The sequence below is a fragment of the Coturnix japonica genome, chromosome 12 (assembly GCF_001577835.2).
Source record: "Coturnix japonica isolate 7356 chromosome 12, Coturnix japonica 2.1, whole genome shotgun sequence".
NCBI lineage: Eukaryota > Metazoa > Chordata > Aves > Galliformes > Phasianidae > Coturnix > Coturnix japonica.
The window spans coordinates 15,648,986-15,720,279 of record NC_029527.1 but is presented as its reverse complement, the minus strand read 5'-3'; the positions used below and the strand labels follow the sequence as shown (position 1 = coordinate 15,720,279).

The following is a 71,294-nucleotide window of genomic DNA, read 5'->3' as shown; positions in this document are numbered from 1 at the left end:
ATCAACACGGACTGCAGATACATTCCTGTTCCAAGGAATACTGTACCAGCCTGATAAGTTGTCAATACAGTTTTATCTCTGCAGTTCCTGTCATCCCGCTGCTATCTGATGGTGGGCTCTTGCTGTTTGCATTCATACCTGGTTCACTGCAGAAGGCAGACGTGGTGGGGTACTGTATGCAACATAACCTGGCTGCAACGTAACCTGGGCAGTGTCTTTTTTGGGAGCAGTGGCTTTGTCTGGGGTATCCATGACCACTCCCTGTGTCTCCATTTACCCTCCTGGCAGAAGGCAGAACTGGTCTGTCACCCATCTCCCATATGATGCGCTGTTACCTTTCTGGAGTCATGGTGATGATGAACACCAAGGTGCCATACACCATGCAACAAGGTTGGTATTTTTACTGAGCAACTGCTTGAAGTGCCTGAGAACATCTCTTTTCCTGTCAAGGTGTTTTCCCCATTCCCTTGCCAGGAACCATGCATGCAGCATTGCCCTGTCTGTGGGACTGGGTGGTGCTATGGGGGTTCAACATTTGCTGCTTCACCACATAGAGCAACAAAAAGGTGAGAATAAGGGCAAAACCTGGGCTCTGCGGTGTCCTCTTGGTATAATTTCCTTCCTAATGTCCTTTTTGGTACAAGTTTGATTTAACTGCTTGAGAAAGGACTTTGGATATTGCTCAGCCCAGGCAAAAATAGCCCCATTCTGTCACGCTCCGTATTCTAATAAACCTTGTGCTAAGTGTGTGTGTTTCATGGCATAGCAGAGGTGACCTAAGAGACTTGTGGGGAATAATTCATCTTCCTCAATAATGAGTTTTCTCTTACCCTCTTTGCTGTTTTCCACCTGCCTCAGGTTTTTGTTAAGTTAAAAATGAAGGGTGTTACAGTTCAGGCTTGAAATTCTGCTTGTTCTGAAGGACGGCCGCCCGCTGCGTGGCCAAACATGAGCCCTTTCCTGTAGTAATACAGAGCACAGAGGAGGATATTGGGTTACTGAGTGACCACATGTACCAAAGGGAGCTTAGCAATCTTTGCTGGCTACAAGGAGAGAACAACTGATAGCTAATGCAGAGTGCTCTAACAGCACATTCAGCCTGTACATGCTGCTTGCTTGGACTTACTTTGAGTCTGCATTACTTCAGCCCCTCAAATCTCAATAAGGAATAAAGTGAAAGACAATATTTATGATAGAGACTATGTATAACGTACTTTTAAGTAACTCAGCAAGGATAAGGATGCACCAGCAGCTTTTGGGCATATAGGTCAAGCTTCACATGTTCTTCAGAGTTGGGGTTCTTCAGAGTTTGGTTGATTTCCACCCCAGCTATATCAGTTGACCTTATTAAAAGTTAATTTTGATGTTCAGAGGTTATAATAGAGATCTGTAGGAAAAAGTAGTGCAGAACGTGGAACTTATCCATCTGCTGGCCATTGCTACAGACTGCATCGTGTGATGGAAGCTGTGCAGCAGAACATGGCAGCTGTTGGTGATGATGGTCTGTTGGGATGAAGGGTGTTCTTCTTGTGGGGATTCATTGCTGTATATCAGTGTTGGAGTGGGAAACTCTCTTCATGGGTATGGCAGTGAGTGGGTCCTGCTGTGTATTGCAGTGCATTCAGAATACCAGGGAAAGGGGGAGAAAAATAATGGAGCTTGCTTTCCTTTATCAATGTGACAAAAACAGGAGAGGTTGGTTACCTGAAGAGCATGAAGTGTGTGCTATTTCTGTTGGTGCTTGGCAACTGCTGACTGTGGAGGTGCTGACAATTCCAGCAGCTCAGCTGAGAATCCTGGGCCCCTGGGGAGCTGAACGGGGCCTCCTGAGTGCCCATAGAGATCCTTATAGGCCAGGAACCTATTGGCTGATGGAGGTAAGAGATGTAGAGATGTGTAAATGTGGGCTTCTGTCTGTGATCTGTGATGTTGAATGCGCTGAAGACCAATACAGGACACAAACTTTGTGATTCTTTGCATTAGTGAAAGCAGAGGTATTTCTCTTCCCAGCTTTGCTGTAGAGAAATGGTGTGTTCTTTCTTATGAAAGAAATTATGAAGGGAAAATTTTGCTGATCAAATATAAAGATCAGTGCAAATTTTCTGTGGCCACACTTTACACCAGGAATGGAAAAGCTCAGGTCCAGGCTGGATGTGGCTCTGGGCAGCCTGGTCTGGTGGCTGGTGACCCTGCACATAGCAGGGGGTTGAAACTGGCTGATCATTGTGGTTCTTTTCAACCCAGGCCATTTCTATCACTTTTAGAACAAGTTTTTCATTGTGCTCGGTGACATCTTGTTTTTGGAGCAGCGTTATGTTGTGGTTTGGGAGCCCTTCTGCTTCCTCGAGGAGTTGTCTCTGTGTTGCTGGACAGGTCAGTGTGGGCAGTTTTAATCTATGGAAAGATAATAACTCAGATTTGCATTTCTAGAGCGTGGTGCTTTCAGGAAGTAGGGCGTGTTGCAGAGCGGCGCTGTGATGATTAAAGAAGAAAGATGATAATCTTGAAAACATCCAGCCAGAAATATAATTGAAAATAAATCTCGGCGTGTAGATTTAAAGAAGAGGATTTTTGTTTAGTCTAGTGACTCCATTTGGTTAAAGCCCATTTCCACGTACCCAGCAAAGATTATGCCCCCGGAGCAGATGTAGAGTTTGGAGTCCTGCTGAGGTGAATCGTCTCTTCAGAGCTTGAGTTTGCAGGCAACATAAAGAAGGAAACAGCTGGAGAAAGCTGAGCGAGGCTTTTGGGGGTCGGCTTCCTACAGATTATTCTCCTAATTGCTACAGCTGAGCTCACAAGAAGAAAGGCTGAGCCAGGGGGAGGTATATGGTTGAAAAATATAGCCTTTCTGCTGGCTGATTGTCGGCATTCTGCTTCTTGTGCTCTTAGGGTTGAGTCTTTGCTTCTGAATTTTAGCAAGCTCAGATTCTTAACAAATAAAAACATTAATTCTTAATCACAGTCTCTTGTAACGTTTCGGTGTCTCAAGGTGTATGCTGTGCTAATTGCTGCTGGCTAACAGGATCATGTGCAAACCAAGACCCAGTCTACGTGAGAGCTGGTAAAGATTTACCCCCTTCCACCTCTTTCAGTGTGATTGGGCAGCAGGTTGGGGTGTTTTTTTGTGTCTTATCCCCCCTCATGTGAGCCAGAGAGCCCTGAGCACTTAGGAAATTTTAAAGGTTGCAGACTGTCCAGCTGCACTTGTTATGGGACTGAAAGCAGTGCATCACAGTGTGTAACAGCAGCTCTCTGGGCTGAAGCTGGTCGGATTTGGTACTACTGATGTATGTGGTAGCAAATACTGGAGGTTAAAATGCATGCAACTGATACCAGTGTTACCAGGCTACCTCAGCTGTGGCACAAGCCCTTTGTATGGGTGCAGAGTTGTCTCTGTCAAAGTGACTCTGAGTTTAGGACTGCAGGATTCCCCAGCCATGATCCTGCCTGCGAGACATGGAGCTGCCAGAGCTGTGTATGTGCACAGGAACACTGCCTGCTGGGTGCTGGCTGGGACCCTCATCTGTGGAGATGGAGTTGAAATCCTCTTTTCATTGCTTGGAGGGGAGCTGAAGCCAATCTCATGTGCCTCTTTTAGGAAGCCTGATCCCTAAGGGTAGTGGAAGTTGGGTTTCTTTATTTCAAACCATCTGTTTTGACAGACTCAAGACCTACTTGAGTCATTGGAGGAATCGTGAAGTTTCCCATCATCATCCATCTTCTGCTCATCCATATTTGCAAGGACTGGCCTGTCCCAAGCACACCTCTCAAGGACGATGTCGCTGTGATGGAGCTCAGTGCATTGCATTGGTGCACCCTCCTGGCTGCCCAACCCAGTGCTGCGCCCCGTGTGCTGAGCTGCTGCCAGCTGGGTTTGGGAAGGTACAGAACACAGAACGCTCACAGAGTAATTGTTTTGGTGATGGTACTTTCATTGAACTCCAGAAAATGGGTGTGCAGTTGGAATAAGCGCTAGTGATGGTTGGCTTTGTTCTTTGAGATGGATGAGCTCAGCCCTTGTGCTCTCGGAGCAGTTTCAGCCAGCTGCCACCAATAAATCCCGCCTCCTGAAGAGGCACTTCAGCAAAGATTTAATGCAGACTTCTGGAAATGGTTATTGCACTCAGATGCAGAAAAAAGCTGAGAGCTATACCAAAAAACCACACAAAAAAATCCCAGCAGTTATAAATCTGAGCACACTCCTTTTTATTTTATTTTTTCCTGCTTGCTTTTAAATCATTGGATGATGTAAATGACTTCAAGCTATTGTAGGGTGAGAGGCAACCTGAAGAAGGGGCAGCATTTTGGGAAGCTTTGAGCATCAGCTGCTCCTTTTCCTGTCACTAAAACCATAATGCTGGGATGGCCTGAAGAGCAGGATCCCTTTCTTCTTCCCTTCCCACTGCAGCAGCTGTTCCAATGCAAAGCAAAGCCCTGATACAAGCAGATCCAGGTGTGGCTGTGTATTTGTTTTTAATGGTTTTATTTCCGTGCTTGCTTTTAAAGGCTACGGTAGCTGTAGCCTCTTGCAAGGATTAAGTCCCGTTGTGTACATGAGGTTGGGATTTGCCTGTGAAAGAGCTGGGAGCGTATGTAGATCCACAGGCATGGGCTGTGATGTGGAAAAGCTGTTACATTGGGGATTGCTCATGGGGAAGGGAAAGCTCCTGGCCTTCATCCCGCTAAATCTGTGCCTGAGACTTGTTAGCACAGTTACGTGCTAATAAAAGCAAACTAATATATTTTTATGTTGAAAACATTTAGCGTGCCTTCTGGCATCGTACTTGTGTGTGCTGCTTTCTGATCACTTGGCTGCTTTCGCTCTACCTGCCTGTCCCAGGTCAGACCAGAGGGAAACCTTTCTGCCTCCCTGCACAGCGCCCATGCGGGGCCACGTGGGGTTGGCTTTGCAGGGCTGAGATCCCAAATCCTCAGGGGGTCTCAAAGGCCATACACAGCTCGGTTGTATCTGTGCTGTTTCATAGACATCCGCTCACTGGTGACTTTGGTGTGCCCACAAAGAATTGGTCTTGTATCCCCCGTGCTTCCCTGCTGCTTTCATTGCATTTGTAATGTCATATTCCTCAGCTAAATGATGAGTGTCTAACTGGTTTTATGTTAATACTTGGGTTCAATTAATTTAGTGGAGGTGCTCAGAGAGCCTTGTGTGTTCAGAACAGACCTAATAGCTGTATCTAGCTGGGAGAATGCTTGAATAACTATGACCTTTAAAAATGCCTGTGCTGCGTGCACTGATGTTCAGTGGTCACACCGTTACACGTTAGGATGGACCAATGGGATGTGAACCAGGGGACGATGGCAGAAGTTATATTTGCTGTTGCAAAGGCACAAAGCACTCTGTGCCATTAGGCAAAGCTCCTGCAGCATTTGCAGCTGTGATGCTCTCAGCCGGGTTGGAAGGTGGGAATTCAGGGAGGGTCAAATGAGCTTTGGAGCTGAGGCTATGGCTCGAAAGAGGTGGACAGCAGGGTGTGTCAGTAGTGGTGGTGGATGCACTGGTTTGAGAAGTCCCTGACATTCAGTCCTGTGGGTTGTTCAGCAGTGTGCTGCTCCTTGGAGTGCCTTGGATATTAGCAGCTCTTCACCACTGCCTTTTAGGTAATTAAACTATGTTGGGAAGGTGGCATTGCTGATAGCAGCTTTCATTGCCTTCAGTGAAATGGAGAAGCACCTTAAAAAGTGGAGTGTGCAGAGGAAGCCCAGCCCATGTTGGGACACTTTGGCTGCTGCTCTGAGGGTGCTGCAGTGCATCCATGGCCCATCAGCAGTGTCTCCCCACTTGGGCCCAGCATTGGGTGGGCTGTGGCCACCAGTGCAAATCCCTGCCTTGAAGGGATGGTCAGATTCCTTGGAACATTTATCTGGGAGCAGGAGGTGGAGGATGTGATTTTCTCCTTCCTTTAGCCCTCTGTTGTAGCCATGCTGGGTGCTGGTGCCTCTTCACCAGTCTTTGTGGCACATTTGCTGTGTGTCTTTGGGACTGCGTTCTACAAATAGTTTAGTCAGCGCTGAGAGCCCTGAATACACATCGTTAATTTCTTCCAGTGTGGGATTTGCACTCAATTCTTTATTTTTCCCATATATCCAATAAATATTCAAAGCACAAGGCTAAAGAGTATTCTGCAGAACGAACCTCTCAATCTTTTCTACTGGAGTTGTTCTACTTAATAGGAAAAACGTGTGCTTAAAGAGCAAAGCGATAGGAAAAAATGATTATAGTGGATGGTGCGGAGGGCTCTTGGGATGGACAAAGTGAGACAAAGATATCCTGGATTCTAATTCTGTCTCTCCTGAATATTTATTTATGCAAAAAAAGAACAGGTTCAATAGGAGACGCAGCCCAAGGTCTTCCTCTGAAGTGCTCTGGAGTTCATCTTGGAAGCAAAGTCAGCTGAGGAGCTGCAATGGCAACCAGCTGTGATCCCAGCTGGGCAGAAGCACCAGGCCCTGCAGTGGACACCCACCACCCTCACACTGTAGGGCTGCAGGTGGGCCCACATGTGCTGGGAGGCCAAAGAGCTGCGTGCTGAGCTGGTTTGGACATTGCTGGTGGGGCTCCATGTCCTGTGGGGCTGGGGAGCTGAGCCTGGGTGCTCATACCCCAGGGAGATGAGGGCAGCAGCCATGGCTCCTGAGGGGCTGCCATGAGCTCGCTGAGGAGCTGGTGGGCAGTCACGTCACAGTAACGTGCCCTGTAGAACGGGGTGTACGCTCTGATGCCACGTTTTCCTGTTCCTTTATCCCAGATCTTGCTCAGATGAGCCTCTAACTACTCCTGGTTCATCCCAAACCCTAAATCTCCTGTTTAGCTCCAGCCCCTGGTGGGGGAATTGAGAGAGCTTTATTACTCATTTATGTAAGCTTTTGTCACTGAATAGTTAGATTTATGCAACGTAGTTAAGTCAGATTTAGGGGATGCCGTTAACTCGGGCAGAATGACCCCGGGGATGGTAGGAAACTTCAGCTGAAGAAACATTTTATTTCAGCTGTTGGATGAGTGTTACACCAAACAGAGTCGTGCACCCCTAAGCAGGTAAGGAATTACAGTGATGCCTTTCTGGCTGTAGCATTAATGCAGGAGTACAGCAGTGTTCAGGGGGAGCATGACCAGTGCCATGGTCTTAGCTGGGAAGGAGCAGGGCAGTGTCCTCACCTGGGTGGTGGTGCTGGTGGGAGCAAATTCCCAAGCCTTGTGGTGCTCTTACTTGGGATAAATCTCAGGCAGAGAAGTGTTCTGTTTGTCTCTCTCTGGTAGGCAGCTCTGTGAGTGTTGATGTTAATCTTTTCTGCCTGGATCCAGATGGCGTTTCATGTAGCTTTATATACCAGTGGGTGAGCAACCTGCGGTGCTACACGGGCTGCTCACGTGGATGCTGGTTCTTGGCATGTTTTTTTTCTCTCTGTTCACTAAATCCTTTCATTGATTCTCCTTAAACCCAGCCTTAGGTGCACAGGTATTACTTTGAGTACAATAAAAGAACCTAAGAGACCAAAACCTGTCTACCCCGATCTCTGTGGCTTTGCAGGTTTCAAGTGTTACAAGCATGCTAAGTCTGAATTAAATTATCGCATCTCATGCAATTGCCAGTTTAGGCAAGCATTGTATTTTACTTATCCCCTAAAGAAAAGGAGAAGATAATTAGAGAGAGGAGTGTCTTTGTTGGTGTGGGTTTTTTTTTCCTCAGGGTAAACATCAAACAGGATCAGTAGGGCTGGACATGCTATGGAGGAATTGTGCTATGTATATTTATATATACATAGACAGTTTAGAGTCAAATAGGGTAAATTAATGAATTGTATCAGAAGGAGCTATAAAATCTGTGTGGAAAGATTATAATCTGGTGACTGTGACAGAAGTTGCCCTCACAGCACGCTGATAATGCCCATGAAAAGATGAGTGAGATTAGAAAAGCTGCATAAGCAGAAAATAGCAGTTCTGGCTGTGTTGGCTGGATGTGGGTGCAAGGAACAGGAGATTTTCCATCTTGTGAACCTCTGTGCTTTGGAGCAAAGTAAATAACCCAAAAGGCCGGAGCAAGTCTGAATCCTGTGCAGAGGCTGGCGATGCAGGTGGCTGCTGTGAGGCTGGGTTGCTCAGATCAGCTCTCCTGGTAGAAGCAAGCAGTCCAACACAGGAAAGCTTTTAACTTCCACAACCACGTCTGCTTAAAAGCCTGTTTAAAAGGAGGTTTGAAGGAACAGCTGGGAGTGCAGTGCTTCCAGACAACACTTGGGAAGGACAAAGGCTATCGGGATGAACAGTGTGAGGGAGAGAGATCCGTCCATGTTAACTTCTTCACAATAGAAGGAAACAGAATATGTTCTGATTAAATGTAGAACCACAAGATACACTAAAAAGGTTCTGATGAATTGACAGCCATAACATAAAAGCACTCTGAAAATAGTCTTTAACAGAATGGCACTCGTCCTGTTTTTGTAGTTAATGGGTAATCAGTAGTGGAAGAATAGCGATCCAAGTCGTGGTCCAGAAAGGGATGTTAGAGAAGATGCAGTGCATGCCTTGGGGTGCGCAGTGGGGCAGCTCTGCTGGTGGGAATCACCTGAGCTGCTGTCACAAATGGGGGTCAGCAGAGGATGGTCTTAAAAATGGGTCAGGTAAGAACATGGCAGGAGCAGATGGCAGAACTCTGGTGGAAAAGGAACTTAAATGTGGACTCTAATCCGTGACAGCAGTCTGCCTTTGAAATCAGTCCTGGTGTTTTGTTTGAGTTGAGGGAGGCTTCTGGTGGTCCAGCTGGTTAAGTTTTGGTCCTGTGTGGGTCAACAGGCCAGGAAAAGGAACGGCATCTCTGATTCAGGACAGTGCCATGGTAGGCAGGGAGAACAAACCAGGTGAGAGGCTTCCTCCCTTAGGGTGTGCTGGCACTGATAGAATTGACGTGCCCTCGGGTTTCTGATAGTCTGAGCCTGCCAGTAAATAGCTCCGTGAGGAGTGATTCATCATAATCGGCCAGCAGGAATATTTCTTGGTGCTCAGACCCATTTTCTCATATGGGAGAACAATGGGTTGTTAATCCTGCGGTGTTTCCTGACTTAATGGGCACCTGCTCTTAAGCAACATGCCTGTGCTGGCAATTAAATCTGGGAGTGAGGAAACTTGGTGTCCAATGATGGAGACTTAAAACAGCTGAAAAACTAAGAGATGGTCCTGAGTGATGCATGCTGTGTATAATCAGAATAAAGAACGCGATCATATTTTGTATTCTAGTTCCATCTTAAAATCATCTCCCTCGCTTGCCTAAGGCTAAACCTGAATATTGCTACTTCAGGGTAACACACCGGTAATTCGATCTGAGCAGGAAAGAAATACAAATGAGAGGAGCTGGTGGTACACATTAGGAAGTTGATGTGAAACCATATGATTAATTTCACTTTTAAAATATTTATTTTCCTTCTCTTTTGTGCCATAAGAGGCTTATCTTTTACTTGACTTGAGCCTTCCCACACGAAACCAAGTGAGGCTGACCTAGCACAGCATTAGGTCAGCTTATTTTAAGGTGGAAAAAGTCATTAGGTGCATCCTGCAGAGGCCTCGTGTTGAGGGAGGCAGATGAGCAGCCCGCAGATGGGGTGGCTGCGTGCTGCTTCCATCCGTGCTTCTTGGAGCACTGGGGCTGGTTGGGGGGCTGCTGCACAGCTCTGTGGGGCAGCCATGGCTCTGTGGGGTGGCTGGGGATGGGCTGGGGTGCAGCTGAAAGAAAGCATTTGTTACAAAACTTGCATAAAGGATGAGGTTCTCATGGCACGAGCTTGTAGAAAAAGCAGCTGCCCCAGTCTGTTGAATCCTCTGTCTCCCGCTGCCTTCTGTTATGCTTGTGGAAGGAGCTGAGAGCAAAATGCTGGCTTTGCTGACTCATCTTGGGAAGCCTTTCAGCTATTTTGATTTCCTTGCAGCAATTGAGCATTCCATATTGAAATATCATAGGGTGAGCAATGCGGAATCAGAGTGTATTGGGGTCCCTGGGGGGGGATGCTCACCTGCCTGGGGCCAGAGAGGCCTGGGGGGAGCGGAGCAGTGTTCTGTTTTGGGCATGGTGTCCCATTGCAGTGAATGGTTCTGTAGTGTTTTGGCAGTCCTTGTCTGCTCATAAGTGTTATGGAGCTTTAGGGAATGTCTCACAGGAGTCGTTTCTGCAGATTTTTCTAGGTTAAGCTTTCTATGTACGAACCTTACAATAGAAAAGTGTGCTTAAAGAAAATGTTCCAATGCTTTACAGGTTTTGACCAAAGAACGTACAGTTATTCACAAGAACCTGAGATGGTGCTGATGTTCGATAGGTTGCATATTGCCAGTTTGAGAACATTGTGTTGCTTCTCTTGTCTCAAGGAAGGGCTGGAAGGACACATGAGGACCCACTGCGTGCTGCTGGGCTGCCCTGCCCTGCAGAAAGACTGAGGGACATGGGCTGTTTGGAATGGAGATCGGCCAGGCCGTGCTCCCTCAGGCACTGCTGAGGTTGAGTGGAGGTGAGAAGAACCCTAATAGAATTTTCTTGTGGCTCTCATGGTTTGCTCTCACAGCAGAGATTTTAAAGTGAATCTCATTAAATATCTCTACTGGATACATAGCAGTAAACATATAAAGTGATGCTGTTATTCTGAGCTGGAACTTGTCTCACTCTGTAGCTCTGGTAACAGCTCTGCTTTTTGCCAGGCTTAATTTCAAACAGCAGAAACTTTCATTTCCAGAGTTAAAACCCCAGAAGACACAGAAGTGTGGTGTCCATTGATGTGCTGATTATTTCAAGGTCAGGAGAACTGTGCCACTGTCACTCATTACAGCAATAATTTCATCTTGAAGTGAGGTTTCTTCACATATCTCTCACAGCAGAATATAAAATCCTGTAGCTGATCCTCCAGAGCCCCTCATTCGTCCTTCATGTAGGGCTGGAGCCTGTAGGTCCATACACAGAACTGGGCTGGGCTGGACCCTGCTTCTTGTTGGCAGCTGTTGGGAACCACCATAAGAGTTCAGGAGAACCTGTAATCGAAAACCAGTTTTGGAAATAATATTGAATCCAGCTCTTCATACTTACTGCTATGGAGAAAGTGCTCTTGGTGTTGTGTTGTTGAAATGTGACGAATGCATTTTGAGGTAGGAAAACAACAAAATAGGGCTGAATTTATGTTGTGTTACCACTTCTCACGTCAATGGGAAATGCTTCAATGCTAGCGTTTATTCAAAAGGTTTTGCCAAGACCTTGAGCCTCATACATTAATAAGAGGCTGTAACAAGGAAATCAAGGTACACAATGTGTTTTTCACAAATGAAATAGTTGGCTTCTTTAATACATGCAATGTATAATTGCAGTGCCTTATAGGAATTTCTTAACGGGAGTGTTTTTGAAGCAGCCACTAAAAGGCAGTAATCAGTAATAAAAATGAGGGCATTAGCACTCAGACCAGAGTAAAAGCATCATTAAAGTGTAAGTTCTAAGGTACACTCCTTTAAATTTCCCTCGTTACATGTGCAATTAAGGAATAAACAATAAAGAAATGATTATTTTTCTGTGATTTCTCATCCTAACTACCCTTTAAAAGTGTAATTAACGTGAGGTGGGATGAGCTGAAGCGTGGTGAGCAGTTTCTCCTGTAGAGCAATGGGTGGATGGATCACTTCTTGCACCCACCCAGCAGGGTCTTCTCCTGGTGGTGGCAGAGCTACCTTTGTGCCTTTTGTTGTACAAAAATGTTAAGATAGTGCTCACCAGAGGGCTGATTTTAATATATACACACTGCTATTGGTGTTTACACTTTGTAATCAATCATTCTGGCTTCATCTGGTATCTATTAGCTATGGATATGGCACAAACAGAAATCAGGGAGAAAATGCACTATGGCCCCAGAACCACTCCAGCAAGAATAAATGGTATAAATGAGTTTTTAAGGAAGGTGAAACGTGGTTCCTTCTGTTCAGTAGGGAACAATTCAAGCTTCAAGAAGGAAATACCTGGGTGGAATTCACTTTTTCCTGAATGACAGTACGTTGCAGAAAGACATTGAGGAGCAGCACATCAGCATAACAGTGCTTATGGCAATGAGCCACCAGCAGGTATGGGAGAGAAAAGTCTGGGTTTATTCTTTTTGCTTATATTGTATTGCTGGAATTGACATCAGCTGGGGAGCGTCTGGAAGAGAACAAGACAGGGGTAACAGTAATTGTGCTGCATCTTGCAAGTGTTTTGTGAGCAAACCCACTTTGGAAGTGGTACATTAATGAAAAGCTTTACCATAAACCATGAGATATGAAAATCGATGGAAGTGTGGCCTCAAAAAGCTTATTTTCGTTTTTAGAATTACATTTTTAGTTTGCCTTGACTTAGATGGTGTAAGAGGACTGTTCTGTCACAGCCTGAGCTGATGATTGATCACCTGGTGCAGGGGGTGGCTGGCCCAGGAAGCACAGGTACATGCAATTCACTACTTCTTCCCATTTGATTGGGAGGGGTGGACCCTTAATGGGTCATATAAGGGCTAGAATAGGGAAGGCTCCTTCCTGAGATGGGGTGTTCTGTTGCTTGAAATTTGCATGCCAGTCAGGTGAGTTAACTTTTTCCTATAGATGATTACTGTTATTCCTCATAAGCATTGCCTGCTGTTGGAAAGGATTTATCAGAAGCAATCTTGCTGCTTCTAAGGACCAATAGATGGCTAGATATTTCATTAATGCTGAGGATGGGCCTTGCAGATCTCACTTAACAACCTTTTTCTTGTCTACAGAAAGAAGAGGTCTTGGAGCATTGAGCATCTCCCCCATGGGACCTCAGTTTGTGGTACCCGAGTAGCAGTGTGCCCACATGTGCCTGGAGCTGCCCTGTGCCTGCAATGTTGTCACCTGGGTAAGTTATTTTGCAGTGATGGAGAAATTTAGGTGATTTCATTGCAGATAATGGGATGCGTTTATTCTCTCAGCTAGTCATGTTTCTGTGAGATTTTTATCTGGTAATAGTGCTTGTCCGTGGTGTGCAGATTGATGCAGCTGATTCTGCTTAGCTCACGGTGTCAGTCGGGATTGCTGTGCTTGGATGTGTGATTGACATGCTGGGTTCTTAGGGTTCACCCTCAGCTATTGCAGCATCTGCGGCAGAGAAGTAGGGGCTGTGAAGCAGATGTGAGAGTCTGTGAGTGCAGTGTAACCATGGCAGTGTGGGGACATGGGGCAGCTGTGTGGCCAGGCTGCAGTGAAGCTCTGCTCTGTAGCTCTGTTAGGTACCCAGCTACATCTGAATCTCCACAGGGTAATACATTAAACCTCCTTGCTAACCTCTAAAGTACAGAATGAGAACAGAGGAGAAGGAGCAAGCAGTTAAAGGCAAGACAAAAATACCTACTTGTCACAGGGAGGGTTCAATACTTTGTTTCTTTGCTGAAGGGGAAAAAAGAAAAAAAAAAAAAAAGGATATAAGCTCAGGTAGTAACTTTAAATTAGCTTAATTTGCTGATACCTTAAGGCTAAGGATTACTGAATTTAATTATGGGAGCTAGGAAACGCATTAAGATAACATTAGGCCTTAAACTGAGCCTCATGAGGCAATGAAATTAAAGTTGGTTTGTGCTCTATCTCCCTACTGTACTGTGTGTTGCTGCAGCCCTCCCAGCTCTGCCAGCGCTCCATGTTGGCTGTTCTGTGCTTCTGGTGAGTGTGTGAGCACCTGCAGCAGCTCCTCTTGGCATTGGGGTGCTTTGTTGCTGTTTTTTGTGTGGGGTCTAACACTTGTACCTGCAAGGGCAAGAGGTCAGCCATAGGCACCCAGCTTGGCCCAGGCCCTGCCTGGCATGCTGCCTTCCTTCACAGGCATTCCTCTCCTTCACTGGGGCTCCAGCAAGGAGTGCTGAGGCCTTTTGATGGCTGTTAGTCTGATGCCATGTTTATTCCTACTTCACTTTCACCTTCCTGCTCAATTGAGTCTATTATTCATCGCTCCTTTTGATATGAGCTTTGTATTTGCTTCATGTTTTTTAAGAGAAGCTCAAGATTAAACTGAAGATGACTGTTATGAGGAGTCCTCTTGTAGTCAGTTTGCTGCTGAGCTGTATAGTATTGAGGAGTTATTTAGTATTGACCTTTCTTGTGCTTATTCTGGAGGTGGGCTTTTCTCCCACTCGCTGCTGTGGGGTTGTGCAGCCTTCACCTCCTGTTCTTAACCTAAACACGGTACCTTTACAGGGTATCATGTTTAGGTTAAGGGTATCCCCAAGAGAGGAACTGATACACTCTGGCTATTTGGATTTCTGTAGGAAAGGAACATAGACAACTGAGCAAATGACAGTTATTTGTATGGCAGTTGAATCAGCAATGTCACACAGATGACTCTGAGCTCATGTATTTAATAATATTAAAGAAACAGAGAGTAACACACTGAAACAAACAAACAAATGCTGCTTTCTGCAGTTCTATGGCTTTATCCGGTGCATTTAGCAGCCCCATAATCCATGCTGTAGTCTCAGCTGTATGTCACTTGACGTATTCCTTGTTTTATGGATCACTGGAAGATAATTCTCTTGTTTTCCATTGGAACTGTAGTAAATAAATGTCAGGATTTTTCTGGTGCTGTTTACTCCGGTTTCCAGCTTGTGTATTAATTTCTGTCAAGTGTTTTGGCTTTGTACTCATTCCAAAGATAGTCTGTTTTCATGCTGGGTTAAATCATTAATCCTGATCCTATTTTTTACAAACTGAAAGTAATTATTTAAAATGTGCATTTGAGAGTGTTTTCCTCATGTCGTCTCTGCTACTTCTAAAAGAAAACAAGCAGCACTCTGGAGCTGATGTATTGCGTTTACTTTAAATGCACACATGTGCTTTGTAGCTTTTAAGGCTTGTGACAAAGCACAGCATTGAGCTGCAGAGCCACAGCAGAGTCTGTGTGCAGAATAGAGCTGCATGCTCCAATCCCAGTCCTGTCCTTGATAAATCTGATATTTTTGGCTTGAGGTAAAAAGCCATTTGGGAATTTGAGGTACTTCATGTCGATGATGTGTTGATGTATTGCCTGTATTGGGCAGCTCATGTTTCTACCTGGAGCTCTGGAGCTGTATGCAGCAGCATGAGCACCCTCACAGCACACTACAGTGCTACACTGCTGCGTTTTAACATGCAAAAGTCCTAGCAACGCAGCTAATAGTTCACTGAGTGGCTGTGCTGTGCAGGTACCAGCTCTCCATCAGCAGTGGCGTGCTCACGTCCTTTTGGGCTCTTTCCCAGTCATGAATGTTGCAGTTGTGTTCCATTTTTTGGATGGGTTGCTGTCTCATTTTGTTGTTCTGTACATCTCTGTTGCTGCCAGGATGGCCGTTTCAAGGTTTTATTTTCACTGTGTGTTTTGGAAGTCTGCTGGTTAAAAGCCTAGAAAATGAGGTTTATTTTAATGTCACAGAATTGCTGAGAAAATGGGAAGTTGTTTGAGATTCTCCTAATTGAGCTCTTTCCAATTCATTGAGAAGAAGTTGGTGCCAATTGCTCTATAAATAGTAATTCTGTTTAACAGCAGCAAATTCCTCTTGAACCTACAGGTACATTGCTGTGACCATCAGTCCCAGCCCTGTTTATCAGCCCAGGGATGCTTTGGCAAGGCAGCCTGCAATGTGAGACATGTTTTCTCTTGTAACTAGAGGCCTGGGGTCACACGCAGCAGAGATTTACTGTCTGTGTGCTGCTGTCCCCTTCCTGTTTGCTGCATGCTGCCAACTCATGCTAACATCCAGGAAAGTGTGGGTGCTCAAGGCAGTCTGATCTGCTGGGGACATCCAGCTCATGGCAGGACTTAGAGCTCAGTGACCTTGCAGGTCCCTTCCAACCCAAGCCATTCTGTGATTCTATGACACACGAGGAGATGCTGCCACTCCAGTCTGTGCTCCCGGAGCTCCTGCAGCACTGTAGGCAGAGCACAGCCCGGCTGCAGGTGGTAGCGCTGCAGTGCTGAGCCCAACAACCGCTGCCAAGCGGTCCTGCCAAGCTCACTGACTTGTTTGTCTGTCCTCGCAAGGGGTCTGTGTACATACTAAGTAGCTCCTCTATGAGAAATCCTTGAATTCCGAAGCTGCTATTCACAGAAATTGCACTTTAGGAGGAAAAAAGGGCACTGCAGTTTTGTTACTTACAGTGCTCTCTGCATAGTGTCTCTTTATAACACCTAAATAAAGCTCAGGCACTTGCCTTGCTTTGTAGTAATGCTTTCCCCTGGTAATTTTTTTTTTAAAGACATTAAAACATGATGACATTAAAAGCATCCTCAGCCTGTGCAGGTTCTGTACAAAATGGAAGGGTGATCAGAGGCAGAAAAGGGTAACACTTTGAACAAGGGACTTTTCAGCTGCTTGGTGTCACCAGGGACAGCAGGACGACTGCCTGGGCTGGCTATGGAACAACTAACACTGCCCCCCCTGCACCAACACCTGTACAGCACAGCCCATGTCCTTCCCCTGGACTGCAGGTCACCGATAATATACTGCTAAGCCTTTCTTGCTGTAGTTGAAGGTGGTTATTTATTGATCTGCTCTTGGCAGCTGGTGAAATGCCAGCTTTCAGCATTAGCTCCTGGCCTCGTTTTATTTAAACCTTGTAAAATTTCATAGTTTCTCTTCAGCAGCGAGAATGTGTAAATGTTTCTCCTGGAATAGTTTAGAATAGGGATTTTGACCTACTACTGCTTTAAACCTTAAAACTCTCTCGTGGTTCCAAGAAAGAAAGATGACAGATCCCCCTGGGTGCCCTTCCTATGGCCTTCTGGAGCAGTGGCTAATCTGTAGCAGAGCTGGCTTAAAGGGAACATAGTGACATTGGGATTTCCTGCAGGTGTAAAGCAAAATTGATAATCACTGATAGTGCAAACCAAGTCTTTGGTTTTGAGGTTTTTTTTTTCTGTTGTGGCCCGTGGTTGGTTGTGGCCCGTGGTTGGTTGTGGCCCGTGGTTGGTTGTGGCCCGTGGTTGGTTGTGGCCCATTCTGCGTGCTGAACGGATTGGATGCCCTCATCCACATCCCTGCTGCATTTGTGATAGTGAAAATGGTGATAGCCATTTAATAACTGCCCTAGCTACTATTGGTTGTGCTTATGCAATTGACATTCCAGTGTAATTCAGCTTCTGCCCGTGGCAGGTCCTGATAAAAGCGCAGTTTCTGTGCACCTTCTTCTGTCTTTTCATGCTACACATTTCCCTTGGTGAGGTTGATTATAGATTTCATTTGGGTTTTTCTGCTGAGAAGTGCCTCATCTTTGATAGTGTATAACAGCCTTCAGAGCAGGTTGTGGAGTATGTTTTTTTCTTTCCTGCTTTATTTCTATTTTAACTTTGCTGGGTGTTTTGCTCGTCTCTAGATGCTGCAGCACTGCAGAAAAGGCACTATGTCTGTACACAAAACAGAGGCATCAGGCCTATCATTGGTCTTTCCATTGCTCACATTTATGGTAAGAACCAGATAGACCCAGAGAGAAAAGTTAGTGTAGTGTACAACAGCAGATTTCAGCATGGTCTAAACAGATGGAAGCAGGAAATGAGGAGCAGTGACAAACATGCCTTGTATTCTTTGCAATAAATTCATCTGAATGCTGAGTTGCTGTGTGTACATGCAAAATCTATATCCGTCTTATTTTAGGGCTGCACTTTACTTTATTTGGTATCTAAATAGCCGCCCCTGTATCTATGTTGCTTGTCTCCTGTAGCTGTAGGCATAAAAAATACTTTTTGCTGTTTTTTGCCTTTGTGTGTTTCTTTGCAGCAATTGTGTCATAGAATGGCTTGGATTGAAAAGGGCCATAATGATCATCTCGTTCCTGCTATGTGCAGGGTCACCAACCAGCAGCCCAGGCTGCCCAGAGCCACATCCAGCCTGGCCTTGAATGCCTGCAGGGATGGGGCATCCACAGCCTCCTTGGGCAACCTGTTCTAGTGTGTCACCACCGGTGTGTCATCAGGGCTTGTGATAAACCTGAGTGTCAGGATCAGTGTGCTCTGCACATGAGTAGGTAGCAGGAAACACCAGTGACAAAGCAGCACAGTTTACTCAGTCAGCTAATTCCATGTTCCATTAGAACAAAGTGAAGAATGCTGCAGATTGGGAGCGTGCTTTCATAGCAATCAGTTCTCAAATAATTTTTCTTCTTACACCACCTGTTCTGACAGCTAACAACAATACAGGATTTTATATTGTGTTATTACTTGAAAATGGAAACAAATGGAACAAGGCTGCGTGGCAGTCATTCCCATTCCGTGCTCTCCGTTCCCATGGCAGGTCTTTATTAGTCATGATCACCAGCAGTGCAGGCAGGGCTGCTGCTTCTCATGCTGGTGGGCAAATGTTTGCATTGTAGCTCATTGATTCTAGGAATCATAGTAGAACTGAGACTGCGCTTATTGCTGTGACTATTTGCTTACTGTAAGTTTGCAGGGACTGACTGAATCTGCAGATGAAGAGCCTAGTATCTTCAGTAGAAGTATTGGATTCATAAATCTTCAGTTCATCCCTTTGTTAAAATTTCATGCTCTGTGAAGAGAAATGTATAGATGAGGTAACCAAAATGTGGAACAACCTGTTCAGTCATTGCTCCCACTGATTTTCATTGCCTGAGTCAGGATAATTCAGTGCTGTGTATGTGCTCTGTTGTGTATGGCACATGCCTATGGACTGGAGATCCTGCAGGTAGGATGTGGGCTTCCTGTCAGCAGAATTTTGAGTAGGAGCACAAAATGGGCTCCCACTTCCAGAAATGAAACTGGTTCTTTACACCTGTGGGCTGTTGGAGGTCATTCTGTGGGTTCAATTGCAATCATGACAGATTTCATGCAACACGTTGTCTTGCTGTGACTGTCTCGGCATGAATGCATTCTGAACAGTTATTTGTTGCTACAGTGGGATTTGTGCATCCCTTCCTTGCATCAGTATTCCTAAGGACAGCAGCACAGCAAATTCTGTTTGAGAATAACTGTAAATCAGCAGCAAATCCTTGATGACTTTGTGATGATTCTTGCAGGATTTGGTGTATTTTAAAGACTGAGCCCACAGGAATATTAATATCAATTAAATCAGTAATTAACAGCAAAGTGGATTTTATTTCAGTTCCCAGATAACTTAAAGTAACGATACTGATTCATTTTTCTCTGGTGGCCCATTGTGTTCAGAACATTTTTTCCTTCTTCACCTTATCTGGTACTCTCCGGTCACTGATATGCTTTATTTTGAGCGTGGGTTCATAGTATGTTAACTGTCAGAAGAACAGTTTAAATAGAACACCATGAGGATGTAGGATTCGGTGCTTGCTGGACCAGTTGTTTCGTGCTGAGTGATGGATTCAGAAAAACAAGGTAGGAAATAAGCAGTGAAACAGTCGTATGTTTTGGGTGAAATACTGTTAAGAAGTATATTCTAATAGGCAGAAAAAGAGGAATTTTCAACAGTGCCTTAATGCTGTTGAAGAAAATATAATGGTACTTTCATTCTCTTCTATTACTTTTATTGTTAAAACAAGCAGGAGTTATGAAGTCTAAAATCCTGTGAATGCTGGTGACCTCCTCCCTGTTTGCCAGCTGATGGTGCTGATTTGACCATTGTTCAGTATGACTTAAGAAAATGATTTTGGATGTGTTTCAGATGTTTGGGGCTCTGCTTAATATTAATTTCCATGCTTAATAAGAATAGTGTGCCAAAGGAAAACCTGCAGTCTGCTGATTTAACCTTAGAATCCATGCAAGCAGTCCAGCAGAACCACAAGAATTAGATTTAGAAACAATTTGGCTTCATATTCCCTATCAACCTTTTTCTTAGAAAATGGTCTAATTAAGAACAAAAATAACCATTGAAAAATCTTGTTCCGTTGCCATTTCCTTTTGCTTCCTCACTCAGCCTTGCTTGAAAACAAAACCTCATTCTAACAATGCTGAGCACCAGGGCTGGTGCTGCCCTTACATGAGGTTTGTGCTCCTTGTGCTGCTGCAGCTTCGCAGAGCTGTTTGTTCTGTAGCCACTTAGTGTATGACCTTGAGCAAGGCAGGAAGGGCTAAATTTTTCAGAAAGTGGTCTTTAATTAGGCAAATTTCTGTTCTCTGCTGTATGCCTTGGGGCTGCTTGAAGCGGGATGCTGGAAAAATGCATTTATTGGGCCTTGCTGCTTGTCTGAGAAGTCAGAACTGCATGAATAAAGAAACGCTGTGACCTTGTCTGCTTGCTTTAGAAGCAGCACTAATCAGTGTGTGGTAGTGAACCTGTGCTGGTCCTGCTGAGCTGAGAGGCTGGTTGGAAGCACATGGTCGAGGAGCTGTTAAGTGCTCAATCCCAGGCTCTGCTGGTGCTCAGCAGCTCCTGGTTGTCCTTTGGTTCCCCACCCAATGCACCCTGTGAGTGCAGGAAGCACAAGTCCTATCTGTAGTGTGTTGGCTGAGCCCAACCTCATTGAGTGGCTGCACTGCAGGATGCAGTCCCAACACCCACCACTGCCTGTGTCCATCTCATGCTGCAACAAGGGCAGGTTGCACTGCTCCTCATTAAGCACATCCCCTAGTTTGCATCTTCGTTTACAATGGTACAGTCACTGGCAGCTGGATCGTATCCTCTCTCTTCTCTGGAGCAGATAGGGATAGGCAGAAGGTTCTGAAGTATGGAGGAAGTGTCTCTTTGTTGATTCTGATGTGTGTAATGGTTGGTATGCTTCATAAATGAAACGGATACGCCTGTGAATTTCTAGGTCCTCTGCAGGCACAAAGCTGGGAGGTCATTCCGTACAAGTTTGTTGTTTTCTGGAAGCTGGAGCCTAAAAATGGCAAACGCTGATGTGACGAGACATACCAAATAAAGCAGAACAAGTAAATACCCCAAACGTTTGTACTCTTTCCATGACTTCTTTAAATTACATATTTTAAAAAATACCCCAAAACACTCATTCAGCCCAGCTGCTATTGAGCAGCTCTGCCAGCAGCCATCAGTCCACTGGTACATGAAGTTTGACCCAGGAGTGATGGAGAGCACTCATTGGAAATGTGTAACTGACTGCTGCCAGGGAACTGCTCGCAGGTTTTAACTGATGGGGGTCACTCGTTGAGCCTGCTGTCTGCTTGTCTTATTTTATGTGTGTGGAAGTTTCCAGTTCTGGACAATCTTTTGGAAAAGTCTTGGAGAGCCGAATACAGCTGCAGGATCTGTGGCAGGCTATTTAAGGACATAATAGAGCACAGCACAAAAGTAAGACCTTTCTCCAGGGCTCTCTAATGCAATTATACAGCAAATATGTAACTTTATCAGGGACTATTGTTGAGCTTTCAAAAATTCTATAGAAAAGTTGGTATTTTCTGCTCCTCTAATAACAGGTCAGGGTGTGTGTGTGTGGCTGCCAGTTTTATTGGCAGCTTTATTAACTTCCTTGCTGCCGCAGCAATGGCTGAGAAATAGGATGTGTTTCTCTCTGCTTCAGACTGTTTTTTCCCTGGTTTTACTTCTTCACTTCAAGCCTTCACTGTCTCAGAATCCCAGCTGGAACCAGCGCCCTATTGCACTGAGTGCTATACACTAAAGGAAAGATATGTAACGTAGTAAATAATGCTTGAGGTGTGGATAAAACTGTAGTCTTATTTTTTTGTTTTCCTCCACTGTTTTGTCTATTGCACGTGTATCCTGTTGTCAGTCTGGTGAAGAAACATTACATCTGATCCATCAAGGTAAAGATGGTCTTAACATTAAATGGAAAGTCTCACTGATTTCTTGAGGCTACTTCTTAGTTAGAAAGAGAAACACTAATATGCAGTGATGAATTGAATTCATAATGTGTAAAACATGTATATGCTGCTTTTCCAGGTGAACTTAACGATTGTCATTGTGATATCATCACAACAAATACTTCTCAGGGGAAGAGCTTTCTCCACTGCATGAGTTAACCAGGTATGGTTTCCAGTGAGATCTTAGGGTTGCCAGCAGTGTGGGCTGTGATTTTTTTTTTTTCAGTGTAGCATTAAAGAGAGGTTTCAAGAAGGCATGTACAGGCAGGGATGAGGCCGACCAGCCTGAGGTAAAATGATTAGTAAATAATTTTTATGTAAGAAAATAAGTATTTCCTGAAATGTCAGTAGCTACTACATAAGTATATGTACAATTATTGGATACTGCAGTGATAAATTCATGCTGTGTAACAGCATTATGGTCTGAGGAATGAGTTGTAGTGTCATGGAACAGAAGTTTGACCAGTTAATAGAAGATGAAAGTGGATCCAGTGCCTTTACAGTAAGAGGAGAAGAAGGCAGGAGCTGTATGTAGGGCTTTCTGGCCTCCAGAATGCTTGTGGATGCTTTGCTAGGCATCCTTGTCCATAACCATACGAAGAGTGCAGCATGCTGGACACGCTTTCTCCTTCACGCTGATGTCATGCTCATCTTCCAGTCAGTGTGAGTCAGAAATAGTGGAGAGAGACTTTCTCAGCTGGTCACATGAGTACTTTATTGCTGAGAAATTACATTATTCAGCTTATATGGTTAAGTGTTCACAATGTCTGCATAACCCAGAATGTTGAATTTGCTTCAGTTTTCTTGTCAGTGAGTAAACTTGAGGTAACCATTTGCTTTCCATAGTGGTATTGGTTGCTGTAAATAATAACACTCTGAGCAAATGAAAACTTGTGCTCCAAATAAAAATGCTCAGAGCAGAAAAAGGGAAGAAAAGCCAACAGCAAGCTCAGGGCGGCAGTTACCAGTGAAACCTCAGTAAAGGTTGGAAAAGTAAGGCTTAATGATTAGCAGTGATGGGTATCTTAGCATTATCAGCAGCTATTACTTCATTCCTTGTTACCCTTAGGATCTGGCATGGTGATAAGGCATGAATTTAAATCTGGTTCTGGAAAATACAGTTGGTTCCCATGTGTCACAGTGTGACACACAGAAAACAGCCAGGGTGGGTAAGGATCTGCTCTTGTGCTGGCCATGCGTACATCTCATTTCCTTCAGTGCCCAGTGTTCATGTATGCAGGTTCTGCTGGAGTTAGTGCTGTTCTCTGGGATCAGTGGCTGCTGCAGTCAGTAGTTACTCATTCTTCATTCTTTGACAAGGATGTATAATCTTTTTGTTACCGGTATTATGTGACTGGAGCATGCAAATTCATCTCTTGACAAGCATGGCAGTGCTTGTAAATAGCACTTACACAAGTGGCTGTGTGTCTCATTGTGGGTCATCTAGAAGCAAAGGACTTGTGGAGGTGTAGTTTCTGGCTAACAAAGCCTTTTTTTAATGTAGTGGCAAAGGGAGAGTCAGTGCGGGCAAATTCCTCTGTTTTCTTACAACTGCATAATTCCTTTCTTCCCACTCCTTCACCTTTGTAACCACAACCATCCTGTCTAGCATGGAAGCACCTCTCTCCAGGACCAGGCTATGAGGCACAGAGGACTGTACATCTTTTATGCGTTTAAGGGATGTTCTACCCTAGGCTTTCCACGGAGCAGGAGCTGTAGGGTGCCATGTGCTGTTCTGCCCTCTGCATCTCCATAAGCAGCCAAAGGTCTATAATCAGTGAGCAGGTTCTGTGTGCTCTTTTTCTGCTGGGACACAGCAGTGGCTGGAAGGGGTGGATGGTTGGGAGCAGACGATAAACCTGCTCCCAAAGCTGGTACCTTCATTTTCTTACCAGAACTGAAAATTCAAGCTAAATAAGTGGTCAGTGTCTTTAGGATGGTTTTAGTGATCTTGCATGGCTAACCATGGCTGTCAGTGAACTGGGATTCCTGCTCAAAAGTGAGGTGTTTAAGACTGGAGATGCATGCTGATGGTGCTGGCAGCAGCCACAGTTTGCAGGCCTGGGCTGTGGAAGTGCTTCCTGAGCTATTCATCTCTGCCCTGCACACAGAAGCCACGTTTTGGGATCAGGAGCGCTGTCTGCCTCTTTCAGGGCACTGACTGAACTGCAAAGAGCATAAAAGCTTCCCTTCACTTTTCTCTGGTGCTGCCTCAGTAACTGGCAGCTGAGTGAATGTGTGAGTGTGTGTGTGAGGGCAGCTGGGCACAGAGGGCTGATTCAGGGCCTCACCAGCCCCTGCTCTGCTTTGTTGGAGAGCCAGGGCCTGCCCAGGAGAGCACAGATTTCCTGGCTCCTTCCCCTCTCCAGCTGCACCATGCAGAGTGTATTAAAGTGCATTGATGTGCCGCTACGGATGGGCCAGACACAGGGTAGAAAAGCACGGGGAAGCCCACATTGAAATCACTTGTGGGCTCATCTTACAGCTTTTATCAACTTCCCCCAAATCAATTGCTCCCCAAACTTTTCTGTCTCTATCCAAAAAACACACGTCAGCTGGTGCTCTAAGTCTGGTGTCTGTGTCCCCTGCTGTATGTGTGGTACTGGAGCCTGTTTCTCCTTCCTCGTACAGCTTTGGCCAACTGCTGCAGGTTTCCTTTGGCACGGGCAGGTGGTGTGATCCTCAGCTGGGTGCCTTTCATTTGGGATCACAAACTTGGGAGAGAAGGCACTGAAAGAGTTCAGTGTAAAATTAAAAGCCTCTTTGGAGAGATCTCTGATGCTGACCGATTAATAGCAACAATCTCTTTGCTTTCAGTGCTTAATGGGCTGCATTAATTAAGCAAGGAATGAGTTTGGGTGGGAAAATGGATGGGAATCAGCCGTAGTTCTCAGAGTGCGCAGGCTGTCCTTTGGTTAGCGAAGAACATTCTTTCCCATGTCAGCAGCACTTCTTTCGTAGAAACCTTAGGCTCTGCTTTCCAAAATGTGAGAAGGCCTTTGAGATCTGACATCGCCAATGGTTCTGTTCATTTATTTCTTCCTATGAACCAATTTCATCTGCTGAGCAGCAGCACACAGCCCTCACCCTGCGCCTGTTTCACTACTGGCTGCTGTTATGTGTTCTGGGCAGTCAGTATTCATTTTTGGTTTATGTGGACATGAATGTGGTCATGGTATCATTGTGGACGAGTACTGAAATTGGCATGGATGTTATTGTCAGGGCTTTCTAACAAATACCATTTTAAAAGCATTTCTGGAAGGGTTGGGTTTTTTTTGTAGTTATTGTTTCTCTTCTGTTCTGACAGTTGGCAAACATCAAAAAAGAAGATCTGCTAAGGAGACAGATGCTGACTTAGTGGGTAAACAGTCTGAATGACAAACCGAGATCAACAGATCATTATTTTTCACAGCAAGCAGAGAAGAGCTGAGAGAAATGGCTCCTCTTGGTGCCAACCTGTGCCGAGAGCATCTCTCACGGTCCGGAATGCCACCCAACAGGAGAGGCTCCGTTGCATCGTTTTGGGGTTTTGCTCTGTTTGATTGCAGTTATGTTCTTTGTCCATTAGGGCCGCTACCAGTTGGCTCAAAGTACTGCCATTGCAAAAAGGAGTCTGATAGCCTCATCTGCTCTGATTCCAATCAGTGGTAATAAGTTGTTGTATGAGGGTTTTCTGGCTTCTTCACAGCTGTGGGGCTTTATTCACAGCTTCACTGAGTTGATACTTAGAGCAGGTTGCTTAAGTCTGGGGGATGTGGTCTCGCTCTTTTGATATCTTTCTTAGCTGACCTAGTCCTATTGGTTCCTCAGATGGAATCTGATTGCTGGGATTCCAACTGTGGGTAAGGGATCTCCCACATACGTGGCTGTCTGCTGGTGTAGGCTGTAAGTGTCTAACTGATGCTGCAGAAGATCCCTGTTTTCCTCAATCTCTTTTTGCTTTTATTCTTTTTATAATCACATGACATATATTTTAAGTCTCCTTAGTGTGAGCCAGTAATGGTGTGAGCTAGCTAGGCTACCTCCAGTCACTGTGAATGCAAACAGGCAGTTGGTCACCCCATATCTTCTGGATGGAGCAGAGAAATGTCCTCACACAGTCTCATTACTGTCAGTAGGCAGCAGGGTGCAGCCACGAGAGCGACCAGGGTGATCTCAGATTGTTGATTCGGAGTCACTGCAGTCATATTCAGCTCCATATTTCATGAGCACCAGAAGCTTCTAAATTGTGGCATGAAACTTCTGAGCAGCTCCCGTTGTGGGTGTGTGCTTCTGAGTTAGAAATGCAGGTTACAGGCCAAGTGCTGTGTTGTGCCTCTGACAGATGCATCGTTCTCTTTCACTATTAGTTATACCAAAAAAATTACAAGAAGGCAAAACTGGTGCTGCCCTTCCTCCTTCGCTGGGATCAGCAGCACAGGCTGACACAAGGCCTCCTCCGTCAGTTCTGAACCTGCTGTTGTCTCTGGTGGGGCAGCATCTTTGAACATAACTGCATCTGCTGGAAGTAGAGAATAAGCCAGTTTGCACTCAGTGTCTGTGGGTGACTCCAGGGTGTGAGAGGAGCAGGCTGTGCTGGCACTGTGGGAGGAGGGCTGCTCTGCTCCTTTGGCCCTGAGTGCCTCCACAGGGAGTTCTAGTGATGAATTGACAACATGTGAAATCGTGACGTCTGCACCAAATCATACTGGTGACCTTCATGCATCTTTCCCGCTGCCTGCTGCTCCAATTTCAGCACGGGAGAGAGCACGTGGAGTTGCTGTTGGTTCTGGGGCTGGAAATGGCTTTCTGTGAGTATTGGCAGCTTCAAAACTGCTGTGTATGTAGAGCACAGGCGTTGTTTTTAAGTAGTGAATACCTGCAAATCAATACAGGATTTCAGGAGAGGTGTTGTTTTGTCATTCCTGGGCTACTGTGAAGAGCATGGAGAAAACACTGTTTTTCAGGAGGCAAACACTGTATGTTTCAAAATGAGAAGGAATCCCTAATGCAAAATGAAGGGATGACTTCAAAATGGTGCAGTAGGAAGGAGATGTTTTCCGGGCGTTTGATTATGGGGCTGATCTGAATGGGAACACCCAAATCTGCTTTGATGTGATGACTGCAAACAAAGCTAATGCAGTTTTCAGAGGCAGCAGTCAGACTCGATGGGAGTTTGTTTCCCTCTGTCATAAAACTGTACCACGCACAGCAATTAAATCCTTTTTTTCTGTGACTTGCTGGTATGTCAGACATCAGCACGAGTTTAGCTGAATTCTAAGTCATCTTTGTCTCGTCCAGAATTCAGTTGGAATTTCTAGTATGAGGATATGCTGATAATTTCACAGCAAATCCTCCTTATGAGTATGTACAGCAAAGTGCCTCAGCATGCACGGTGCAGACTGTTACGTGCATGGATGGCATATTTGTTTTAACCTCCTTAAATTCAATGTAATTCTGCTCTTCTTGCTGTTAACTTGATTTCAAGCAGTTTGAGCAGCATGGCCATTGGTGCCCATTGTGAGGCAGATCTGAGGCTGTGGTGGGAGTGATTGGAGAGGAAAACCCAGGGTGCTGCCTGCCCTTTAAAGGCAAAGAAAACTGCATAGTAGTGCAGAAGCTTGCTGTAATCTCAGGTGAAGTACAAGACTTGAAGCAAGGTGGCCACCTCTGGCAGGATGATGTACCTGTGCCTGTTCTTCAGCTGTGAAATTCCTCTGTGCCACTTTGGGACTGCTGTGAGCAACAACGCGGGGCTGTGGAATGTGGAGAGGTTTTTTTTTATGCATCGCCTCCTCCAGGGTATAGCATGGATCAGAAGTTATTGGGCCTCAGGGTGGGCTTTTGTTATTGCAAAACAATTCTTATGAAAAAACACCAAGTGCAGAGGGTTGGGGGTGGTGCTGAGAAGAGAGGTTTGTGGGCAGAGCAGTGTATGGGGGGGAGAAAGGCAAAGCTGAGCTCTGGCTTTGCTCATGGTGATGAGGGGTGAGAACGGCCTTTAAAGCATTGCCTGAAGGTAGCGGCTGAGGAAGGGGTTTCTGTGGCCATTCTTTGGGGGTGCAGCATGAATGATGTGTGAATAGCATCAAGTCTGTGATAAGGAATGCTCTGTTTCTGCTCCCATCAAGCTCTACACTATCAACTGTATTACTTTACTGGGTGTGTGCTGGGGACGTGGATGCTGTAAGATGTATTTTCCTCATTCTTCTCTAAGACATTTCTTTCCTTTGGTTGCCTCTAGTTTTCCATAGCTTTTCCTGCGGCTTCCCCCATTTTAAGCATTTTGACTTCATTTGTTCCTTCTCATGGTCTCCCATGACAAGGCATAGGAGTGGTAGGGACCAGCCAGATGTCTCAGTCTGTTTTCCTATAAGCACTGAGGGAAGAGAGGAATGAGAAGGAATCGTTCTCCAAGTTTTTCACGCCCTGTGCTGCGAGGGATGAGGGTTTTCAGTGTGGGAGTGTGGTGAAGACCCACGTACTACTAGCAGAAAATGGTGGTGATCTTAAAGAATTGCTTGATAAGTTAAAGTGTTTCGTTCTTACAGCTTGGTAGTTGGATATGGAAACTGTGGCATTGGGGAGGAGCAAGTAGGCAGTTCCTACATCTGTCAGACCAATAATGGGGCGGGTGTGCAAATCTGCCTTGGAGATGCTTGAGCAGATCCGCACCAGGGCCTGGCTGAGCTCTCAGAAGAATTCAGAGGGGTTCCTTGCTCAGCTTTGGGTAAGGGAAATGCAGATGGGGCCCTTAAAGTACAAGTGGAAGACATCCACTGTGTAATTTCGAATGGCTTCTTTCAGATTTGAGATTCTGTGCCCCCAAATCAGTCATTACAAGAAATTGCGAGTCTTATGACAGGATGTTCCTCCTACTGCTGCATTGCCCCAATATAAGTTATAATATGTGCTACACTCCAGTAGAAAAGCATTGCATTTTTTTTTTCCTCCTAACAATTACCAAAGGTTACACCAGGTGCAAAGGGGTTATTTAATTTAATGTTTTAGAGCCATTCAAGAGAAAGTGCACTTGTCACTTTCCAAACTGTCTATCGCTGCCTTTGCCCCCAGCAAAAGAAAGAGGGTTTTGTTTGTGCTGCAGAAGTGTTTGCTTATCAGCTGTTGCCACCTAATTGTTGACTCTGTACCTTTGTATTGCTCTTAGTTCAAGGATCATAAACTTGGTTAGGTTGATTACTTACCAATTAATCTCAAATGGATTTCACTGTCTAATCTAATTACTTGTGTTTCTGTTCTTTGCTGCTGTTGTACCTCTTGTAAGGCTTTTAGCAAACTCAGTACTGACAATGTACAAGGATGCTGTGGCTTGGCATTTATAAATGTCAGAAATCACGCATCCTTGTTTCAGTTCGGTCTTTGTTTCTGGCTGTCCCAGTTACAGACCGGTCCCATCTAGACTGTGTCCCCGCTTGAGCTGTTACAGCTTGATCATGGCTGTCTTATGGGGCAGTCACGTTCTGGGCTGCCAGTCCTATTCTATTATCTTCTAATGATGTAAAAAAAAAAAAAAAAAAAAAGCAGCTACCTAATACCCTAATGATAGGCTCATGAAATTATGAAGCGTGTCGTGCTGCATAGTGGAAGATAATAGCTATGCCAATAACAGCAGTAGAACTTGTAAGCATTTATTATTGGAAAGCATGAGAATATTTTAAACGCAGCTTCAGAACGGGTGGGTGAGCAGCGAGATGGAGTGGCTCAGTGAGAGGCAGCCTTGTGTGCAGCGTGCTGGGTATTGCAGGCTGCTCTGAGAAGGTCTCTGGAAGTCAATGGGAGTTGTACCTTCTCCCCTTTTAATGAAAAGTATATTAATTTGTGTTTCCATCCCCCTCTGTGCCTCTGCTTGTTAGAGCAAATCTGCAAATCCCGGGGTGGCTGTGGAGTCACCATCCATGGAGGTGTTGAAGAGAAGGGTGGGTATCACTGAGTGACACAGTCAGGAGTTGCTGCAGGTGTGGGTTGGTGGTTGGTCCAGATGAACTTAGTGGTTATTCCAGCCTTAATGATACCATGCAATAAACCATTGGCCAATTTTTCTTCGATTAGAATCATTAATTACTTTGTAATTTCATCTGTATCAGTCAGTAATTTCAAAGACAGCTCATTTGTTGGGATGTTTGCTGGGCTTGGACTTGCTCATTTCCCTGCTGCAGTGTGCAGAGCTGTGTGGAGGAGGATTTCCAGGTCCATGGATGTACTTTGAGGGGCAGAGAGCAGCCTGAGAAATCAGCTCCTGTGTGTCAGACTAATGGACTAAGGGAAGGTGGCAGAAAAATAATTGCACTCTTTTTGTTAATGAAAGAGCACTTCAAGTCACTGATGGCTTCACCAGCTTAATTACTTTGCTGTGGTGGCAGTTGAAGCCCTTGGTTTGAGGTCTGTAATAGCAGGTATGTGTGGATGTTCTGAAGTGAATGAGGCTGTTGTGTGCAATGGCAGTTCAGAGGTTTGGAGGTATGTATGGAGAGGTGCAGGAAAAAGAGATTAGGTGCTTGGTGATGGGAACCCAGAGGGAACATGTAATGTGATGCAAATATTAGGGCCAGCCAATCTATAAAAAGGATCCATAATGCAGACAGAGGGTGATGAGTAAAACAGCTGTCTCCCACTTCTGAATACAAGATGAAGAAAATGTCCAAAGAGGCTCCAATGAAGGTGATAAAAGCATTTCTGAGTTCTGTGGAGGAAAGTGAATGTTTGCTTTGGGGAGTAAAGGAATAGAGGAATGGTCCTTTCTTTATCCTTGAGAGTTCTGTGTGGGTTAATACTGCCACATCATGTGTGAGTGCGTGACACCTGAGTTACCAGGATGCACCAAGAGATCTGTGAAACAAGGCTTGTAGCAGTGCTCACTTGGATTAGTGCTTCTTGGCTGAGTCAGGCCCTTCTAAGATGGCTTTCAAAGGGCCAAGGGGATCTGTGCTGTGCTAGCACATCACACCCTGCCCTGTCCTGAGCTCCTTGCTGGCAGTGAGATGCCAACAGCCGTGTTGGGTGCTCTGTGTCAGCGGGTTTTATTATTTTAGGATCATCATTTCTGTGGTGTGTCTTGCCAGGCTATGCATTTCTGTGTCGTCTGGCTTGTAATTATATCCCCTCTGTGAAACAGTTTTCTGATAAATTGGATGGGCTTATTCATCTGCTTCTGCCGAACTATGTATAGAACTGAGCCACAGCCATGATTTGTACCCTTGTAGTTGTTTATTGTTTCTTCCTGAGAGTCTCAATGCCTGTTGGAGAAATCTGCGTTGTGGGATGGTGTCATGGCAGTAGTGAAGAGCTGGGTTCAAAGTGGGAGGCAGCCATTCCAGAACGCTTTTATTTTTAGATCCTCCTTTCCTTAGTCTTGGATGCTGCCTCTGTGCCCTCCTTCAGTCTGATTGCTGCCAAGCTGTGTGAGACAACTTCAAACTGACATCCAGCCACAGCTTGAAATGCGCCTTGAAATCTGCTTTAATTAGATACGAGCCATAATAATTTAATTACGGATCCACCCACTAAATTGTCTGTTTTGAATTTTTGCAGCCACATTGTATACAGAAACAAAATGTTTGGAGCAGTTCCCTCTGATTCCTACCAAGGGCATTGAAGCTAGGAGTGCAGCACCAGTGTGCTCTGCTTGTTTTACATCTGGCTTGCTTGTTACCACGTGTGTGTAACATCTAAGGGTAGGGGACAGTGGGTCTGTGCAGGGTCTGGAGCACAGGGATAATGGGGAGCAGCTGAGGGGGCTGGAGTGCTTCAGTTTGGAGAAAAGGAACCCAAGGGAGACCTCATCTCTCCTTATAACTGTCTGAATGGGGGTTGCAGCAAGGGGGGGATCGGCCTCTGCTCCTGGGTCACAGTGATAGGATGAGAGGGGATGGCCCCACTTTGCATCAAGAGAGGTTCAGGTGGGATATTAGGAACAGTGTCTTCTCCAAAGAGCTGTCAGGTTCTGGCATGGGTTGCTCGGGGGTGGTGGGGTCACCATCCCTGGAGGTGTTCAAGGAATATGGCCCTGAGGGATGCAGGTATGGTAGGGGTGGGTTGGGATTGGAGATCTTAGAGGTCTTTTCCAACTTCTGTGGTTCTATGATCTATGTAGAATATTCCAAGTTGGAAGAGACCCACAGGGGTCATTGAGTCCAAGGCAGCTGTAACTTAGCTGACTGCTCCTGTGGGTGTTTCCTAGTGCTGTGCCCCCAGAGGAGCGGGGTAATGGATGGCTGGAGCTTGAGAGGTGTCCCATTGCTGTACAAACAGACCTGACAAATAACTAGTTCCTATCAATTGGAATTAGATAGGCATCAGATGTTGCAGATGGAATTCTATCTTTCATTGTAGATACATACTGTTATCCCAGAGGAATCATTGCTAGGAACAGTGTTGGGGTTGCCATGCAGTGTTCTGCATACCAGGCTCGCTGCTCAAGCCCACAGGTGGATGTATGAGTCCTTCCAATGGTGTCACTTGTGAGATGGCCGTTCTTAGAGACAGGGTGACAGCAGAACTGTCCTGGGGAAAATACCTGCTCATATGCCCAAGTGCTGTGTGAGCAAACCTGAAACACTCTACTGACCAAGCAGGAAATGCTAATTTTATTCATTCTGAATCATCTGAAAGAAGGCATTAAGTAATGTTCTGGAAGGGCTTTGTGTTTTACTTCAGAACGTCTGAAGAAATACTGCTGTATAGAGTACTGGAGTTGACAGCACAAATTTTCCTTCTGTAATTCTCATTAGCTTTGCAGCGTAACATTTATTTCTACTTTGCTACAATGCAGATTCAATGTGATCTTCAGGTTTGAATTGTTCCGTACCTTCATATTCACAAACGAGTAATTTCCAGTGTGATAATTTCTTAATTCTCAAGTGTAAATTCTTGAAACTTGTGAAGGATGTTTTTTTTCTTTCCCCAAAATTTTGGACAGTTATTGAGATGAAATCCTGTTAACAGGATTTCTTAGCAGTGAGCAATTGGTTGAAAAGCTGAGAAATCTAAATTAATTCTCCTTTTTGTTGCCTGTGGTATAAAATCCCATTTAAATCAGTTATGAAAGCTGCTGGATGGGAGCACGCATTCACGTGGGCAGTGGGGACTAAAAAGCAGTTGCTGTGCTGTAGGCTCAGCTGGGATCCCAAGGATGACTTAGTGAAGTGCTCCCTGTAAGTCAGCAGGGACCCTTGTGATGTGGGCCTGATGTCCTGAGGGTAAATTCTGCCTTTACCTGTGGTGTGGTTGGGCTGTGCTGCTTCAGCCAGCTGCCTCTGAAGCAGGAAGCTGGCACGGCACTTGTCAGGTGGTGCTCCTCTGTTTCCTTGGCTACAAGATTGTTTAAATGCCATCAGATCTGTTGGCATTAATGAAAACCTTCTGGGACACACATCTTCGTGTGATAGGCAGCAGTCTACTTTGCACTACAGACTGCGACAAAGCATGGGCTGTAGGGATATGGTGTTTTGGGTACTGATCATTCACCTCCCAGTAGGGAGAAAGCAGTTTAGGAGAGGAGAAATACTAAAACTGTGTCTAGGTCTGTATACTGAACATCCTCAGATGACATACTTTATTGTTTGAATCTTTCATTCTGTGACACTAATATGCTACCGAGACGTTTTGCTTCCCAAAACCAAGTATGTGTTTCTTCGCAAACACCTATAATTATGTCAGAATTGTATAAAAGGTTTTCTATTTGCATAGAATAGCATTAATTTTGCATTCTTCTCTCAAATGAAGCACAGAGAAGGAGCAAATAATTTATTCATGCAAAACCAACCCACATGAATCATTTATTTATCACTTCTGGTAATTTCTCAAGCTTCCTTTTTATGCATCAAGCTGCAAATTAATAAAAAATTTCTAGGGATTGGTTTTGTCCAGAGAAAAGTAACAATTCCCTCCATAGCTTCCCATATACAGAGAAGCGTTATGTGAACTTGGGGAGAAAAAGTCCATAGGAGGGAATTTTTTGGTTAAATGAAGTCTGAAAGAGCAGCTGTAAGAGAAACGCTTCTCATTCCTAATGAAGAGCTGAACATAGAATTCTTCTTTAAGTCAGTCCATGAATTTAGAGCAACTCCCTCAATTAGGTGAGGTTCTATCACCCTGTGTAAGGTGTGAGATCTGCCAATGCAGGAAGAGGTGAATGAGAGGTGTCCTGACTTCCTGACCCTGTGGTCCTTTTCCAGTTGCCCAGTTTAACAGAACAAGTTCTGCTCCTGCTGGGCTCAGGGGCAAATGGCCCATCGGGTTCTGCTAGAGGAAGGTTTGTTCCATTAGAGAATATTTTTTGTGGTACTATGCGGGTTTTGCAGTCATTATGGGTTAGGCTCTGTTCCTTGAGCCACCATCTGGGGCTTAGGGTGGGTTTTACCCCTTGTTTTATTACTTCAGGGCATCCCCCTTCCAGCTCAGCGGATTCAGTAGTGCTTTGAAACAGTGGAGGGTGCACATACCTGATGGAATGATGGGCAGACGCTAGGATGTAATTGTAATTCTGGAAGGCTATCATTTTGCACTGCACTAAGAGCTTCACAAATATGGGAAGATTACCTTAACAAGGGTGAGAAGTAATTATTATTGTGCTTTTTTTGCCACGATGTTCAAGGGCCTGTCAGCATCTCCATTATGCTAGAGATGGCTGGGCAGGCTAATCTAAGTGTGCGTGAGGAATACTTGTGTGGAATTAAAACCTGGTGGAGAGGTGCAAATGTTTTGTTTAGTGTTCTGATTAACTTCTTTCAGTAAAGGGCCTCTTGAACTCATCATTGGTGTTTCTGTATAAAATTAGTTAAGGTCATTTTAAGCAAAGTGAAATGTAGAATGATCAGAAGGGAAGTAGTTACTGTTGGATGGATGTTTCATAGCTCTGTTGGAAACGTTTTCTTTTGGAATGCCCTTGTTTGTGTCACAGGAGTCAGTGTGCAATAATGGCAATGATCACACTCTTGTTTCTGCCATCCAGCAGATGAGCTGAATGCACTGAATGCTGTATTTTGGGAAGCTCCCCTCTCAGCAAGGCTCCTTCCCTGATGGGAAAGCATGACAACAGACAAGCTGAAGTTTCTTTAACTGTCTGCCATCCAGTTAATGGCCAAGTCCTCACTATGCCCTGGTGTCCCAATGATCAGACTGTTTTACTTGGGTGTTGCAAGCAATCTGATGTTGTGTGTGATTGTTAATTTGGTAACACAGCACTTTAAAGTTTGTTGGATCTTTGCAAGATCTAGTTTCAAGGGTAATTAAATAACTCATTATCTTTGGTAACATTAATTGCATTTTTGATTTTACTTGTATACTGAAATTTGCTCCAGCTAAAAATAGTTTTTATAAATGAAACTGGAAGGAGCAGATAGGGATAGATATCCACAGGTTTGTGAATTATGGCTCAGGGAAGAGCATGGGTGTTGTCTATCTCAGAAGCAGAGCTACCTGTACTGATGGCTCTTTCTGTTTTGTTCAAGCTCTTGGTGGGTTTAAAAAATAAAAAAGGTAATTAAAGTGATCCAAACCACATAATGGTTGTTTAGATCTAAATTTGGCTAACCTCTTGCTTGAGTTGAGGAGCTAAAAATGCTCCATATAATATACATACTAATATATGTTAATGTACCATATTCGAATCCCTTGATATGATTTACATTGACAGCAACAGGCTCTTCCTATGGGAAGGTATTGGTTGTGTTGCTGAAGACTTGACGTTGTTAGGTTTTACAACTGCAACTCAAGTCTTGCACATCTTAAAGGTGAGACAATGATTTCTGTTCCCAGCTCTGTATTGGCGTAGAAGAACAGAAAAGCTGAATTCCGAGTGCTTGCATTTAAAAAGGTTTAGGAAAAGCCACAAGGACAACATGAAACAAGGAAATGCAAGCTTGAAAATAATTCATTTGCTTTCTGAATAATTAAAAACTCCATGTGAAATGCATGATAACGCATCAGTCCTCAGCTGGCTAAAAATGCTTATTTATCTGGTGTATTATAGTTGGCAATTTATGTCCTTCTGCTAACAATATGCCAATTAAACATTCTTGCGTTTGATTACTCATTTCCCTGTCAGTTCTTCAAGATGAACGTTACAGTGAAGTTTTCACCCTAAGGTGATTACTAAGGTGCATGGATTGGTGTTAGCAGTTGGTGGTTGGTACCAGCAGCTTTGGAAAGGTGGATGCTAGCAGTTCCCAGGGTAAATGGCATAAAGCCCACTGCACCCCCAGCAAGTCCACTTGCAGTTCAATTACAAGCATGTACCAATGCTTTGCTTCTCCTTTCATGAAATCTGATCTGGCTTCTGAATATCCTTTGATCCAAGATCTTGTGTGTAGTTTCGCCTGTGAGGCTTGGGGAGCAGAGTGCTTTTGGAGAAGTTACCCTGTACCTTGAACTTGAAGGGCACAGAATATTTTCACTTGACACGGCAACTTACTCTTAACACATGCTCTGTAGATCAGCATTAAGTTTTGCTAGTATCTAGGGGAAAGCCTCTGTGATGGTTGGGCAGTTCTTTTCTCTAAAGTCACCAACAGTGAATTGGGAGATGAGAGCTCAAATGGATTTCTTAATAAGCCAGCCCATTGGAGTAACAATAAGGTGGGTTTAATGATAGCTGTTCTGCCTTGGCTTGAAAAATGATTTCTCAGGGGCCAGAGTATTCCTGCTAGGTAAAGAATGTGGCTTAAAGTGAGTCGGCAGGCGTACTCCCACCTCTCCAAAGAAAATAGCCCAATTTCTGCCTCCTGTTGTCATCAGTGACCTTTGTTCATTGCAGCGGCAGCGCAAGATGCGCGTGTGGAATGGTTCAACCTTTTGCATATATCAGGCACTCAGTTTAATAGCTTTATCTCAGTAGCATCTTGAAAGTATAATGAAAAATGACTTTTCTCTTGTTGCTCCTTGATAGCTGTGAGGCATTTTGAAGCAGTGTTGAACATAATAGACTTTCACTGGGTGTACAGTAAGGCAGGCGGTTGGCTCTTCTTCCAGGAAGCTGAGGTGTCCCTGCCATCAGTGTCCCCCTTTTCCTGTGTGAAGGAGGGCTGGTTTCATGGGGTCATGGGAATAATCATAACTGACATCAGTTAGTTGAGGTACTGTCAATAGAATGTTATTCCTAATCTGTTTTTGTTTTCTTGTTTCATTTAAGGATATCTCTTTCTTTTTAAGGATTAATGCAAATTGCACATAACAGCAGACTTTATAGGTGGAGGCTTGTCCTTTTGGTACATTAAGTAGTGTCAAATGTACTCTTTTAGGCTCCCATCTAGACAGCTGTGTGAGACAGACCTAGGGAGCGCGTTCCAAGTAAGTTTCCAGGTTTGTGCTCAACTGATTCCTAAAACACAGTGGATTTCATTTGTGAGTGTGAGTGTGGTTCCTGCTGGTAAGTCTCACTAATCTTCTTAAATAACCCAGTGCTTCGTGCGATGGATTGTGTTAACAAAAGCCAGAACAGTGATCGGAGATGAAAGAAGCTGAAATACATAAATAAGCTTTGTCTGTGGCAGCCAATTAAATGTGATTAGGAGAGTGAGATACACCATGCTGGAGGATTTACCTCCCCAGATCTAGTGCTACAAACAAAAGAAGTTATTCTCCTATCAGACATGGCAGAGGAGATGGTGGTGAAATGATTGAACCACAGGTAAGTAAGGTTTAGGTAACTAATTAGCTGTAGCTCCTTACCAAGACAATGTAAACAACAGTGCTCATCACTGAGTGGCAGTGCCACCAGCAGAACCAGGCAGCTGTCACTGCACTGATGGCTTGGTGACAGATTGCTGGGGAGCTGTGCTGGAGATGTGATGTGTTCCATTGTCAGTAATATACTTCTCTGCTATTTCTTTCCCCGTGCAATCTTGTGTACAGGGCAAACTGCACACCTGGACAGTGTGTCCCATCTCTGACACTCATCTGTGTGGCTCTGGCTGGGAGGTGAACGTGGACTTCTACAAAAACAAAGAACCTTTATCTCTCATCCTGAGAACTTGTTAAAATTAAACAGCAATTTAAAGTCTTTGCGTGTATGCAAAGGATCATTGTGAAGACATTTAATGAACAAAATCCATCATCAAAAAGAGGATGATGTATGTTGCCCCAGGAAGCTCATTCAGCTGAGTAGTGAGAGCTATTGGCTCCGTGCTGAGCTGTGTCACAGTATCAGCTATCACAGTAACTCAACCCAGATTGCTTGTGTATCCCAGACCAAGTGAGCCACAGTAACACCACAGCTTTCTAACATGTCAGTTTTCTGATAGGAGCGTGCTGTCTGGTATGAGTGTCCTATGGCCGCGTGTCTTCCTCCATCTGGCTGCTGGAGAAGGAAGAACTCCACACCAGGGAGTTCTGATACTTCCACGTGCATGTGTATTGCATGGGCATGAATTACTGAGCTGTTCAGGCCTTAATCATCCAATTTATTGCACACTTCCCTAGAAACCTACTAGATGGATGCTTGGGGTGATCCCCTGGAGACAGTAGTTGTGCTGAGTGTGAAGGTGTGGTGCTTTGATACAAATAATCTGTTAAATGATCATTTGTGCTGGGTTAAGTATGGAGGTAAAATTTAGGAGAGGAAATCCAAGTGCTTCATAAAACATGCTAAGACTAATTCTTACTCTGAATTGGAATAATGCACTTAATGCCATATAAATATTTCTAAGTAAATGAAAGGTTTTATAGAGCATTAAAAATTTATAGCACATCAGTTGCCTTAAAAATGCATTTCCTTTCTTTATACTCGTGTGTGTTTCAGTCAGCCTGTCCTCAGCTGTGCCTGCTTTGTTATGGCCCTCTTATTTCTGAGCAGTCATTACAAATGCCCTGAAGTTTAAGTGAATGCATTTGTGGTGGTTGCTGTGCGATGACTGTTCTGCTCTGTAAATAGACTATAAATTATGGATGGGGAATTTATGAATTAATCTATAGTAGATATCTCATGCTCATAAATATTGTATGATACCTTGCAGCCTCTTTATAACGTGCTGCTGGAGATCTTTAGGTGCAGGGGTTTGTGCTCATATCAGAAGCCGTTTTGATTTCTGCAGTGATGTTTCAGTTCATCTTTCAGGACTGCGCTTTGCAGCACACAGAGCAAAATTGTCCCATGTTGTGTCAGTGCAGTGAGGGATGTGCCTCCCTTCTTGCTGTTGGAAAGGGAGGTAAGTCAGGAGTTCTGTCCCCGTGGGGCTATTTTTTTTCTTTAACCTAGGTCCTCTGAATAATACATATCTTCCCCAGGTAGCTAATTACAGGGTGAGATTAATGTGGTGGCAGATTTCAGCCACCCCTGCAGATCTCAGTAAGTGGCTATTAAAGCACTGTACTGTCAGCTGAAATGTTCTGTTTGCTCAAAATAAGGCCGAGATGTGGTGGTAGACATGAAGGGGGTATTTCAGCCAACTTGGTGATTAGGTGAAAGGCGAGTAGAGAGAAAGAGAGGGCAAACCTCTGTTTGCTGCTTTTGCCGTGAATACCAAAACTTTCTGGGTAGCTTCATGATGATCTGTGCTCATAGACTTGCAAAGGAGGTTATTTATCTTTTGTGGAAGTGTGATGTACTGAGTTATATCAGGAGCCGTAGCCAGTCTGGGGAATGTAAAAACATCCAAAATATAGCTGGACAGCAGATCTGTGAGCTTTGCTAGATGGGCTCTGTGTTCAGGAGCAGCAGAGAAAGAACATCTTGCTTTCTTACTGTTTGCATTTATCATCTCAGTACCAGTGCAGAGATGAGGGGTTTGGTGCCACTCCTGTCATTCATGCTCTTATTTCTGCACACACGTTTTTCCATTCTGCCTCTCCCTGACCACCTGTGTTGTCTCACCTTTCTCTTGTTGGCTGTGTAACCTCCAGCTCTGGACAGTTTGTGTCAGTCTTGATACTCCAGAGTCATCAGAATCTGGCAGTCCTTAGCAACAGTAGGCACAGGGAAGCCTTGGGGAGAGCTGGCCACAAGAGGATCAAGATGAGGATGTCATTGTGCTCTTCCCATCATGGCCATGATGCACAAAGTCCTTCCAGGGATTGCCTGTAGGAGTAAGTGTACTGTGTATGCTTGGTTATGTACTCAGCTCTTTGCATCTCTGCATGGACTGACACCCTTGACTTAGAGGGTTAGCAGTGGGGAATGGAGTAATGCAAGTATTACAGCATTACCGGTTTTATTTTTTAAAAGCATTGTAGTCTTGTTGTTATCTTGATGTCTGCAGGTGCTGGAACAACAGTGAGACTGTGGATGGAAGGCACTGGGTTGGAGCACACCTCCAGCAAGCCCGACTGGTTCTGTATGCCACTCCTGCACCTCTGGAAGCCATGGGGCCAATGGCTGCTGCTGGAGATGCTGGTGCAGGCAGTGACATTTCCACAGTCTGAGACTGCTTCAAGCCCACACTCTGCCATCATGTCTGGAATAGAGCGGTTGTTTTTCAGTTGTTGAATTCCAGCTGTATAATTGATCTCTAGGTAGTGCTTTTCTCAGTGTGCTGAATTAACCACTGGTGCACAATGGAGGAAAAATGCTTCTTCAAATACATGGATTCTTTACGGCCATTAAGGAAGAAATTGCCAAAGGTGACTGTTATGCCTTGGGATGGACCTGCAGTTCTGCTCAGGATGATGGCTCTGGGAGTCCTGAGCCTGTAGGCGGGATCTCCTGTGCGCCAGCTGTGCAAATGAAACACAGTGTTCCCTTGGGAGATTTGCACCCGGGCTCAAGTTTTACATGGAAGTTTTTTTTCCATACGAGCGTAAATGAGGCACATTTGTCTGTTTTGCTTTCAGCTTACCAAACAAATCCTTTCACTGTTTGCAGGAAGCAGTAATTTTGCTTCCAGCATCTCTGTTTACTAAGAAATAATAAACACTTGTGGGAAGGTTTATCTTGCCATACGATCCTCCAGGTGCCAATTTGTTTCTATATAATTGGAATCTTCTGGTATCTTTACTTAATTTCTGCAATCTTTCTATTTATGTGTCTTGAGAAAGAAACGCCTGTCTAAAAGCAGGAGACAGATTGAAGCACCAGTGGGAAGCGATGAGACATTGCAAATCAGTGCTTGTTCTAACCAGGCTCAGGAGGAGGAGCTGAGTGCATCGGGTCATCAGTTGGTTCCCAGTGTTGAATGTACCCATATCAGACACGAGCAAACGTCATTAGAAGGTAATACAGAGCAGTCAGACTTAATGCTGAAGCCAACTGGGAGTAGCACTGAGGGTCCGTTTCCATCCATGAGCGTTCAGGAGATGGGTGTCTGGATAGAGGCACAGACTTCCATTAATTCCTTCACTGAAGCTCTAAACTGCATTTCCAACCTATGAGATAAAATTAACTTCAGGTCTGGGGTTATTTTTTTAAACTTTAAGTGAAGACTCTAAAACTTGGATGTCTCTCCGTTAGAGACTCGTGGAGAATAAAAACCAGCACTTAGTTTTCAGATAACATGTTAGTTTTGATTTTTGTACTGGCTCTGACTGAAGCATAGGTATTTCCCAGAGTGAAGACAGAACAGAGCACTCAGCTCCATGTGTTGGTATCAGAGAGGTGAAAGCCGTAGGGTGGAAGACAGAGAGAGGCTGAACCCAGATATCCAACTTCAGACCAACAGTTTTCAAAAGCCAAGGGAGGTAAAGGGGCCCGTAGGTACTGCATGGGAGTTCATCCACTGGGATTAGCACTGGTAGCTTTGCATGTTCTTTTTCCATTGTAGTTTCATTGGCATCTTCAGAAGATGACATGAGAGGAAGAGCCTCTGCATGAGGCACAGCCCAGGGGGATGCTCAGTGCCTGCCTTGGGCTGTGTGCTCGCTCATGTCTCCCTGTTGCCCTGCAGCTGGAGAAGGCTTGATGGTTGGAATTGAAAATCCAGGTGCATGATGAGTGAAAGCAGCAGATGGAATGTGCTCAGGGTCCTTCCTGACCTCAGGTGGAAGCAAAAAAAGCAATAAAACACAATCATGTATTGATTTGAGTAGCAGAGAGGAGTTATGTCTCAAGCTACAAACATGATTTAGACCCGTTTCTCTTGTAATTCAGCAGACTGACAGAGAGATGATTTTTTAAGTACGTGGCATTCTGGTTTTAATGCAAACATACTTTGAAAGTGTTATTTCATTAAATGGTGTTTTGACTTATAGTAATAATAACGTCATGAATAATTTAAAAAGAGAGCATTTCTCAATTTGGGGGCCTGTGAAGGAGAGAAATGAATAATCTGGGTTCTTGTTGTAACTGAGTGAGTTGCTTTGTGCACCAAAGGCTGAAGGGCACACTGTATTTGTAGGACAAATCCATCATTGGAGAGGTTTGGGCATCCCTGTGGTGTCCTCTTGGTGTCAGCAGTGGCGGAAGGAAGGAGAGCCAGACCCTGCTGCAATGCTGGGGTGTCTGATGCTGAATTCCACAGGTGCCAAGAGAGGAGGAACTGCCAGTTCTCAGGTAGGTCTAGCACGAGGCTTTATGGGACTTGAACTACATCCTTGTCAAGTTTAACAGCCTTCAGATCATCTGTCACCAACACTTGCTTTTAGGAGCAGTGGTAGTTGATTGGCTGCCAGCAGCTTGGGAGGAAAGGGAGCTGCCTGTGCTGCAAGAACTATTTCTGGAGGTGAAGCCTGACACTGAACTTGATGCCAGTTCCAGTGATGGAACCAAAACATTCCTGCTGCCCTTGGTGGGTTTAGTTAGGCCGTCATGTCTGGAGATGGAACAGCAAGGCATGGCACTGCTGGGTGAGTTATGGCCATTCCCTGAGGAATGAGGCTGGTCCTGGTGGTGCCTGCAGTGCTGGGGGATGGGACAACATTTGGCTTTGGTCTGGGGGTGACCAGTGGGTCAGTTCTGCGCTGCCCTGGATGGTGCTCCATGAAGGCAGGTCTCATTGTGGTGCTGGGAGTGCATCCACAGCCCTGCATGGTGCTCCTGGGCACGTGGGGCTCTGAGGTCTGGGCACTGGGAAACAACTCCTGATAGAGCGTTTGGAAAACGTCTTTCTATGGTGCACTTTTAATCTAACATCAGCCTGCTCTGATTTAATGCAGTTTCAGCAGCAGATTTCTTGCTATTCGGTGCGCTATTTTCTGCAGGAACTGAGAGCTGAAGGTGGCAGACAGACACAGCCAGGCGGGATGTGAAGTACAGGGTTTGAAGCTGGGGTGGAATGAGAGGGCCCAATGTTGCCCTGGGATCCCAGCAGCTCTTCCTAGAGGAAATTCTGTAAGAACTTCCCTCGTAGAGCCATGTAAAATAAATGTTGGAGGTGTACATGTTTGTTTGTGCACATTCATGTGCATCTTTAATGCAAACACCTTCAAATTGCTGTTACTGAATGTAAGCCTGTGGGCTGGCAGCTTACCTGCGTGCCTTATCCTGCTCAGGCTCAAGTGCTTCTGTGGTTGATCCTCTGATACAACATGAATGTTGAATTTTAAACATTTTTCCTTCTAGGGTAGTGCTGTAAGGTTACAGGGCCACATCAAATTCTATATTTGTGGTTTTCTTTGTTTTTAGTGAAACTTGGTAATAGCTAAATGCCCATTATAATGTTATGGAAGCTCAGTCAAAAAGGCACTGTTCTCTCTTATGTTATCTCTGACTTAACAGGAGCTCCTGAGCAGCCCATGAGGTTTCTCTTTGCTGAGATCTGGCAGGTCAGTTTTGTTGCAGGTGCGGCTTCACTGGGCTTCTGGGATCACTGCTTCAGTCTTACGTTGCTTAATGAACACAAATAATTACTTGTTATTGGTGAAATGGAGCAGTGTCATGGAGAGAGTGGCTCTGAAATCCCATTGCCCATCTCAGAGGTGCAGTGTTGCCTTTGCTGGAAACGCTGCATTCCCTCAGTGTTGAGCTTTGCAGTGGTAAATGATTCCCCCTGGGGAGTGACAGCAGTAGGGGATGCAATCTCAGAGCCTACTCCTTGAGATAAAAGCAGCCGGCAGAATGATGAGGCTATTTTTTGTCTTCACAACTCATTTTTATTGTCAGAAAGGAAATGTGATGATAAAGCTTAGATTCACTTGTATTTGTTTGGAAATGTCATATTATTGTACTCTGCTCCTAATGTTTTTATCTGTCTATTGGAGATCTCTTCTCTCTGTAATCTGTAGAGTAACCTACTTAGATTTCTCAGCTTCATTAACTATGTTTCATTTAGGATCTTATCTGGAGAAATTATTCTCTTAATTCACATTTCAATATCTTCTATGCTTCCTTTATACTTCACATTAACTGTAACTTATAATCTGAATTATTGGCAGATTGCTTTGTATGAAGGGCACCATTCATAGTAACCGTATCCATCTGCTCTCTTAAGTGGGTGACACTGAAGTTAAATTCTTCAAACATTAAAAAGAAAGTAGGCTTAACAATTTCACCTGTAGTTGTAAGAGATGGTGAATGTCATAAGGTAGCTGTGATATCCCCCAGCCAGCTGCAGGCTGTAGCAGCCACAGCCTTATGCTCATCCTGTCCCCTTCTGGAAGCCTCCGCATTCCATCCTGACATTTAACCTTTACTTATCTCATGCAAATTCCATCAGCTGTAATAAAATTGCCTTGTTTTACCCCATGCTGAGCGTCACCGCAGGCACTTCAATTATGATTATTTTATTTTTAAGAAGAAGAAAAACCAAACGAGTGACCTTCGATTAACTTCTTTTTATTTTCTGCTGAGTTTTATCTCAAAATGACTCGTGTTTGCCACAGGATTCCACTGGCTGTGGATGTGGGATCCGGGCTCTGATAAACACGTTTCTACATCAAACAAAACACAGCCTGAGTAGACAAAACAGCCGTGGGATTCTAGGTATGTCCCAGGGATGCAGGTATGTGTGGCTGCAGCGTCTTTCTCTTGTGGTGACTTGGTTTAGATTTACAAGCTCTTCTTGGGGCTTTGGCTGTAATGATGTCCAGATGCTCCCTATGTTACGAGCTTCCTTACACCCAGCATTCTGAAAACACGCCATGTGCGTTGCTGGGTGTTCAGTGCCTGGTTCTGGTGATTGACTTCCAGCCCTTTCTGAGCTGATTTGCTGGTAGCTCAGGTCAGCCTGCAGCGCGTTGTAGGCAGTGCTGGGAACTTCATAGCAAAAGCCATTACAGCTGTGAGCATTCAGATGCTTTGCTTTCACAGTTCGCTGGTCTCAGGCAACAGCTGCTCCTTTTCATCTGCCTCTTTCTTTTGTTCTGCATTTGTTCTGTATTGGGAGTGACTTTTGCATCGATTGTGTCAGATCAGGTGTTTTGTTTTTTTTCCCCTTAAATTCTATCTTAAAGTTTAAGATGACTTCACTATTTTTTATTCTGATTCTTGTCAATTGCAGTGAATTATTTATAAAACAGTTCAGCCTTGAAATAATTTTCCTGTGGGAATTTCCAGTGTTTTCAGCAGACTGCACTTTCGTCCAGCCTCAAAACTAGAGGACAAAGACGAGGCAGCTGCTCAGTGCCCAGGAGCTGTGTGCTCTGTGGGGCCTTGCTTTCAGTTGGTGCTGCCTGAGGTTCTGCCGCCTCAACACTATGAAAATGATCTTCAGAGAATGTTCTGTTCTACTGTCATAGAACTGTAGGATCGTTCATGTTGGAAAAGACCTCAGTGTTTATGGTCACTACAGACTAAGAACAGATCTATGTGACAAAGGAATTGGGTCAGAAGGGCTGTCTTGGTTTTTGGTTTGAGTTAATCAAACTGATGCAAAGAACTTAAGTCTTCATGAGCACTGGCAAAGACCTGAGATAGTTGACAGTTTGGTTTTGGAGATACCAAACTGCCAGATAACATTACCATATGGCACAAGAGACATTTAAGAGCTTATTGTCACTCATTATTTCACTTTTACTACTGTCAGAATTAAAAAGAAATGTGGTTTATCTATGGTGTTATCATTCTTTTCCTAAAACAGACATTGCAATCTCTCAATTTTAGACCGGGGATGTAAGGCAGTAGCTGCTTTCTGGAATCCTCATCTCAAAACAGGAGTGCTGCTTCAGCATTGCTCAATCCAAAACGCATTCAGCTGTGACTGCAGACTGCTCTGCATCATGTGAGCATACTTTATTATTGAAATATTCTTGAAAAGAAATGCAATTTGGAAATGGCAGTCAATACTCTTTCAAGTAACTGAAGTTGTATGTGTGTAAAGTATGTACAGTTTTAAGGACTTCACTCAATTGCTTCCTTCCTCAGGTTGTTGACAGAACTCTTCCTCATGCTCATCTAACAAAGAGAGTGTTTTGGATCCTGGATTCTGGGTCTGTGAGGTCTGAATTTCCAAGATAGACATCTAGACTTCTTCCTTCCAGTTATTTATATTGATAAGATGAACAGTTGATGTTGATATGCCTTCATTTCATAACTCCCTTTTGTGTATGTTATTATATTTCTTAGCTGCAGAATAATGAAATGATAAGGATATGCAAGGCAGGGTAAGGAAAGCTAACAGATATGGTAAAATGATAGCACCAGGGGGTGAGGTTTTCTCCCAAGATATAAGGTAAGATGGAAAGATGTGAAATATTAAAGAGGTTGTGAACTCATGGGAACAATATGGGGGCTGGGAGAACTGGGGGGATGCTGATAGAGAGTGTGGAGGGGCCTTCTGGAAAGGAAGATCAGTGTGTTCCTGTCCTGCAGGAGCTGGGCTTTGTGTTTCCTCCTTATTCTGGATTCCAGCAAACTCCCCAAAGCAGTATTTCTAGCAGGCATAGAGTGCTGCAGCATTGAGTGCTTGAGATGAGTGTGGCTTGATTTCTGCCCATCATGGTGATAACTCTTGGGGATATCATTGCAGGGACCATTTGATGACTTTCTTGGAGGTGTAAGCTTAATTTATCTCATACGGGGCTTTTCTGAACTATTATTCTTTGTGCAGCTTCTATAAATTACTGATGACATTTTCTTCAGCACAAGAATGCCAATGAGCTAATTATTCAAAACAGTGTAATTAAGTTTAGCATTGTGGGCTGCAGGAAGCACCACCGCTCAGTTGGGTCAGCTGGTGTGAGTGATTTATTGACTTATTTACTATTACTCATGATTTATCAAGAGTTTGGATGTGAAGCTTTGTGGGAATCTGGCACAGAATTGAAACTGCACATTGTAATATCAGGATTTGATCATGTATGGGAGGTTTCATAGAGATTTTGCTAGAAGTATGGCCAGGGTTTATCTTCCAAGTATTTAATAGAAATCTTTGCAGCACGAATAGCTCCATTTTACTTTCTCTTTCCCTTACTGTAGGCTATGAAGATGCCTTGAGCTGCTGTTCTTTCCAGGATAAATTACCACTTCATATGGGGCCTGGAATGGAGGTAATCCCATTCTATACCAAAGCAATAATGCTGCAGGCCCTAAAATGCAAAATGTAGTAGGACTCCAGAATCATACTCCTGGTGATGGGTTTGCATGGGCAGGAGCTGACTGCTGGCTCTGCAGGAGAACCTGTGTGCTCATTGGAAGTGTGTTGGCTTTGCAGTGGTTTGCAGCATGTTTTGGGTGCTCTTTGTTAGAGAGAATCTGTTCCTTCAGGCAAAGGGATCCAAAAACATTGGCAGAGGTGTTTGAAAGTTGCCTCAGAGGGCTCACTGCTGCCTGTCCTGCTGTCTGCATTGGTTTCCCCCTCTGATCCCATGGAGCTTGCAGGGCTCTCCCAGTGCATTCAGACAGTGCCTCCCACAGAGGGGTCTCTTCAGAATGTGCCCATAGCGCTCACCACTGCTCTTCGTGTTCCAGCCAGTCACTCTCTTTTTAATCTGGCTGAGTCCATGTTAGTTCTTTAATCTGCCTTTCTCGTTCCTTCTCTGTTTTTTCTCCTGTCTCCCCTCACTTTCATTGCACTTTTTCCTGTCTCATCTCCCCTGTCTCTTTGCTGTGTGCTGCTGGTGAGGGAAACAAGAAGCAAAGGAATCGCTCCAGGAGATCTGTGATCGTCAGAGCATCTTCTGGTGGAGTTTTTCAGCCTGTTATGAAAGAAATGTATTTGTGGCTGTGCAGCTTCGGCCTTGAAGTTTATAGCTACGTGTTTGTGAAGAGAGCGGCTTTGGGAGCAGCTGCTGTTTTTAAGTTGTGCTTAAAACCAGAACATAATTATGGGAGAGGATGCCGTGAGTGCACAGATCAGTGTGAGTGTGCAAAATAGGCCTGAGGTGGCAGGGACCCGCCTGGTGAAATGACCCAGACTGTTTTCTGGATGCTTTTCAATTCAGATATCATGCCAGGATCCCTCCTTCTGGAGGAATAACTGATGTCTTCCTGTAAGAAACTGATCCTGTGGGCAGGAGGTGGTACATGATCTTGTGGGGCAGTATGTATGAATTGTTTGGTTTGGTTGGGCTCTGCTTTGCTTCATGGTAGATGCCCACCTTTTTCTTCTCAATAATGTAGAAATAGTACCAGGAATGCTGCTTTTTTTTTTTTTTCCTGTTGTGGATGGAGGGCAGCAATATAAAATACATTGTTTGCATGTACTGTTATGTCAAGGTCTCATTGAAAAATGAAGAAGAGAGTTTGTATTTAAATAGAAAATTCTTCAGTTTGGGCTTAGAATGCTGTTGTGTTCTTTGGTCATCATTCAGATGGATTTTGTATGCAAGATAAGCATTTTTTAGTGAGAATATTAGCAAAACTGGTGAAAGTACTGAGACAACCTTGGGTGGGAGTGACTGTTAGTGGCAAAGTGAACTGGGGACGTGTGAAATTGTTCCTATTGGAACTCCATGCAGGAGAAGTCAGCCAAGCCCCATTGGGTCTGGAGCACAGGAGCCGTACACCAACATGTCTCTGCAAAGCTTTGCTACTCCACTGTAAAGCTGTGTGATATTTGTTCTCTCCTAAAGCTAACAAAGACTCATTAAATGGAAAACAACTTCTAGGGGCATCAAGGAGGTGTACCAGGCATCCAAGCACTGCGCAATTACTCAGGTTGAGGCTAAGTTTTCCAAATGATTCTAATCTGTGCTAGTCGGTTCTATTCCCAATTACTGCCCCAAAATTCTATTTATAGGCTGGTTGCTCCCAATTAAGGGATGAAACGTCAGGGAATGTAAGGAGTGAAGGAAACAATGGCAAGATGCACTGATAATTAATGCCTGAAGGGAAAGCAATTCACTTTGTTTGGTATTCTGCTTCAGTCAGCTGTGTTTCGACAAATGCAACATGCTCTTGCGGTCAGTACACCATACACAAAGCAGAGGCAGATGACAGAAAACCCCACAGCCCAAGCCATGGCCATCCATGCCTCCAACAGCACGTTGCTCCCACCCAGCAGCAGCTCCCGCTCCTGCAGGGCTGTTGGAGTGAGGGGTCCCTCCAGCACTGAGTGGTTGCAGCAGCTGCACGCTCATCTTTGTGTCTGCACAACCAGCAGCATTCCCTCCCTCTTTTCCACTTCTCTCTGCTATGAGATATGTTGTCTTGAAATGATGTCTTGCTTTTAAAACTGGAATAGCTTAGAAAGCACAGACTTGCAGCTTCACCAGGAGTGGGATTGGAGCGCTGGCACCCTATAGATGGGGTAGGCAGTGCTGGGGGCTCTGGGTGCTGGTGACCCCTTCCCATCCAGCAGCACTGTGTCCTTGGCCTCGTGCAGAAAGGCAGGTTTGTGTCCTCTGTTGTGAAATAAATGTTATGTCTGTGCATTAAATTGCAGTTATACCGAGGGACACCTGGAACTGCGCTGCTTAGCATTGGCTGTTTGTGTCCTATATTATGCCTTCTTTCTTTACAGGAGAAATGAAAGCTTTTATCTCAACTTCTGTAGAGTAGTAATAATAACCTGCTGTAAGCCTGGCTGTCCCGGATGTCACTACTGGCTCAGGAAAACAAGATAAAGCATCAATCCACCCCCTGAGCTCTACGCGGTGAGTGTTGGTCTGATTTCCACTCTGCCATCCATCCTTATACTGGCTCTACAAGCTCTTCTCCACAGAACTGCTGAGCATCAAGAAATGGCAGAGAGCTCGTGTGGTTCTATTCATGCTGCAACCAGTTTGCAAACAATGTTCTGCAGGTTTGTGTGGTACCATGCCAGAAAAAAAACAGTAATCCAGGTTATTTTTTCTAATGTCACAATGCAATCATTTATAATGTAAAAAGAAAGCAAAACAATCAAGACCATTCATCTGTATGCTGCATTACCTAGGCTAAACCATGATCTACCAGTGGGATAAGATTTTTTTTTATTCATTATGAAGCATATATTATCCCTTAGGAAGTAATTCCTGCAGTGTGTGCTGCTCACCTGTGAGCTTTGTAGGGCAGCATGGCTGTCCCTCAGCTGCACTAAGGACAGAGCCTGTTCTGCTGCCCCAGCAAACAGCCCCGTGGTGCTGCTGGGCTCCGGTGGTTCTGTGGCCTTAGAAGAGTTTGCTGCCTCTCTTCTCTGAGGAAGAGGCATTCAGTGATCTGGCAGCAGGAGGTCTGGGTGGACCTGCTGCAATACATCTGCTAATGGCATTTGCTTTTCTTTGTCTGGAGACCTGTAGGCAAATGCCTTTGCAGGCAGAATGCTTGGCTGGCACTAAACTTGCCTCTGGAGAACAGTTTTTGTCTTCTGTCTCTAAAATGACATTTTCTTCTGAATGGCAACGGCTGATCTGTGCATGATTGTGGCTGGAATAGCAGACAGCTTTGCCAAACAAAGTCAGTCTCCTTCACCAAAGGTGCCCTTGGATTACTTCTATTGCTTGGTACTGCAGCGCCTGTGCCTGTCTGCAAGGTGGGTTCTCCTCCCCACATTCATAACTGCAAGAAACCCACCAAGCTGCAGAGCTGTTGTATCTCATGGGATACAATCCCAACACACCACTCTGTGCTGCTTTATGCCTCCACCAGCTCTGACCACAGCTGACATGGGATGGGCATCCCCAAACCAGCCAGAACGTGCAGCTCTTGTGATTCCTTTGTGTGAGCATCTTTGTACAGCAACCTCTTATTTATATTCAAGGTTTTCATTGTTTTTTAATACATTTATAGGGATGAAGATGTTTGTAATTGATGATGCAGTTAAATGTTTTATAAATGGTACAATGAAGCTTTATAACCCCCTTCAGCTCGGGGGTTTACCAATCATTTGTCTCCAGGAGATGTTAATTGCTAATTGCCACTGTGATTTTCAGCTGAGCAGAATCCTGTCTATAATGTGTCTCCGTTCTCATATAAGCTCATTTTCCCCCCCTCTCTTTTTCTCTGTAATTATAATGGATTTTTTTTTTCTTCATAAAAAGTCATTTTGTACCTAAGGCGCTGAAGCTTAATGATATTTATGTATTCCAGCTGCTTTCTGGAAATGCCAGCTCAATAGACAGTGCTTAGTTCTTTCCATGATTTCTGTATGTTACTTTGAAGAAAATCTGATGAAAGTGTTGCATGGAAAGTTTGCATTGAGAGAGCAATATTTTGGAGAGAAGTGCAAGTCCAAGCACTATGGTTGTACTGAGAGCACTGCTGCTCCCTCGCACAACAGGGAGATGTATATATGATTTATAGCTATATTGTGTGAAGGAACACTATTTCAATGCAGAATTGCAATTAAAGCAGAAGGGATCTCATCAGTCATCTGTCTGTGCTTCCATGGCATGCACAACTTGCAAGTCAAACACTGAGATCTTCATTGAAGCAAAATTACTCTTTGTCAGAGCGCAAATTGTATATGAACAAGGAGTTAATTGCACTGTTGCCTATTCTAATGAGGTGCTGCACAAGAGTGGAAGCTGTCACTGTCAGATTTCCTATTTCAGTGGAGTTTGTTTAATTTGTAGCACTTGCTGTTGGCATTCTGCACATGCAGGCTTGCCATCCATTCCACCATGGGTTTGTCACAGCACATTTGTATTAATAAAAGTCTGAGCACTGGAAAACTTAGGAAAGTTCAAATTACAAATGAGATTTAGTGGATGTCAAGAGAAAACATGGTTGGAGCTGCTTAGCCAAGGACTCTGGTGTTTTTCTATGCAAGTCTAATTCAGATTTTATGTCTTTCTGAGAATTCTAAAAGCCTTGCTTAGCTACACTTACTTATCCCGATGCAAGAAACAGCAGCTGAAATGCATGTGCTCTGCTGTGCAGGACGGCAGGCAGGGAGCATTGAGCCCTCCAGCCTTCATTTCCATCACCACGTGGTAATCTGTTCTTCGATTTGCTGTTAATGTCTGGAATAAATGATGCTCATTCCTCCCTGATGTTGTTACTCTTTGTACTGAACTGTAGTTAACATGACCACTCGTGAATACCTATGGCCTAAATGCATTCCCCTTCCTCATCCTTTCTTTCTAATCACGTTCTCTGCTTCTTTGCTTGTTTTGATTTCTTTAAGAGAAATATGTTTGGGTTGGCTTGTGTGGTTTTTTTAGCTTAGGGGATCAAAACTGCGGAGGACTCCAGGTTCATATGCAGGAATAGCTCTGAGCTGCTGAAGTGTAACATCCTCCTAAGAACTGACCGTCAGTTTCTTTCTGTCCCAGCCAGCTGCAGTCCATAGCAAATGGCTGTTTTAGGAGCCTTGGTGGGATGAGAAGCTTGGGTGCTCATAGAGGGGTCACAGAAAGGTGTGTGCAACAGGAGCAGGTAAAGAAAGTATGGCTTCAAGGTGTTGGAAGATATTCTGTGTGTTTAGATAACAAGACCTGGAATATAATTAACTCTTTGATACCATCTGTTCAGTGGCTTCTGTCAAAGAATGCTCAGTTTCTATGCAGACTTCATATATATTGATTAAAACAAGTTACTAAATGCTAATTTTGTTTTGTATATGATTTGTTAAATAGCTTATAGGTTATCTACTGTAGGTAAGATTTTTACTTTTGAATGAAATGCCCTTTGTCAGATGACCATTTATTTGACATACGCTATTAGGCTTCTGTTTGCTTACTGCTAAGTCTAAGTGCAGAGCTGGGCAAAAGATTTTAGAAGATGCTCTGTTTACAATGTGTCAGAAGAGAAAAAGCTTCTTTGCCTTTATTGACACAAGGTTACGTTCTTTATGCCGGGATAACTGCAGTATTTGTCTTACTGAGCAGCTGTAATAGAGACAAGGCTGTGCGGCAGCAGAGGCAGGAAGGACAGGGCTGTGCCTTCAGCATGACTTGTTCAGAGCTCAGCTTACATGGGAGCAGAACTGTGTGCTGTCTTCTGCAGGGAACAGCGGTCAATGCGTGTGAGCTGTCCTGTTGTCTAAGCATATTTTTATCTGACAAAGGAAACTGGGCAATGAGCAGAATTAGAGAATGATACAACTTTTGTCTGAGACTTTATTTAGAATGATTTTATAGAATTTCTTTGCTCACTTGGAGTATGATTTTATTTTTGAATCGTAGTTACATTAAGGAGAAGAACTGTTGGCATGAGTGAGGCACAGGGGGTATTTTCATGTAGGTTTTTGTTGTAATTCGTAACAAAACATGAACCTACTGCTGGTTCATCCAAGGAAGAAGAATAAATATAGTGTTAAGATTTTGAAAGTGTGAGAAAGAAACGAGAGGGAACAGGAAAGGACTGGGAAGAAACAATGTGCACTTGTCGGTGGTTCGTAGTATCTTTTTGCATTAAACTTTGTAGTTTTGTTTCTCCCTAATGTCTGTGTGTTAAGACAGTCTCCTGTATAAATTCCCGGTGACGTTCTCGTCACTTTCTTGAAGCGAGCTGTTGCCTGCAGAAGCAACTGGTGTGGTTTATACTGACTTCAGGAGGAGTGGGCGTTGGAATTAGATGATCTTTCAGGTCCCTTCCAACCCAAGCCATGCTAAGACTCCAGGATAGGAATCTGAGACCTCCTGTAACCTGAGTTCACGTGATTAGATGGAGGAGGGTGAATCACTGGAGAACACACACTAACTACAAGCTCTTTTGAGATGGGATTTCTGGATTGTTCCAAAAGAAATTTAGTGTCTAAATCTCTTTAAAATACAACTGGAGCTCTCCCAGTCTTTTCCTAGAGACTTAGCTTAGGAAAAGGTCATTGTGGTCAATAACCTTGAATGTTCCCAGGCTCTCTCAAGCATCAGTCTTGATACAAAAGAACTTGAAGGCACAGAAGCCACTCCGTCATCACTGGTCCCATGTGATGTTGTGACAGCAAAACTTCATGCTATGGGAGGATGGGGAGCAGTACAGTAACTGCTAACAGCATCATTTTCCACAAAACCAATTTTAGTTTGCCATTTAGAGACTTGTAAACAGCCTTAAATAGCTCTTGCAATTGAAGATGATCATTGGCAGTGCTATTTAGCAATGCATTTAAACATCTGCACCTTCATTTCAGCATTCCCCAAGATATGCTCAGGTCAGTGTTGGAAAGTTGCTGTGTTGGCCATTGTGCAGCTGTGCACACAGCAGAGGGACACCCCTGGGGCTCAGCGCTGTGCAAGAGGAGGTGCACTGCTGGTGCCAGGGGCTCCTCCTGGAGTAATGTGGTGCATGGGCTGCAGCCTGTGCTCGGCTCAGCTTCCCACAACAGCTGGCAGAAGTTTGTGGAGCTGATGACACATGAAAGGTTACTGAGATGAATATTGTCAGGCCTAAATTTATTCATACCCTTTCCTACAAAGCCTTTTATTATTACTATTGAGACCTCTTCAAGTATAAAGGGATAATTTAATACCTGAAACCAGAAATACCAATTATGAGCATGAGTTGGTGTTGCAGAACAATGAGTTGACCTGCACTGTTAGGTTCCACACAGTCCTTAAACATGCTGTGTGGTCTTTGTGGCTTTCCATGTCCGAGAACCCTCTTTGGCTCTGGATGTGGTTGACACTTCAATGATTGCTCTTCTTTTAGTGCCCTGATCTTTCCTTACATATTACTTCTTGCTTAGGATGAAGTCCAGCAGAACAGGCTGCAGTGGGCAAAGCTGCTGTTCAATCCAATCTGCTCTGAGTTGTTCCTCCAGGTGTGTGTGGTTGTGAGCAGAAGTCTGGCACTGAGGCTGCCAAAAATGCAGACCTTGTTTAGATTCCTGAAAAATCAGTAATACCACACTGAGGATGGTAGGATTTAAATCCCATTCTCACCATTCCCCTGACCAAAATGAGGATTATAGTTTCAAATGATCTTTGTGAAAATCCACGTTACAGAACTCCACAGGAAACGTCCCAGAGCTGTCCAGGATTTCAGACGAGTTAACACTTCCTGAAGCTCTCCATTAGGATCTGCTTTACCTCTTTACGGAGCTGAGGCATCACCGAAGTTAATGAGATGTAAGCTTGTAACTCATTCACTTCCTTAGGAAAATTCTACTTAATGATCAGTTTGTCTTTTCCAGTGCGTTTATTTCTTGTATTTCAAAACCTGTTATGATTCAGCATTCCTTTGGTCTATGTGACATAAATATACAATAGCACAAATTTTTATGGTAAGTCACCTTCGCTGGAAAGAAAAATGAGTCTGTTGTTGCTTTTATACCAGTAGAAAAAGTAACAGAATCTCATAATGTGCTCAAAAAATAAGGAAAAAGATGTGGAGTAGAGAGACCTGGGAAGACATAGAACTTTTTATGTTCATTTGCGGCCATGTGCAGACAGAGGAGCAGCACTGAAGTGCTGCATGCTACAAGTTGAGCCATGAACTGCATCCTGCTGCCAGCCAGCTGCCGCTGTGGTCTTCAAAGGGACACAGCTAAAAGGCAAACAGGTTAAGGAGGTGAAGGCAGAAAGGTTGGTAGGGAAAGCAGGGATCTGAAAAGTTAAATACAAATTCTAAGTCCTTTGGTGACCTCTCACAAGATCCTGAGACTTGCAGGGCTGTACAGGGTTTGCCAGAGTGGCAGAGGGCAGGAGGAGGCAGGCAGATGCTGCAGGGATGCGCTGGGGACAGGTGGATAGAAGTTCCTCAATGTAAATATCTGTGTAGCTGGAAACAGAAGTAAAAAATCTTATCTGGGGTTTTGGTAGCAGAACTCTCCCATGGGATACAACAGCAGTATTTTAACTTGGTCTGCACGCGATGTTTGCTCTCTCCTGCACAGGCACTTGGGGCTGTTTTGAAGAAGTGTAGTTTTAGCACATCAACCTTGCCCTTGGGTGCTGGGATGTCGATGCAGTGTGCTGAGAGGGCAGGTTCTGCAGCAGGAATACAGGTCTGTGGTATCTGTGCACTGTAGTCCAAGTCCATTTCCAATGTGAGCGTGGGTCTGTGGGTGGGAGATCCCCTCTCAATGCAAGACGATGTTATAGTTTGGGTGAGGAAGTGCGAAGTGGACATAGCTAGAGTACTGAATACCACACTTGAATACGAGACTTGCTCTTCAGGGTGCAAGGATAGTTTATTATTGGGCAATCATGTGGAAGTAACACTGCAAACATTTAGTTGGCTATGAATATCTGCTCTTACATAGCATTTCTAAACGGTTAGCTAAGTGAAAATCAACCGTGGTTCTTCCCATACTGCTTTATAGCAGCCAGGCTTGATCTCTGGTTCTGAGCAAACTGGGGGTGTTTTTGTCTCCAGCGAATGGTAGATGCAAATATATTTTGAAGGCAATTAGGCAAAGAGAATAGTTTTATTTTTTGCTTACAACAAACTGCAAGCACAGAATTGCTAGGACAAGGCTGAAGGTTATTTGCTAGGATTATATGCCACATGTCATTAATCTCTTACCCACTGTTTTTTGTTTTTCTTTTATTAGCAGAATTTAAAATTTCCAGGAGAACTGTACAGCACTCTAAGGGCACAGAGTACAAGGCTGAAAATACATGTAACTGGTGGCTGTGTGTGCAGAATGTGCGGCACTAACAGGGTGTTGTGGCTGTTGAGCTGCTGTCAGGGAAGCAGTATCTCTCTGCCAGAGCCCCGGCAACATCAGCTGCCCTGAAATACTACAGATCAGCACATCCAGAAGTGTAGGACTGTCATAAGGCCATTTTCTCTCGCTGTTCTTTAACAGCATTGCACTATAACGATAACAAATGACATAAAACTGCCAAATAGGTCTGCAGGGAAGAACAGGCACATAATTTCCCCAGTGGTGAGAACACATCAGACATTGCTTCCCTTCCTGTATGCCGACCCTATTGGACAGGAGGCTCGGGTGAAAGCTTGTTGTTACCAAGTGATTGTGGCACAGACGCGCAAGTGCTGCATGAAGATGGGGGAGGAAGAGGCCTGCTCTACAGCATCAGACACCTGCTCAACAATTACTTTCTCAAGACAATTTTATGATGTTGTGCAAGTTGGAAGCTGTAATTTTGCTGTCAACCTCGTCCTCCCTGTGTCCTTTTCTCTGGAAAAAGTACAGTGCAAAAGAGATCTCGGTTTTAATTCATTATCTCTGTTATAGTGGTAGAGGCAGCTTTAAGGTTAGGATAGCAAATACACAAGATAGTAATTATTGCTCTTAAGCTTTTCTGGAGGAGAAGGCAAGGGGAGATTTTGCATTAACATAAAATACAGGATAAGGTGACACATGAATGCTTCCATCATGCTGCTTCTCCACTATCAAAGGACACTTGCCTAATCCCAACATGTAACTATCATGTGATTAAAAAGTGAGATCTCATCAACGTATAAAACATCGTGTGTAGCAAAGTACTTGATTTAAATGCATAATTAATAGCTTCACTCAGCTTTGCACCGAAATGCAACTGACAAGGCGTGTATCTGAGAGGCAGCAGGTTCTGCACCAAAACTTTCTTAGTAAAACTACACTGACTTTTTCCACTTTCAGACCGCTGGCTGAAGGGAAGAGAGAAGTTGGAAGCTGTCGGTCTGCAATTTTGGGTGAGTGCTGAATTTTTTTTCTTGTTTAGATAAGTTAGTTTAAAAAAAAAAAACAAACAAACAAAAAAAACACAAAAAAACCCCAAATAACTTCAACCCCAAAATCCAGGCACATCCATTGTTGTAACAATTAAACTTTTACTCACTAAGAACATTTGGCATGTAAAAACATTTAAAAGGTCGCACATCGATAAGTGGTCGTAACGCGTAGAAAACTCTGTGCTTGCTGATTAGGCATCCAGTGTAGCTGCAACCACGCGCTCCACCAGGACCCCCCCTGCTGTGACTGTGTGCAGTCCTGCTGAGAACTCCGGTGGATTCAGAAAAGACAACGTACAAAGCTTCTGTAGGTTCGACTGTCAGTTATGTGTTTATGTTACACCCAGTGCACACACAAACCCTAATGCTTGCGGAGGTCTTCCACTTTAACGTACTAATTTAGTGAAATGCTCAGAGTACTAACTAAATTAAGCCTGGTAAAACTATAGTTCCATATCAGACCTGAGCTTGTTACTGTCTGGTTAGGTTTAACTGTCTTACCTCCTGCTTTTGAGGGAACATAAATCCCATTCACATTTTTCTTTTTCAAACCTGTGTGCCAGGATTTGGTTGTTTTCTTTCAGTTTGGGAGCACTGAGTTGGTTTTTGTCCTAACTAATCATAATGACAGCTAAATGTCAGCTTCATTTGCATGTTGGCTCAGGATATAAACAGAAAAGTATACAAAAAGGAAACATTATTATATGCTGAATTTTTTTTTTTGCTGTGTACCTTATGTCAAACAGTTTTGATTCTGCATGTGGCTCACAGTCTAAAAGCCAGACTTCTAGTTATTTGCAGTATTTTGCATACAGTGCAGAGAAAACACTATTCAAATAAATGCATTAAAAAGAAAACAACAACCAAAAAACCAACCCTGCAACTTAGTTGAAATGTAATCCCATCAAGAAAAAACCACAATATTTTTCTATGACATTTTGGATATATTTTATGTCAAAACATGATCACCAGTCAAACTAGTGACATCTAAAACCATTACAGTATTGTGACTTCTAAAATAAAAAGAACAAAATCAGAACAAAACTGAAGTTATTATAGCTCTGCCTTCATTAAACACCACGGGGTGGTGGCTGAAGCGCAACAAAACTCTGGTGTTCTTCAAAGGTGTCTACTGAATATAATAAAAAGAACAATTAACATTTAGTCTGTTACACTAAAAACCCAGGTGTACATATTTCTATTGCCTGTTAGCTTTACCTAGGCCTTTTCAACTACAACTAAAAGAAAAAAGGTAATTCATTGCCCAAAGTCAAAAACATTCAAATCAGTTGATACAACATTACAGTACAGTCAACTAACATCCTTCAGGGTCTCCTTTCTCTCGGTTTGAGTCCTCAGACCAGCATTTCAATGCACTTCAATGCAGTTTCAAAACTGTATGTTAGCTTTCTGAGATACTGTACTCTACTGATGGCTTCAGAAGAATGGGGTTGTGCTACTTTTGAACCACAGGGTAACCCCAGCCTCTCATTAATTTTATTCAGCACTGTAGTTAGAACAGCATTAAGTTTAGCACAATAACTAAAAGAAGAAAAAAAAAAAAGAAAAAAGAAAAGAAAAAAAGGAAAAGGAAAGAAATGTGGAAGCTAGGTGAAGCTGCCATTTGTGTCAAACAATTGCGATACGCTATACTAAAAAATCCTGAAATATCCACCTGTCCTCACCACTCTGCCACAAACTAGCAAAGTCAAAAATACAAAAGTCTTCAACTTCTCATTTTTGCAGAATAAAGCAAAAAAGTCTTTGTGCTCCTTACTACCAGAAGCAAAATATCCTCTGAGTTACCACATGTAATAGCTTCTGGATGTATCGACTTGGGTTGGCTTGGTCTCTGCAGAACCATCCTTGTCCTTATCGCTGTCGCCTTCCCAGAGATTAATAAGTGGAGGATAGAGCTCATTCAGGGGGATTGAGGAGGTCTTTTGCATATATTTTTTCAATGAATGGTGGTAGTTTTTTCTCTTAAATCTTTTTGCAATGTAAACAGAAATGGAGGCAAGGCTAATTACAGCAAACATTGATCCCATTACCGCTGCCAGAGCAGTGCTGGTTTCTTGGTCTGAAATATCCAGTGCAAAAGCAGCGTTTTTTGTTGTAACGTTAACGCAGGACTTTTGTGTTTGTTGGTGGATGTTGGACACAGTTAGACACACTTCATAATCTGTAGAAGGTTGTAAATGTGTGAGGTTATATTCATGTACATCAACTGGGACCCGAGCTGTGTATGTAATGTGAGGGTTGTCAATCTTCATAGTAGCTGAAGACCATTTCAAATTGGAAGTCATGACATTGGAGTTAACTTTCCAAGAAACTAAAATGGAATGCGATTCAGCTTGCTTCACAAAGATTTTCAGAACCTGGGTGCCATCCAGAAGTGTTCCGTTCACGCGGATTGTGGCAACCCTTGTGTCAGCTCCTTCTATGTTCTGAGCAACACAGGTGTACCTCCCAGAGTCTTCAATCTGAATATTGGAGATTTCCAAGGTGCCTTCGTTGCTCAACTTGTATTTGTCAGAGAGGCTTTCAACAGTTACTTTATTTCCAAGGGGAGTGACCCAGTAAATTTCTGGTTCGGGTTCTGCCATGGCCCTACAGTCTAAAAACACCGTCATGCCGATGTCCGAGTTTAAGTGATTTGGAAAAGTCTCATGAGAGATCATTGGAAGACACTGCTCATTTGAATCCTGTATTAGCACTTCTTTTACCTGTTGTCCTCTGTACTCTGGAGGCATGGCGCAGAACATGGAGAGGGGTTCCATGAAGCGGATGTTGGTTTTGTTTGAGTTGATCCAGTGAATGACGCAGTCGCACCGGAGGGGGTTGCTGTGGATGCTAATCTCACGCAGGTTTGGGAGAGACTCCACTGTTTTTTGGTAGACAGCGTTCAAGGCGTTGTTGTTCAACATCAAACTCTCCAGGGCAGGGACGTTGCGAAATGCCAAACGATGGATGTAGGACAGCTTTGGGTTGTTGGTGGCTTCCAGCTTTGTAAGTTCAGGCAGGTTGTCCAGCGCATACCTATCCACGGAAACCAGCTCTCCCATATTATTGATTCCAAGCTCTTTCAATCTGAGCATGTTTCTGAAATCACCTTCTTGAATTTTATGAATTGGATTTTTGTTGAGATCCAGGAATTTTAGATTTGGAACTTTCTCAAGTGCAAGCTGAGGAACTTTTACCAATTTGTTGTCGTAAAAGGAAAGACTTTCAAGACTGTCCAAGCCTACCAAGGCATTACCAGGGATGTCTGTAAGATACATACCTGCTAAAACAAGACTCCTTAGATTGGAGAGTGGTTTGAAGTTCATATCTAGTATTCCAATCACTGGGTTTTCTCCAATCATAAGAATCTCTAAGTTAGGAGTAGAATCAAACCAACGGCTGTCAATAACCTTCAATTTGTTGGAGTTGAGATGTAATCTCAAAAGATTCTTCAGGCCAGAGAATGCATTTGCAGAGATGCTGCTTATCTGATTGTGATTTATATATAACTCCTGAAGATTGCAAAGGTCTTGCAAGCAGTAGTCAGTCATCTCCATGATCTGGTTTTCTTCCAGGTGCAAAGTAGTCAGCTGAGTAAGATCTGAAAGTCCCACGTCTTTGATGCTCGTGAAGTTGTTTTGTGAAAAATCTAACTCTGTTAAATTAAATAGCAGTTGGAGTTCGTCTGTGGTCTTTGCAATATTGTTGCTTTGTAACAGAAGGACTTGAGTATCACTGGAAAGATTGCTGGGGATTTTTGTTAAACGAAGGTCATTGCAGTCAACTGTTGTGGCTTCCCTGTATGTTGACTGTGGTGTAAACCATGGCCTGATTTCACATACACAAAGCTGGGGACATTCATTGCTCTGTACGGAAGACTCTGTTAATGAATTCGTTAGCAATTCTAGCACCACCTGGCAAACAGTTAAAACTAATCTAATCTTAGCCATGCTGGTCAGCTAGAGAATTCAGCTCCCCAGCCCCTTAAAATAACAACAGAGTAAGGGTGTAATTTGTTGTCTGGCAGGAAATGTAAAGCTTAAAATCTGGTGTGAAAGGCTTGGACGTCCAGAAGATGAAAGCTGATTTTGTAAGGTTAGAGAAGACAATAAATGCTCTGAAGGCTCTCAGCTGCTCCTCTGTGTTCCAGGATCTTCTACAAATCCGTGCTTGAAGATGTTCCTGAAAACAGACAAGGAAACATTATGCTCATGTGTCATATATAGTTCATGTATTCTTCCTCTGTCCTTTAAAGAAAAGGACCTGTGACAACATTTGTAAGTATTTTAACATTCAGATCTCTTAAGAAAATTCATACTTGGGTACCGTAAGGTATAGAGGTTAGAACTCTCCTCTATTTCAGATGTGCATGAGAAAACTCTGATCATTCTGGAGTGACTATTAAAATAGATGTAATCATCTGAAAAGAAAGCTTCCAGATATCTCTTATTTTTACTATCCAATATCGGTTTGAATGGCTTAGGATATGTTAAAGGGTCCAGGACAGGCTTTTGAGTACAGACAGATACCAAACTGAGTGTTCAGAACACAATCCCAAATAGAATTCAGGCTGAGAGTGTTATCCCAATAACTTCTATTTTGGGTATAGAGAATTATGGCATAGAAATATGTGGCTTTCTCCATTTCAAAGCGATAGCATAAGAACTTTGACAAAATTCACCCAAGTTAATCAAATCAGTTCCAGATAATAGTTTAGATTTAATCCAGCTAAGCACCAAACAATAACACCAAATATGATTAAATGTCTGTGTTGTCCTTATTTTAGCTATTTGTACTGTATTGTGTGTCATGTGGAATATTTACCCTAATTCCAAACTACCAAATAAACTACAGAATTCATGTATGTTTACATTGAAGTTCTCATATGGCACATGTTTAAAGGAAACTGATGGTGTCCATCAGGCCTCTCAAAATGTGAGGTAATGCTTTATCTCGTTCTACAATGATTGCAGTTGATTATGTTAATTACAAAGAGATTAACTGTCTGAAAACCCTCAAGTTGTGCTTTGTCTGAGAAAGACTAAGAAAAGCTCATAAACTGTAGTATTAGAAAATAGGAAGAAGCTGCTTTGTTTTGTTTTTAAGTAGAATACGGTGAAGCCTCAACTTAGAGCCCACCAAAAATATCTCTATTAAACAGAAGAACTAAATACAACTTTTAAAAATAGTCTTAGTTATCTAGATAGTGGTGACAGGAATGACATTTGTAATACATAATTATTGCAAAATCTGGTCAGCATATTAAATACCATATTTCAGATTGTGGTCAGCAGTACAAACCAAAGAGCGTCCTTATTTTAGTGCGCTGTTATTTGTTCTGTGGTTGTATTTTGGATGAAGAGAACCAGGAACATTGGCCAGAAAGCATTTGACCCTGCTGAGTTAAGATTTTCTGTCTGGTAGTGAAGATTTCAATTAGAGATGAGAAGACCATACTGGAGGGGGGAAAAAGCCAAATGCAGAACAAACACTCCTTTTCAAATAACTTTGAACTGATGAAAGAACTGAATACAACATTAACTGCACTAGGAAAAAAAATCCTAATGGCACTGCAGTTGTAAGAATATACACTACCACAGAGTGATGGGGAAGGTGACATAAACTGACTTATTCTGGCTTTTATAGAAGCTTCTCTCAGTAACAGTCCATTTGTAGCTGATGCAAAATACAGTCCTAGCAATACTGATGATGTCAGAAGTTTAATTAATTCCAGATTTTCCAGCATTTGTAGTATTTGCCATGTAATAATTCATGATTTAATTCAATAACGATCTCAGAGAGTTACTTAAGAAGCCTCAAGTTGCTGTTATATGTGGTCTGTTCCCTTGCAATATGGACATTTCTCTTCCAGCTTTGCAGCACTGGCTCAGAGTGAGGCAGAAAAGAAGCAGGACTGGGCATCAATGTGCACCAAACCAGATAGCTCTGCAGGAGGTAATACTGCTCCAATCCTTCACTCCTTCAAAGCCTGTCCTGCAACTTTTTCCTAGGTGGATGTACAGGAAGATGTCCGTGCCTTATAAAGCTGCAGTCCCTACTGATGCGTTAGCACTGATTTAACTCTGATGTAGTTACACGAATCATGTAATGCTTTAAAAATGAAACTGCCTGAAAAAGGCTTCAAAGCATCTTTTAGAATGTGGGGGAGCATGTCCTGATTTGAAAAAAAAATAAATAAAAATCAGTCATTTGTCAAATATTTATATCATCATTCACATTACATTTGTTATTCCTCCTTCCTAAGAAGGCATTTCTGGATTAATTGAATAGACTTCTGGTATTTTGATCACTGTAGGAATATAATTTTTCAAGCTAACAGTGACACTTTCTCTTCTCTAGTTACTTGCTACTACAAATGGATATAATTCTCTTCAACTGGAAAATGTTCTTCAGAAATGACCTGCGCATTATTGTCTTCAATCTCCCCCAGCCCAGGGCAGAATGGATCAAGCTAGAAGTGAAAATCCATCGTAGTATTAAAGTAAGTTCTGATCAGCTCCATGTGCCCAGCCAGTCTAATGCTGTGCTTTGAGAATGACATACAGAGGCCACAGCACAGGGAAAGGCTGAGTCGTGGACTTCTGAATTACCTAAAAACTAAAAAAGTTATCAGTGGGAAAAAATAAGTGTGCTATGGTATTTAATATAACTAAATAGTAATAGCTGTTCTGTGCAGTGGTTTATATATGCTGTGCTGGATTTGTTTGTGGATAAGCTGAACAACACCTGAGCTTTGAAAACAAACTCTCTGACAGTATATTGTTCAAAATGACCACTGATGAAAAATGGCAGAGACAAGCAGATAAAGCAGGCACGGCACCTGGGAAAGAGGGAATATTCCCAGCTCCCACTGAAGTCAGTGAGGCTGAATTAAGAAGAATTTGAGTGCCAGCACGTGGTCGTTACTTGCTGATATCTCAGTGTTTTTGCTTAGTGAGAATCATTCTGTATTGAGCTACTGTGTTTGGGGTTTGTTTGTTGGAAACAAACACAGTACCTCCAAAGTAGCTGGATGCAACAGGAGCCAGTGAGAAGTTGAGGGGGCTGGTTCAGAAGGTTTCAGCTCTGGAAAGCCACGCAGTTAACACTTGCTCCAGAAAAGGGGCATGTAAAATCTTATTTTTTTTCTGAAACTGATTTTTAATGGAGGCCTTGTGATTGGTGGACATTGTTTTGACTGCGTGTTAGAAACTATATATTTAAAAAATATATGTTGCGTGGGGAAACTGCCAGGCCTGGGAGGTGCAGTGCAGGCTGTCCTGGTGAGGCTCTGCATTGACTCTGTGCTTTAGGCATCAGCTTTTAGCATTCTCTGCCTTCCTCTCTGTTTATGAAATTCATTTTTCTTAGTGCACCAAACCACTACAATAGTCATTACAGGTGTGAACTTGCTATCAGCAGAAATAACGCTTAATTTTATGGGAGATGCATAGATGGAATTATTTTGCTAGGGGCTAAATAAATACATTTTCCATAGCACCTCTCAATTCCCAGAGCATTAAGAAACCACATTTCTGTCAGTAAGCAAATCCACAGCTGATGTCTGAGCTATCAGCGTGCTCATATTTCTTGAAGACTGAAGATGTGATCATCATTCTTGCTTCTTCCCTCACAGTAATGCAATGGGGAGGATCCATATCCATCTGGTTTGTGAAAACTGCTTAACTTAATTTGTTTTGCCAAGGGAAGAAAACAGTAGGGAAGAAGGGGGGGAGGGCATTTGGTTCTGGGGCAGGAGGTTCCCCACTGCAGTGTTCCTGCCCTAGCGGAGAGCAGTTAATTGCTCAGTTGTTGGGGTGGTCCAAGCAAAAGGCAGGGTTAAGTTCACATCATAGTAACAGGAGAATGTTAAGGAACAATCCTGAAAAAAAACAACCCTGTTCATCACAGTGTTCATAGTTAATTTGCCAACTACAAAAAATAGATGCTGAATGTATTTTCTTGGCTAAAGGAAGATGAAGGTTTGTCACTTCAGTGGCAGTTGTATTAATGGTCACTGTTACCAACTGCTGAAAAAAGAAACGCTATAGTTTGCACAGGGCTGTTTGTGTACCTGCTTACAAACAGCTATGCTACTACAGAAAAAAAGCATCACCCTCTCCATAGTTAAGTAGTTCATTCTTGAAAAAGTCCCCTTCTATTGCAAGTAGCATCAGCGCAGATTTTGGTTGGCAGCCATATATGCTAAACACGCCTAGGTAGGAGTCTGAGGGATCAGATACATGGAGAAAATTACCTCGGGCTAAGACAAGCAATTTATTTTGTGCTCGCTGTGAGCCAGAAGCACACGCTGATCTGCAGCACCTCCCCGTTTCTCCACAGTGCCATTTTCATCCAGTGAACCTGAGCAATGCAGCTAGTCTTTTGGAAAATTGTCTGTTGTGCTAATGTTCTGTTAATGACTTGTGCAGCTTGCTTATTTCCCCATCATCATCGTTTGTGAAACGACTGCTGTCTGAGCTCCCCGCAGCGCTGTGCTGCTCAGGGATGCTCAGAGGAGGTACCACGGCCTGTGCTCAGGAGGGCTGTGGGGAAGCAGCAGTGGGGATGGCCTGGGCCATGCAGCCAAGTTATGGCAGCACAAAGGCTCAGTAATGCACATCTGTATGATCTGGAGAGCGTTCAGATAAAGCACAGGGATCTGCTGAATGCAGAGCGGAATGGATGTAAAGCTGTACTGAGTCAGGGGCAGAAGGAACCCATTGGGGGGTAGGGATGCTGTGACAGGTCGCCATGGCCTGGTGCAGGTACAGCCCATGGGCCTGCTTGGGCCTCAAGCCTCTACCCCCAAGTGAGAACAGCTGGCCCCAGTTGGGCTGGGACATGGACAATTGTAAGAAAAGGATGCTGAGCTGAGGTGTCTGCAGACCTTCATCCATGTATTTTGTGTAGAGGAAAACTGAGCTTGGTGCCGCACTGCACTTTAAAGGTAATCTTCAATAGTACGACGTAAGGGAGACATTCACGTACTGCCAGAGGTAAGTGTACGTGCAGCCACTAACCTGTTATGGAAGTAAGTACAGCACAGAACAGCCACTAACCTGTTATGGAAGTAAATACAGCACAAAACCTTCTCTGAAGTGTTGTGTTCCCATAATCAGGTCTTACTCCAGGCAAGAGCTGCAGTGACCTTGTGTACCTCCTAGAGAAAGCCTGCACCTGGACTCAGAGGTTAACAACCTGGATAGCTGCAACTAACCAGTGTGGAGAGCTCATTTCCCAAGAGTCACGTTTAGAAGTGCAGTCCTGTCTGTTTGTAGAAATATTGAGGAATTGTGTCTGATAGCAAGCTTTTTATATGGAAGTTTTTAAAGTCGTGGATGTCACCAGGAAATAAGATACTGACAAGATTGCATGGATAAAATACAGAAAAGTCAAGCTTGAATGATGCAAGTCGCTTGAAAAAGCATACCAGAATCTGAAAACAAGAGTTTGTTGTTAAAATCAAAGAGAGAAGAAAGGGCTTATAGAATATGCAATAATAATGGTACAGAGGCTTCAAAACATGCTTTCAGGGATTTGTAATATTTACAGTTTGCGTTTTGTTTTATTTTTTCATACAAGTAATGCGCTGCTTTTTAAACCACATCTTTTTGTCTGCTCATACGTTCCATCAAAATAAAGCCAGTGTTTAATTTTAAGGAAAGCTCCAGGGAAGCAGGGAAAGCTCTGATGAGAAGGCGATTTGCTGTGTTTGAGAAGACAACCTCAGCATGCTTTATCTGTATCCTTTTGTAAAATACTAGCCTTATCTCCGTGGAGGAAATGCAGAGAGCATCCTCTTCATAATTCTTGCACTTCAGAAACAGTCTATTACATCTGACATGTTTAAAATTTCCAATTTATTGTGGGCTTACTCTTATTACAGCTTGCATTTGATGCAATGCTTTTCACTAAAATACTGAAGTAATTTTGTGGGAGAGAGAAGAATTCTTTTCATTCATTTACTGATCTTGAATACAGGATACAAGCATAGTACTGTTACTGTACATGGATGGCCCATCAAATCAACCTTGGAATTGCAACCCTGCTTGTCATCTGTTTGAAAATCTCTTGCAAATTACCATTAACAAGTCATATTAGAAACATCAGGAACAATAAGTGCTTTCAAACAGTGGGTTGTCAAATTACATAGTCTGTTTGTTCCTTGGGAAGGAAAAATTCATGAAAGCATTTAAAAGCCTTGAAAACCTGAAAGGCAAGACATGTTTGTTCAGCAGTAATATATATCAGAAACTCAACTTACTTTCTTAGCATGTTTATTTTCATAAGAAAATGTTTGTTTTCATGAGAAAAATAGATTAATCTTGAGAAAATACGGGCTGTTCTTTTGTGCTCATGACTGTAGTTTTCATCTCCTCCTACACAAGGTCTGGTCCTGTTTAGTACCAGGCAGTAGTAAAGCTTTTATTTCATTCACTGGAGAAGAATCATGTGCCTTATTATTATCCTCATTCTATGTAATTACCAGATAAAATTATTTGAATAAATTGGCTTTCCTGACAACCAACCAAATCATTTCTATGTTGGCTTAAAAGCCAATTTCATCTCCTTGTAGCACTTCTGCACTGGAAAGCAGGACAAGTACCTGGAGCAGCAAAAGCAATGTGCCCCAGCCCGGCCCTCACCCCACTGAGAATCTGGGACTGCTCCACAAAGATGGCACATCCCTCTGCTAACCTGCATGTTTTGCTTTCCAACAGATCAAAGGTACAGTGGCTGATGAAGGACGAAACATGGAAATTCATTCATTTCCAAATGTACATGCTGTCATGTATTCATATCCTCCTGTATATTTTAAATGCTAGGGAGAATTTAAATCTAATTGGTTTTAGCTTGTAGAGCGTCAAAAATTTACAGAGCATAACTAATTTTGGGAGACCTGTTCCAACTATTTTTTCCATTAAGTGTATTTGCTGGCTAAAGCATGAAAAAAGACAAACATTACAGAAATAGTACTGCATCTTCTAATTAAAGAACAGGCAGAATTTGATCTTAGCGTGTTCCAAATCTCTGAAGCAAATGAAAGGGTCTGAAGAACTTGTTACTCATGGGAGCGTGTGCTTCCTGGGGATTTCATGCTACGATGACTCAGGCAATAAGAAGCAGAGACAACAGGGGCCAAACCAAAATTAAGAAAAATAACAAAATATAAATGGTAATTAATAAAAAAAAAAGGAAAGAAAGAAATAGCTGTAAAAGAACTATGGGCATATAAAAGCTTGGGCTGGGCTTGGCATTAAATTCCTGGTTTGTTTGTTTTTGAGTACTCCAAGAGAGAAGCCAACTTTGCTAGCGGATGTTTTAAAAACGCTTCCATGTAGAATACAGGAATATTCTTAATCAGAAGAATATGGATGCCACAACTGCACAAAACTTTCAGAGCGCAATGGAAAAATCATCATCATCATCATCTCTCCTTGCAGACTGGCTTTCTGGCAGCGTGATTACTTGGCTTCCTACGCAGTTCTAGATCAAACTCCAGTTAATGAGTCATTCAGGATCCTCGTGGTTGGGAAAGACCCCAGTGCGTAAGTAGTTGTTACTACAGTAAAAGATGACAGAAAATCTCCTAGAAATGGTAGCCTGCAGATACTCATCTCAGTTTTTATTTAGGTATATGTTATAAAAAGAACATATAGTGGTGCTGGCTTTAGGACGTTCATAAGACTTGTTAAAAGAGCAGACGTGGGTGTGTGTGCGTATGTATGGTACATGGAATAAGCAAATCATATACAGTCCTTTATCTTCAGGCAAGAAGAAAAGAGTCAGGTGTTTTTTTCTGTTGATCTTTGTTGCTACTTTAGCAATTGTTTCCTGCAGCTGTACTATGTATGTAGTTTTCAATTATGGGTGATTAAGTATGAATCTATACTTTACTATTAGCTACATCTATATCTACTCCAATTATATGTGTAGTGTGCGTACACAGACACCAGCTGCTAGAATAAAATAGACTTTTATTGATTTTTTTTCCCAGAGTTATACGCCTGCAAGATCAAATTTTCTATTTCTGAGCTATATTTACATGTAAATGTTAATAAAACCATATATCAACTTGCCTGACATAAAGGCCCCTTATTGTTCACTCAAGACTAGCAATAACAACATAAAAAGATTTATCATGGGAGGTGCTGAGAGATCTAATAGAAAGGCTGTTAGCACTGAGGCAAAGATTTGGAGCTCGGCCAAGCTGAGATGGGATAGAAGTAATTCCATTAAATGGCCATAGATTTGTTTTTGGTAGTCGTCTGAAGAAAGGTTTTGTTCCCATCTATGAAAAAAGTTATTTTCTCTCTAGTCAAATAGCTGTATTAAATGACCCTCCCCTACCACTCCTGGCAAGTTTTCTGTGCTTTTGAATGGGTTTCTACGTGAAGTTCCCATTTGTCTGAGGGCCTTCTACTGCTTCCATTCACCACTGATAACATCAGCTACTCTGTAATGAGAAAATAAAGCACTGAATGGCACATGTGTTTTCTATCATTATTTCACTCCAAAACTTTTGCAGTAAGCAACGCTTGAAATGCAGAGCAGGTCATCCACCACATCACCTGACAACTACATCCCATTCAACTGAGAATGGAGAAGACGTTAATAGCCTATATTTACTGATTTCTTCTTGTCTGAAGTGTCACCTAAATCTCGGGTCTTTGTTCTATATAGAGAACAGATTCCAACCTTGCTTTGAGAAGTTCAGGATGTGGATATATATGTACATAGAAAAAAATAGGTATTGATATGTTTAAGAATAGACCTATAAATCGTTCCGTTAGCTCCAGCCCTCAGTCTTGTCACTGCCAAGTCAGCAGTTCCTCCACAGATGGGTTTATTTCATAAGTGCTTGCAGAAGTGCTGCATGTCGCAGAAAACAAGTTATTTTAGGTTAACAAAACTCTACAGATAAATCTTTACCTAATTAAGGTGATTTATCCAGGTGCAGTAACGCTTAGTCTGTCTGTACTAGACTTGTCTCACTTGCCAACTAACTTGCAAAGAACATTTATCTGGTTTTGCTCAGTGCCTCGTGCTGCAACGAGCTGCTTGTAGAGACCTGCTCTTCCAGCCAGCTCACCTACCTCCTGTTCACCTATGGGTCAAGTAAGTTATCACTTAACACATCTGTTCATTGTCTATTGTGAGCAGTGGATCTCTGTCAATATTTACTATTTCTGTTAAGAGTGACAGATCGTTTGTAATTTAAAAAATGAGCAAGGCCAATCAGTAGCTCATCTGCATCCCAGTAATTATATGCAGCACATTAGCAAGGTATGCATTTACTAAGTATTTTTGGACTTGCTTAATCAAATAAATGAAATGATGCATGAAAAAAAAAACACAACAGAATATGGGGGATTAATTGTAACAATGGCAGACAAAATAAGGCAATTCAAGACGAGCTTAGTAATTGTCCCAAATAACATTTGTGTGTTTATTAGTAGTTACTTAATCTTTGATTCTTGATCACGTTGTGGGCCAACCCATGAAAATCACAGAGCCTTGGAGCATGTGGTCCATAAGCAGACAGGAGAGCCCTGGCTGCCATCACAACGGATGCTCTGAGAGCGTGAGTGTGCTGTGCCCCTCTGGTTGTGCTGCTCAGTCATGAGTCGCACAGAGCTTAATATGAATCCAATTTTATGTGAACTCCAAAGACTGCATTTTGCTTAATGACCATCAAGTTATGTTCACTGCACAGAAGTAGTTGTGAATGAAATACAAAAAGAATCATAGAGGGGAGTATGATGTATCAGGCTCCAGTAATAAGAGGAGAAGGCAAAGGACCGTTTCCCTTGAAC

At 43.4% G+C, this 71,294-nt stretch overlaps 1 protein-coding gene and 3 long non-coding RNA genes across 5 annotated transcripts in view; 3 read left to right on the top strand and 1 right to left on the bottom strand.

The window, feature by feature from the left end:
- Positions 1-12,529: 12,529 nt before the first annotated feature.
- Positions 12,530-42,673, top strand: LOC107319992. Of its 2 annotated transcripts, XR_004308844.1 has the most exons (6): positions 12,530-12,585; positions 12,766-12,884; positions 38,797-38,887; positions 39,582-39,764; positions 39,938-42,162; positions 42,255-42,673. It is a non-coding gene; the product is annotated as an uncharacterized LOC107319992 (long non-coding RNA). The 2 variants fall into 2 exon arrangements; XR_004308845.1 differs by lacking the exons at positions 38,797-38,887; positions 39,582-39,764.
- Positions 42,674-55,963: 13,290 nt separating this feature from the next.
- The window catches only part of LRRN1 (leucine rich repeat neuronal 1), a 19,289-nt gene continuing 3,958 nt past the window's right edge, over positions 55,964-71,294 (bottom strand). Inside the window, exon 2 of the mRNA XM_015875419.2 lies at positions 55,964-61,656. Within this exon, the coding sequence (XP_015730905.1) occupies positions 59,274-61,424 (2,151 nt within the window). The 5' untranslated portion in view covers positions 61,425-61,656 and the 3' untranslated portion in view covers positions 55,964-59,273. The remainder of the gene's footprint in view (positions 61,657-71,294) is intronic.
- On the top strand, positions 61,652-64,418 carry LOC107319993. Its single transcript, XR_001558072.2, has 3 exons — positions 61,652-61,751; positions 63,347-63,429; positions 63,835-64,418. It is a non-coding gene; the product is annotated as an uncharacterized LOC107319993 (long non-coding RNA).
- The window catches only part of LOC116654012, a 4,230-nt gene continuing 707 nt past the window's right edge, over positions 67,772-71,294 (top strand). The window contains exons 1-3 of the long non-coding RNA XR_004308776.1: positions 67,772-68,205; positions 68,922-69,026; positions 70,517-70,596. This is a non-coding gene — a long non-coding RNA (uncharacterized LOC116654012). The remainder of the gene's footprint in view (positions 68,206-68,921; positions 69,027-70,516; positions 70,597-71,294) is intronic.